Here is a 72,089-nt window from a genome sequence, read left to right as displayed (position 1 = left end):
GAAGAAGCAAAACTGTCACTGTTGGCAGATGACATGATACTATATATAGAGAATCCTAAAGATGCCACCAGAAAACTATTAGAGCTAATTGATGAATTTTGTAAAGTTGCAGGATACAAAATTAATGCACAGAAATCTCTTGCATTCCTATACACTAACAACGGTCAGAAAGAGAAATTAAGGAAACACTCCCATTTACCATTGCAACAAAAAGAATAAAATACCTAGGAGTAAACCTACCTAAGTAGGTAAAAGACCTGTACTCAGAAAACTATAAGACACTGGTGAAAGAAATCAAAGATAACACGAACAGATGGAGAGATATACCATGTTCTTGGATTGGAAGCATCAATATCATGAAAATGACTATACTACCCAAAGCAATGTACAGATCCAGTGCAATCCCTATCAAACTACCAATGGCATTTTTCACAGAACTAGAGCAAAAAATTTCACAATTTGTATGGAAACACGAAAGACCCTAAATAGCCAAAGCAATGTTGAGAAAGAAAAATGGAGCTGGAGGAATCAGGCTCCCTGACTTCAGACTATCCTGTAGTGCTGCAGTAATCAAGACAGTATGGTACTGGCACAAAAACAGAAACATAGTTCAGTGGAACAAGATAGAAAGTCTAGTGATAAACCTACGCACCTATGGTCAAATAATCTATGACAAAGAAGGCCAAGGATATACAATGGAGAAAAGACAGCCTCTTCAATAAGTGGTGCTGGGAAAACTGGACAGCTACATGTAAAAGAATGAAATTAGAACACTCCCTAGCACCATACAGAAAAATAAACTCGAAATAGATTAGAGACCTAAATATAAGACTGGACACTATAAAACTCTTCGAGGAAAATATAGGAAGAACACTGTTTGACATAAATCACAGTAAGATCTTTTTTGATCCACCTCCTAGAGTAATGGAAATAAAAACAAAAATAAACAAATGGGACCTAATGAAACTTCAAAGCTTTTTCACAGCAAAGGAGACCATAAACAAGACAAAAAGACAACCCTCAGAATAGGAGAAAATATTTGCAAATGAATCAACAGACAAAGGATTACTCTCCAAAATATATAAGCAGCTTATGCAGCTCAGTGTTAGAAAAACAAGCCAATCCAAAAATGGGCAGAAGATTTAAACAGACATTTTTCCATAGAAGACATACAGGTGGCCAAGAAGCACATGAAAAGCTGCTCAACATCACTCATTATTAGAGAAATGCAAATCAAAACTACAATGAGGTATCACCTCACACCAGTTAGAATGGGCATCATCAGAAAATCTACAAACAACAAATGCTGGAGAGGATGTGGAGAAAAGGGAACCCTCTTGCACTGTTGGTGGGAATGTAAATTGATACAGCCACTATGGAGAACAGTATGGAGGTTCCTTCAAAAACTAAAAATAGAATTACCATTTGACCCAGCAATCTTACTACTGGACATATACCCTGAGAAAACCATAATTCAAAAAGACACATGCACCCCACTGTTCATTGCAGCACTGTTTTCAATAGCCAGGCCATGGAAGCAACCTAAATGCCCATCGACAGACGGATGGGTAAAGAAGATATGGTACATATATACAATGGAATATTACTCAGCTATATAAAGGAACAAAATTGGGTAATTTGTAGAGACGTGGATTGACCTAGAGACTGTCAGAAAGAGTGAAGTAAGTCAGAAAAAGAAAAAAAAATTGTATATTAACACATATATGTGGAATGTAGAAAAATGGTGCAGATGAACCGGTTTGCAAGGCAGAAATCGAGACACAGATGTAGAGAACAAACGTATGGACACCAAGGGGGAAAGCAGGCGTGGGGTGGTGGTGGGATGAAATGGAAGATTGGGATTGACATATATACACTAATATGTATAAAATAGATAACTAATAAGAGCCTGCTGTATAAAAATAAATAAAATTAAATTAAAAACAAAAGAAAGAAGGAAAGGAATATTCCTAACATGACATTCCTGGCCATTCAAGATGTGAAGAAACAGTAAGGCATGGTGATCAAAACATGGATTCAGTAGCATATTGCCTTGGTTTGAATTCTGACTATCTGCTTACCCGTTGAGTAATCTTGGGTATATTGTTTCACCTCTCTCTACCTTGGTTTCCTCATCTGACATAGTAATAGCATCTATCTTGCATGGTTGTATGTAGATTAAATAATTTAACATATATAAAGCACTCTTAACCTCATAAGCTTTATAAAAGCTTAATATTGTTAGTGTGTTGTTAAAGCTTTTCTTTCCAATAATAATATTGCAAGAAATTATAACCAATATTTACTAAGCACTTAATATGAACCAAGAACACTGTGAACACTTTCCTTGCTGTATCTAATTTACTCAACAATAGCTCTGTGAGTCTCATTATGCTGTAGGACTAAGCAATGGTAAGTGATCTATTTTCTGACCCTTCCCACCTAAACACTTCCCAAACATACTTTTGACTCTCCTCACAACTTTTCTCACAGTTTCCCTATCCCTCTGAGACCATTGTGCTTTATTATCTCAGGATAATCCTACCCATCCTTTGGAGCTCTGTGCAAACTTCTATTCCAAGGTGGAATAAAATGGAACAAAGGATTAGATTCAGCGTTACTAAGCACATTTACTGTAAAATAAAAGTGTTAATTCCTTTCTCCTGCAGGATCAAAAGACAGCCTTACATTAGTGAGTTAGACTTTCCTGGCCCCTTCATTAGCCAGGTTGATTCTTTACAAACTGACTACACTGACCCTCTGGCTCTTTTTGCAGTTTCAAGACAGCTTCAGCTTGGTTCTTCCAAGTGGCTCATCAGACTGAGCTGAGTTAGTACAGAGCTTCCAGCCAAGTAAGGCCTCTCAGCACGAAGTGTCAAACATAAGACAGCTAATGCTGGGAGCCAGAGGAAGAAGGCTCTTCTTGACCCTGCTCTGAGACTAGTGCATTCACAGAGAAGTGGCTGGCAGGCTCCCTTTTGATGCAGTGAACAATGAACAGCAGGGATTAAGTCTTACCATATCCACCTCATGCCTCTGTGTGTGTGTGTGTGTGTGTGTGTGTGTGTGTCACATGCACACTCTTCATCCTTAGCAAAAGACAGTGTGGAAAGTCTATGACTTATCATTTGAAAATAACCCACCCAGGATCACAACTGAGGAGAGAGATCCCATAAGCTCGGCATACTTAGCATCTATTTTATATATGAGGAAATTAAGGGCAAATGAATGGTCATAGTTTTGCTTTTGTTTGTTTTTGATCCGTTTTCTCAGCTTTCTGTAGTGTGGACATCTGGGTACAAGGTTCACACACCACAGTTGCATTTTAAGTCATCATTAGGTGGTTCTTGAATGAAATAATAATGGTGCTCATTCAAACCTAGGTGGTCGATATGAACATAACCTTCCCCTTCACAGTTTCTATAATTCAGAGTTCTTCTCGGACAGAGTTTCTCATTCTAGCGATTTCTAGACTGGGAGTCACATGTTAGAAATATAGACTTGTTTGTCAGCACAGTGTTAAAGACAAAAAAAAAAAAACAACCTTAAAAGTTCAAAAAATTTAAAGTAGGGCATACACTTTCAGGTGTCTGCAGAATAGCATTACCTGTATAATCTCTAACCAGTTTTTTTTTTTTTCCACCAAGTTTATTGGTCCTGCCTGGCCCCTGATGAAATATGAATTTGTCATTGCTGCTCTAGACATATTTTACTACTTATCTTGGCCTTAGAATCACAGAATCTGAAGAGGACTTAGATGCTAAAACTTAGACTCAAGTGGCTACTCGTTAGAAGTTGAATATTTTCTTTAAAGATAATCTTGAATGGAAATCCAATACATTAGACTGATCAAAGTGCAGCTGTTCCGTTTGGAGGTGTGTTCTGGGGGTGGATGGACAGGAATGGGAGGGCTCAGAGTATTACAGCAGTTGGTTTCCTTCTGGGCCCCTGAGAGCCCTCTGTAGAAAGTAGTGCTCTGAGGTGCCCAGTTTGAAAACCTCTGGTAGAATATACTTCTTCACTTTACCAAAGACTGGGGCCTGAAGCTTGCTTGGATGTAATTCCCAGGCAGTGTTCTCTTTCTCATTGGTGTGTCCAAAATCTTGCCTAGTCTAACCTTTATAAGTAGCTTTATAAGCCCCCAAAGCCATGGGGTTTTAATTATCAGGATCAATTAAACAATTTTCATCATAATAATTCATAGATATATAATTTATAAATTAATTGTTTTAATAATTTAATTTTATATTTTATTTGTACATTTAATTTATTTCCCAAATTTGATTTGTAAAGTTTTAAGGAGTTTAAAGTTTTTTAGAAAAGGAAGAGCATGAGGATTATGGGCAAGAAGACCAGTTTGAAATCAGACCAGTTTTTAAATCAGAGTCTTCTATCTATGTGTGACCTTTGGAAAGCATTTTTTTTTTTTTTTCTTTGGCCGTGTTGCAGGATCTTTGTTCCCGGACCAGGGATTGAACCCATGCCCCCTGCAGTGGAAGCACGGAGTCATAACCACTGAACTGCCAGGGAAGTCCCTGGAAAGCTATTTAATCTTATCAAGTCTCACTTACCTCTTTTTAAGAATAACAATCTTAGTGCCTACTTTATGTTTTTTAAAAAATATTAAATTATATAATGTCAGAGGTTCACTCAGTGTTTGGAATATAGAAGGCAGGCAGTAAAAATCATTTCTATTGTACCTATACCATGATTTTAAGGGTTGATTCCTCTCTGCCACCTCCTTTGTAGTCCCTTTGCATATGTTAGGTACTCAGGAAATGTTTGTGAATGATGAATCAGTATTACTGAAACGTGAAGAATGTGGCATGTCTTCAGACTCAAGCAGTATGTATAGCTAACAATTTTCCTGTGTTCAGAATAATGGAGGGTGGTGGAGAGTGAATATGTGAATTTCTGCCTGCCATATAATAGGCATATTACAGACCAAAGGAGGCTATCTCAGAGGAAGGAAACTTTCCTAAACAGAAAAAGAAAGAAAAAAAAAAAAAAGATGAAAGATCTTTCAACAAAGAACTGCTAATACTTAACTTGTCAGGACAGGATTTTGAAAAACAGCATTCCCAAGTATACCTTTGTAAAAAGTCTTAAAAAGAAGCAGTACAAACCTGGTCCCCACTAGCCTTTTACTATTTCTCATTGATAATGGCTTGCAAGAGCCTCATTTTAGAAAACTCAACACACTACTGTGAACATGAAAAGCAAAGCTACTTTCATAAAGCTGATGTTCCATTGGGTAAATGAGGGGTCAGCGGTAGCATGGCCAATTATAGATTCTAGCTGTGTTTACACTGTGCCCAAACAAGGGAGGGAAACAAAAAATTCAACCCAAACATGAACATTTTTTGAAAAAGAAAGAATAAACTCTTGCTTATATTGAATGCAATCACAAAGCACACATAGCTGAAACTCTTCTTCCCGTACATATGACATTTTTTATGAGAAAGGGAAACACACTTGATCAGAATTCTACAGTCTTTGAATTGTAATCACTGACATTCCCAAATGTGAACTGATAAGATTCTTCAGTAGCTTGTAGATCATCAAAAATATTTATGTAGTCTGAAAATTGATGGTTCATCAACTTATTCTTCAACTACTCATTAAATATTCAGATGCCAGGCACTGCTCAATTTGCTGGTGATACAGAAGTGAACAGAACAAAATCCCTCCTTTGGAGCTTATATTATATTAAGAGTAATTGAAAACTAGTTCCTAGGTATTTTGGAAAGAGTACTAAATTAGGTAATGGAAGACCTTCATTATAATCCCAGGCCTTATTACATAGTAGGTACTTGCTTAATATTTGTTAACAGAATTAGTTTTGCTGATACCTGGTTCTGTGATCTTGTGCAAATCAATTAAGTACCAATTCTCCACCATCATAGAGTATGGAAATTTGTACTAAAAAGTCTGTAAGGAAGTTCTCAACTTCAAATTCCACAATAATGTAGATATGATGACTTCATTTTCTAGAACCTTTAATTTTGTTCTAAAAACATGCATTAAACAAATTACACATGACAGAGCTCTACGTTCTATGGGAAATACACAAATAAAGAAGTCATGATTATCTTAATTAATAATCTATTGAAGATTAATCTATAGTAGTTATTAGGATGATTGGAGGAGAAGAATGCAGGCTGGGATAACAATGGGAAAGCCTTAGAATGCAATGAAATATCTCATTCCCAATTAAACCTTGTACTTGCATGTGTATGTGTGTATGTATGTGTGTGTAATTTATTTATACTATTATATATATAACTTATTAAGTGAACAGAATTCAACTAGTAAAGAGAATGCTATATGTATAATATACATGCAGAAAACCTTTCCCCTCCCCTTTTCCTGATCTGTTTTGTTTATCTTCTGCTACTATAAACTTTCTTCCTCCCAGTGAACTTGCTGATTCTCATCCAGTTTCTCCCGAGGCAGAGGTAGGGCCTGCAAACTGAGACTAGACCACGGAAGATTGGCAGAGAGCTATACTGTAATGAGATACCAGAAGACACATGCATTTAGACATGCTTTCACCCAGCAGAATTCTAAAGAACCACAGTGCAGTCACAATCTTGGCTGTGTGTAATCAGGAGTCTGAGGATGGCTGGCCCTATTGTTTGATGACTGAAGGGTTCTTTTCTGTTGGTGTCAGGTTCAGTGCCTGAGTCAATGGTTACTAGTGAGTTGGAGACTCAGGGGAAATTCCTTAGGAAATCCTGGTCTCTGAATCCTGGCAACAAATTCTCTACTTGCTGTTGTAGAGCATTCTCTACATATGATACTATATGTTAACTATTCTTGCATTGCTAACTTGAATGGTGTACAGGAAAATTTTATTTTGAAGGCAGAGTTTTCCTCCTAATTTAGCAATGTTCTGTGTATATTTATTGGGTTGGCCAAAAGGTTCATTCGTTTTTTTCTGTAAGATGGCTCTAGTAGCACTTAGTTGTCTTTAACTTCATTTGAAACAGTTTCGTTAGATTGTATGTGGCAGCTGTCATATCAGTGTGCATTTAAAAAAAAAGACATCAAAATTGGTGAATTTTGTGTAGCCATTTTTGAAGATGGAAGGAAAAAAGCAACATTTTGGCTTATTATGCTTTATTATTTCAAGAAAGGTAAAATCGCAACTGAAATGCACAAAAAGATTTGTGCAATGTATGGAGAAGCTGCTGTGACTGATCAAACATGTCAAAAGTGGTTTGCAGAGTTTCATGCTGGAGATTTCTTGCTGGACAGGTACCCCATGGTCAGGTAGACCAGTTTGAAGTTGATAGCGATCAAATCGAAACAATAATTGAGAACCATGAACATTATACTACAGGGGAGATAGCTGACATACTCAAAATATCCAAATCAAGTGTTGAAAATCATTTGCACCAGCTTGGTTATGTTCATTGTTTTGATGTTTGGGTTCCACATAAGTTAAGTGAAAGAAATCTCAACCGTGTTTCTACATGTGATTCTCTACTGAAACGAAAAAAAAAGTTCCGTTTTTAAAACAAATTGTGACAGGCTATGAAAAGTGGACACTGTACAACAATGTGGAATAGAAGAGATCATGGGGCAAGTGAAATGGACCACCACCAACCACACCAAAGTCCGGTCTTCATGCAAAGAAAGTGATGTTGTGTATTTGGTGGGATTGGAAGGGAGTCCTCTATTATGAACTCCTTCTGGAAAACCAAATGATTAATTCCAACAAGTATTGCTTCCAATTAGACCAACTGAAAGCAGCATTCCTTGAAGAGCACCTGGAATTAGTCAACAGAAATTGTACAATATTCCATCAGGATAACATAAGACCGCATGTTTCTTTGATGACCAGGCAAAAGCTGTTACAGTTTGGCAGGGAAGTTCCACCATATTCGCCAGACATTGCACCTTCAGATTACCATTTATTTCAGTCTTTACAAAATTCTCTTAATGGAAAAAATTTCAATTCCCTGGAAGAGTGTAAAAGGCACCTGGAACAATTCTTTGCTCAAAAAGATAAAAAGTTTTGGAAATATGGAATTATGAAATTGCCTGAAATATGGCAGAAGGTAGTGGAACAAAAGGGTGAATACATTGTTCAATAAAATTCTTGGTGAAAATGAAAAATGTGTCTTTTATTTTTATTTAAATACTGAAGGCTCTTTTTGGCCCACCCAATAGATGGGTTGCTAATTTTTTGAAAATCAACTTATCTTCAAATGAGTGGTAATGATAGTTGTCTCTTAGGATTAGTTTTGTGGATTCAGTGAGATAGGAGATACCAGATGCCTAGCATAGGTTCTGGCACATAATTGGTGCTTCATCATGAATCTGGAATGTTAGAACCTTTCCCTTTCCACTGAAATCTTTGTGAAAAAGCTTAAATTAACTTATTGTGAGCATTGATTCAGTTATTTTCATAGAATTCTCTTTGCAAATAATCAAAATCACACTTATACATCTTTTAAAAACTTTCTATAACTTGATTGCCATTGACAGTTGTCTAATTTTATCTCTTTTAAACTTTGTTCATTATAAGATGCAACTGGTCTTAATGGAAACCCCCATATGGCTATTGGTCGGGAACTTGAGCTCTGGTAGATCCTAGGAGATCTGGGTTGACAGATGGGTAGCTTGTTTATGCGCTCTGGTTTAGATTGTTCTCAGTCCTGAATGTATCATTTCAATATCACAATGTATTTTTGCTTAGCCTGTCTTATCTTAATACTTCGTGGGTCTGACAGAACCTAGCTCATGATGGACATTCTGATTGTGCAGACAACGTTACACCATCATCAAGCATTTTTTCTCTCTACCAGAGCCTAGAAGCATGCCAGAGTTTTTTCCTTCATAAAGTTATGCAATTCTTTTCTTCAGTTGGCATGGCCCTACTCCAGAAACTTAGGGGTCTTCATTGTGATTTTTCACTTGGGGGCTTGTCATAAACCTCCACAGCATCTTTTTCACCAGTGCCTCTAAAACCATATATCCTCCTGGCTTAAATATCCCAAGGGGCAGAGCTTTTTACACTGCATCCTCAGCTTCCTGCACAGTCCTTTCACGCTCTGGTCCCTATTCAAAGATGACAGCCTTTTGCGACACTTGGTATATGGATAAGAGTAGTAGTCCCAAATAATGAACATGTTGTCTCTAGAACCCAAAGAAGCCCACTAGGTGTTCTGTTTCCTTTTTTATGGAGTGAGGTACCAGGTGTAATATTTAATCCTTTGGAGGGGATATCCCAGAATGCTCCTGACCACTGGATTCCTAACATTTTACTCAGGTGGCAAGGCCTTGAAACTTTGTATGGCTTTTCTTCCCCCTCTAGAGCACATAAGACTTGCCAAGGCTTCCAGCTTGATAGACACTCTTATTCAACTCTTTTTACTAGCATGATAATAATTTATGTAGTGGAGCAAGACCCAAAAGTATGAGACTGTTTCCAAGTAATTTATCTATGTATCAGAACAAAGCTTTAATATGTTTATAGGAATACAAAAACTATTCAGCACAAACAAGGTAAAATTCACAATGTTTGGCATCCAATTAAAATTTACCAGGCATGCAAAAAAATTCTACCTATAATTAGTGGCAGACAAAGACATTAAAACAGCATAACTGAATTCCAAATGTTCAAGAAACTAGAGGAAAGGTTGAGCATATTAGTAAAGATGTGGAAAATACAAAACTTGAAATAAAAATTACTGTGTCTGAAATAAATGGATGGGAGCAATAGCAGGTTAGAAATTGTGGAAGAAAATATTAGTGTACTCAAAGATATAGTAATGCAAACTATGTAAAATGAAACATAGAAGAAAAGGCTAAAAAAAGAAACAATGCCTCAGTAAGCTCTGGGAAAATTTCAAGGAGATATATATGTGTGTGTGTGTGTATACATATGTATACAAAAAATTCTATATTTAGAATTTCTATCAAACTAGAAAGAAAACTGTTCCCACTGTTTCTTCAAATAATTTTCTATACCTCCTCACTTTCTGGGACTCCAAATGTATATAAGTTCTAAATATATAATACGTGATATATACAAATTCTAAAGCCATAATACCAAGAAGCTCAATGAACCCCAAACACAAGAAACATGAAGAATATTATACCAACGCACATGATAATCAAGTTGCTTAAAACCTGTGATAAAGGGAAGAACCTTAAAAGAAAAATTATATATATAGAAATGAACGTAAGGGTGGAAGTGGATTTCTTATTGAGAACAAGGCAAGCAAAATCACCAAAGATGAGAATAAGAGAATAGTATCACTACAGATATTACTACAAATGTTGAATGGATAATAAGGGAGTATTATGACCACCTTTATCACTATAAATTTGACAACGTAAATGAAATGAGTAAATCCCTTAAAAGACACAACCTACCAAAGTTAATTCAAGAAGAAATAAATAACATGAATAAGCCTATATATGTAAAAGAAATTGAATTTGTAGAAGAAAGTTTTTTACAAAGATCACACTTCAAGGCCCAGATGGCTTCACTAGGGAGGAAGAATTAATAATGATTCTACACAAGCTCTTCCAGAAATTTGAAGAAGAAGGAAAATGTTCCAACACATTCTATGAGGTCAACATTACCCTCATAACAAACCCAGAAAAACCCATTGTAAGAGAAGAAAGCTACAAAGCAATCTACTTCATGAATATAGAATTAAAAATTCTTTAAAATTTAGCAAATTGAATCCAACAGTGTATAAAAGTATAATACATTATGACCAAAGTGGAGTTTATTCCAGAAGTGCATGCTTACATTAATATTTAAAAATCAATGTAAGTTACCTTTTTAACAAATGAAAAAAGAAAAGAACATGATCATCTCAATACATGCAAAAAATATTTGAAGTAAGCCAACATCCATTCCTGATAAAAACTCTAAGTAAACTTGAAATCAGTTGGAACATCCTTAACTTGATAAAGGGCCTCTACCAAAACCCTGCAGTTCTATAATACTTAATGGTGAAAGATTGAATACTTTCCCCTTTAATCAGGAACAAAGCAAGAATATTTGCTCTCACCACTTCCATTCAATGTTACATATTTGGAGGATCTAGCCAGTGCAACAAGGCAAGAAATTTGAAAAGCCATCCGTATTGGAAAAGAAGAGGTAAAACTGTCTTTTGTTTTAGAAGATGTTGTAATCTATGTAGAAAATGGAATGGAAAATGTAAAAAACCTACAGTACTAACAATTGAATTTAACAAAGATGCAGGATAGAGGATCAATGTACGAAAATCAGTTGTACTTTTATGTATTAGCAATGAATCAGAAACTGAGATAAAAAACCAAAACCACTTACAATAGTATCAGAAATATTAAATACTTAGAGTAAGTCTGACAAGAGATATTAAAGATCTATACACTGAAAACTACAAAACATTGCTGAGATAAACTAAAGATGAACTAAATAAATGGATTGGAAACTCAATATAGTTATGACAATTTTCCCAAACTGATATACCTTCATTGCAATCTTAATAAAAATCCCAGAAGTCTTTTTTTGGTAGAAATTGATATACGTATTCTAAAATTTAAATGAAAATGTTGAAAATTCTTTGAAGGAATTTTGAAGAAAAACAATGTTGGGAGACTTTTTGCTTCCTGGGTTTAACATTTATTATAAAGATATAATAATGAAGACAGCGTGGCACTGCCATTATAATAGACAAATAGATCAACTGAGTAGAATAGAGTCCAGAAGTAGACCCTTACACATATGGTCAATTTATTTTTGACAACGGTCCATACACATTGCACCAAATACAAAAGTTTAACAAATGGATCATAGATTTAAGTGAAAAATTGAAAACTATAGAACTTCTAGAAAAAAAACGATAGGAGGAAATCTTGTGACCTTGGGTCAGGAAAAGATTTACTAGATGCAATACCAAAATTATGATCCATAAAATTTTTAAAAAATGATAATTTAGACTTTATTAAATTAAAAACTTTTGGTTTGAAAGACACTATTATTAGGAGAATGAAAAGGTAATCCAGACAGAGGGGAAATACTAAAAAATCTCATATCTGAAAAAAGGACTTGTATCCAGAATATATAAGAACTCTCAAAAACCCAGTAATATCAAAACAACCCAATAAAAGTGAGAAAAATTGAACAGATTCCTCACCAAGGGAGGTATACATATATCAAATAATTACATGAAAACATGCTCAATATTAATTATTAGGGAACAACAATCACAATGAGATGCTACTGCACAAATGTTGGGATGAAGGTGGGCAACTGGATTTCTTCTAGACTGTAGTGGGAATGTCAAGTTAAAGTGGTACAACCACATTGGAAAACAGTTTGACAGCTTTTAAAATTATTAAACATGTGCCTTCCACAGGACTCAGACATTTCGTTCCTAGATATTTACTCAGGAGAAATGAAAGCATGTATCCATTCAAAGACTTATTCTCAAATGTTCATAGCAGTTTTACCTGTAATAGTCAAAGTGTTAAAAACGGAACAGACCAAAATCCCATTCAGGTGAATGGATGAAAAATGTGGTCCATAAAATGAGAAACTACACAGCAATGAAAAGAAACGAACTAATGATGCATGCAGCAACATGGGTGAATCTAAAAATAATTATGTTGTGAAAGAAGCCAAACAAAGACTACATACCATATGATTTCAATCACTTCAAATTCTAAAAATATAAGCATACCTTGTTTTATTGTGCTTTGCTCTGTTGTGTTTTGCAGGTAGTGCATTTTTTATAAATTGAAGATTTGTAGCAACCCTCTGCTGTCAGATAATAGTTAGCATTTTGGGGCAATTTTTAAATTAAGGTATGTACATTTTTTAGACATAATGCTATCGCACACTTAATAGACTACAGTGTAGTGTAAACATAACTTTTACATGCACTGGGAAACCCCCAAAATTTCATGTGCCTTGCTTTATTGAGATATTTGCATTATTGCAGTGATGTGGAACTGAACCTGCAGTTCCTCCAAGGTATGCCTGTACAGACCCATCTACAGTGATAGAAAGTATATTGGTGGTTGACTGAGAATGTGGTGGGGTGGGGTGAGGGCTTGGAGATGTGATTACAAAAGGGATAAGGAAATTTTTGTTGTGATTGATATATTTATCTTGATTGTGGTAATGGCTTCAGAGATGTGTACTTATCCAAATGTACATTTTAAATATGTGCAGAGCTAATTGTATGTCAATTATACCTCAATAATGCTGCTTAAAAAACTGAAGTTGAACACCATAATTGGTGAAACTTATCATATGTAAATTTTACCATAACGAAACTGATCTTAAAAATTTAAAAGTTACACACATGGTAAAAAAAAAAAACCAGAAAGAACTCCTGTTTCCTCCAATAAATCAGAATTTTTCCATCTGTAGGGAAAAATCACTCGTATTTCCATAATATGGCTGATAATGTATGAAGAAAGAGGCAAGGTTAGTTGTCATTTGCGGATGTTCTCCTATTTTATTGAAAAGAGTATTGCAAAATCTTTCATACACACAAGTTTTGCCACACCAGGGCTAACACCTCATCTCCATCTATCTGTAACAAAAACATCATTTATAAAATCATTTAAAAATTAGAATATTAGCTACTTTGTCCCAGTTTATATTTCATATACCATATTAGAATGTGAAATGTATAACTAATGGGTTCTCACATTTTAAGAAACAATGATTTTTAGAATTTCTTGTAACTGCTATGCTAGCCACAAGTGCCCATATGTGGAGAACATTAAGACAAAGGCCTAACTGGGCTACTTTAATTTGCTTCCACTCTGCAATATAATAATAAATACAGATGTCTTTCCAGCATTAATTCCTATCTACACAGCAGAATTTCATTAAGGACGACCAGCCCCATTTTAATTAAGTGCCCATACTTTGGTTGTGCACTGTCTGTGCTTTTGGCCCATCACAACAAGCACTTAGTCAATTAACTATTTTACTAACCAATTGATTTTTGCTGTAGGTCCCTACAGTTAGAAATGATCATGAAAGGTAAATAAACTGGTTCCTTTCATCTCTAAAAACAATGATAAATAGTGAAACGTTTCAAACAAGGTTTCTGTGAGGAACCTAAATATAAATAAAAAATACCTGCCATTTATTCTGGAATGTAAAAACTGCTTGCATTTGCATTATATTTGAATAAATCATATTGTCACAGTGACTGTATTTATTTATTTAATTTTATTTAAAAATTTTTTTAAACATCTTTATTGGAGTATAATTGCTTTACAATGGTGTGTTAGTTTCCGCTTTGTAACAAAGTGAATCAGTTATACATATACATATATTTCCATATCTCTTCCCTCTTGCATCTCCCTCCCTCCCACCCTCCTATCCCACCCCTCCAGGTGGTCACAAAGCACCGAGCTGATCTCCCTGTGCTATGCGGCTGCTTCCCACTAGCTATCTATTTTACGTTTGGGAGTGTGTATATGTCCATGCCACTCTCTCACTTTGTCACAGCTTACCCTTCCCCCTCCCCGTATCCTCAAGTCCATTCTCTAGTAGGTCTGTGTCTTTATTCCCGTCTTACCCCTAGGTTCTTCATGACTTTTTTTTCTTAGATTCCATATATATGTGTTAGCATACGGTATTTGTTTTTCTCTTTCTGACTTACTTCACTCGGTATGACAGACTCTAGGTCCATCCACCTCACTACAAATAACTCAGTTTCATTTCTTTTTATGGCTGAGTAATATTCCATTGTATATATGTGCCACATCTTCTTCATCTATTCATCTGTTGATGGACACTTAGGTTGCTTCCATGTCTGGCTATTATAAATAGAGCTGCAATTAACATATTGGTACATGACTGTTTTTGAATTATGGTTTGCTCAGGGTATACGCCCAGTAGTGGGATTGCTGGGTCATATGGTAGTTCTATTTGTACTTTTTTTTTTTCTTTTTTGCGGTACGTGGGCCTCTCACTGTTGTGGCCTCTCCCGTTGCGGAGCACAGGCTCCGGACGCGCAGGCTCAGCGGCCATGGTTCACGGGCCCAGCTGCTCCGCGGCATGTCGGATCTTCCTGGACCAGGGCATGAACGTGTGTCCCCTGCATTGGCAGGCGGACTGTCAACCACTGCGCCACCAGGGAAGCCCTATTTGTAGTTTTTTAAGGAACTTTCATACTGTTCTCCATAGTGGCTGTATCAGTTTATATTCCCACCAACAGTGCAAGAGTGTTCCCTTTTCTCCACACCCTCTCCAGCATTTATTGTTTCTAGGTTTTTTGATGATGGCCATTCTGACTGGTGTGAGATGATATCTCATTGTAGTTTTGATTTGAATTTCTCTAATGATTAATGATGTTGAGCATTCTTTCATGTGTTTGTTGGCAATCTGTATATCTTCTTTGGAGAAGTGTCTATTTAGGTCTTCTGCCCATTTTTCAGTGACCTTTATTGATATACTGTTTCCCAACTTAAAGCATCAGTCCTGCTGCTTAAAAGATCTTTAGTTGTGCAAGACCTGCAGATCCATCAGGTAACAAAATAATGATTTGATATCCATGGACTTTGTAAATCAAAAATTTAACAAGATCCTCAGTAGCTTCCTCCCAACCCCTCACTCCACCCTGTTGCCTATGTTTGCAATTTCAGTTATCCAATTTACTGATATCATTAGAGACCAAAAAATGTTATTTAACTGAGGGAAAATGCAGCATGTGGCACTTGCCTTCTCAAGATAGCATGTATTTCTAAGATATACTATGTGGCTTAATTTGGCCCAGCGCTCTGTGGTGAGCAGAGGGTGTCATTTGATATAGATAATTTTTTCTAAACAAATAAAATTTCTCCCTGATGAATCAAAGGGCTTAAACTCAGTGCTCTCCCCCTTCCCCGAATTTGTGTGTGTGTGTGTGTGTGTGTGTGTGTGTGTGCGCGCGCGTGTGTATGTGTGTGTGCGTGTTGGTGTGCTTTATACAGATATAGTAACTTATTTGTCTAACATCATTGTTGGGTTAAATGGTGTAGTAATACATGGAAATTGGACCTGTTTTGGGATATGTAGTATGGTTGTTTACCCTAATAACATAAAAAAATACACATTCAGAAATGAAAGGTGGATGAAAAACTATTTGTGTCCTCGTTTTCTTGTAACAACTGCTCTTACTGTCAATATTCTAAAGGGAAAGGGCATTTAAGATATTGATTTTCTAAGGACTCAGAACTAGGACATGAAAGTCCTATATCGGAATTCTGATACTTTTACTAACCATTTGTGTTATCTGAGACAAGTACTGCTACCCTATAGAAACCAGTTTCTTTTCATTTATTTTTGAATATTTTATATATTCCTTGAGTTTAGAGTTAATTCTGAGGATCTGACAATACTAGTAATAATAATGGTTATTCTTTATTTAGCACTTAATACATTAAGGGTACCTTACAGACATTATTTATAACCTTCACAATGACCCTTAAGGTCAGCATCATTGTCATCCTCACTTTCCAGCCAAGGAGCCATAGGGACGTTAGGCAGTTTGCTTAGGGTTACCTAGGCTTACACAGCAGAGTTGGAATTGAAATCAATGTCTGCCATACACTGTCTCATGCTTCTTCCACTCTGACACACTGCTTCTCCATGATGTAATGTCTAAAAATGCAGTGTAAAAGCCAAAGCACAAGACAGAGGCACAGTGGTATTACAGCCATTATAATGATTAATAGGCATCATGAAATGTAGGACCTGACACCCAGAGGTGATGTTGCCCTTTCCTTGAATGGGAGTTACACTATGCCATTAGACAGATAATTATAGTGAGATTTTTCAAAGGCAAATTTTTGCCACAGTCTTCATGCATGGCCTTGCTAGCTCTCCAGGAGAAGCAAAAAATAACAACGCTGATTGATTTCCATTTGCCACTTGCTTCAAGTGGTTCCTATTTTAACGCCTTCCCAATTGTGACTTCATTGTCATTCGAAGCTGCTGATATTTCAGCCTCCACACAGGCTAAACAGTTGGGCTCCTCAGCAAGTTCAAAAGTCTGCACAACAGGGGAAAAATATACTATCTTTTCTAAAAGCTGTTTTGGTGATTCTGTTAGAAAGCATGGCTCTTTCGCCTTTATAGTCTGGCAGGCAATAATCTGCCCATTCGTTCTACCACCTCCCTCCATAAAAGAAAGACTTCTAATTGATGGAGATGCTCAAAGCTTTCTGTGACCAAACCCAAATATCACAATAACACAGAGTCCAGCTGACTTGAATCATTATATTCTTTATCATAGTCTAGCCATGAATTCCAAATCCTACATGAAAAAAAAATCCATTTTGTAAAATACACGCATGCTATGCCAAGACGAAATAGAAGGATTTCATAGAAGTTCCACAAAATGGCTTATCGAGTACAATGTGGTTACATAAGGCTGGGAAATTATCCAACCCTGGTGTGCATCCCCCAAATCTCCATAAAATTTCCTGTGTACTTTTGTTTTTGTTTTTTTTTTTGCGGTACGCAGGCCTCTCACTGTTGTGGCCTGTCCTGTTGCGGAGCACAGGCTCCGGACGCGCAGGCTCAGCGGCCATGGCTCACGGGCCCAGCCGCTCCGCGGCATGTGGGATCTTCCCGGACCGGGCACGAACCCGTGTCCCCTGCTTCGGCAGGCGGACTCTCAACTACTGCGCCACCAGGGAAGCCCTCCTGTGTACTTTTAATGAGGGCAGCCTGGGATCCCAAGGGCAGTAAGAATATTTGTTTCTCTAACAATGGGGGCTGCCTCTCCTGAAGATCTTAGATGATTCTAGATACTTTAGACATTTTCCTTTCTACTTTACTTTTTCCTCTGGTGAAGTCAATAAAACACACTGAACCTTTATTAAGTATGGGGCTTCCCTGGTGGCACAGTGGTTAAGAATCCATCTGCCAATGCAGGGGACACGGGTTCAAGCCCTGGTCTGGGAAGATCCCACATGCCGCAGAGCAACTGAGCCTGTGTGCCACAGCTACTGAGCTTGCGCTCTAGAGCCCATGAGCCACAACTACTGAGCCCGTGTGCCACAACTACTGGAGCCTGTGCACCACAACTATTGAAGCCCACGTGCCTAGAGCCCGTGCTCCACAACGAGAGAAGACACTGCAATGAGAAGCCCATGCACAATGAAGAGTAGCCCCTGCTTGCCGCAACTAGAGAAAGCCCACACACAGCAATGAAGACCCAACTCAGCTCCCCCCCAAAAAAAAGTATACACTATGATCTAGGCATTAGATATCAAAAGATCACCAAGTGGAGCTCCCTGTTTGTATCCACATTACTTACCATGTAATGTACTCGATTAACGTTTATTAAACTGAGTTGGTTTAATATCCAACATCTCACTACCCAGGCCAAAAGAAGGATCACATACTACGCGAAGCTAAAAGGCACATTTAGGTTAAAATATGAAACCTCACTGGGGAAGTGGACAGAAGTATATTGTAGTTCCCATCTGTCCTCCTCTAACAAGTAAAACTATAAGCAGTTCAATTTATAAATGAGTTGGGTTTTTAAAACGTTCTTTATAATAGGAGGAACAAAGACTTCACACTTTATTAACTACTAAGAAATAAAGCAAAAAGGCATAAAGGCAAAAAGAAAAAGTACAAGTTGAGGAGGAGAAAAAGATAAGTGGTCTGTTTTTTCCTGAATCAAATATGAAATATTTTGTAGTAGATGAAAATTAAACTATCTGTCAGAGCTCCCAAAGTTTAGTACCCTTGCTCAATTTCCTGTGATCTTCTATTCCAGTGCTCAGAAATATGGGTTCATTGTTGACTGTTGTACCATCACTTAAATACTCCACTGTGTTTTACCTAGACTTCTAAGTGCTCAATGGCACCAAATAATTATTGCCTAACCCCAACTGATTTTTTAATTCTAACATTAGAGCAGATACGAGTTAAAGTTTAACAGAGCAATTTTTATTAAATTAATTCATACCAATATATAAATGATTAATATCCACTTAATAGTCCAGCAATAGTTTCAGTTTAAAGATGAATGCCCATTATCACAGAGGATTTCCCAGAGATGTCCAATTAATGAGGCCTGAGATAAAACAGCAGGAGGTATTATATGACAGGAGGACAGTATCAGTTGAGGTCATTACAACCTGGGAATCTCATCCAAACATTTGTCAATAACTCATTTATTTATTCAACCAGAGTTTGCTAGGCATGAGACAGTGAGTTAGAAACAGAGTATACAGAAGAAATATCACCTGCTTATAACTTTGACTTAAACAATTTCACCTTCCAGTAGAGGAAATAGATCTTAAAGTAATAAGTGATAAGTACAACTATAGAGATATCAGAAGACACTTGGCATGTTATTTCAAAGATTTTTCCTTCCAGGTAACCTTTGCGATTTCTCAGGTTAAGATGAGTGTCAGAGGGTGGATATTAGAAGGCCGTATAAAGGCACTGTAAAGGTCAGGGTCTCAGCAGGCAGCACACTGAGTAGGGGTGATCAAAGAGATTTTAATGAAGGAATTATTTATGAACCTAAATAAAGGGTTAAGGAAAATCAATAAGGAATGATGAAGCATACTCAGGTCAAGTAAAGCTGGAAGCTATTACCACTCTTATGTTTGAAAGGACAAGAGGAAGGAGCAATTACCTAAACTGAGCAAGGCTCCAAAGAGAAATATTGCCCTTCATTAGAGAAACACAGCCATTGCCAAACCGTGGCCTGGTTGGGAAGAAGCCAAGGAAGTAAATACCCTGACTTCCCTCTCCTCCAGCTCTCTGATGTTCTGGAATTCCCAGTAGGAAAAAGTCCAGCAAAAAGCCAAAGGGTACTGGAACCCAGTTCTTCTGAAGCAAGAGAAGGGTGAAGAATGAAACTGGAGGGACCAAAATAAAATAACCAGCACAGCCATGAAGGTGGAAAACATCACTGTGCATTTTCTGTTGCCAGAGTGTGAAGTGTGAGGCACAGAGTGGTGAGAATAAAAGATAACTGTGATCTTACGACTGTTATGCTTGAAACCTTCTCATAGATTTCATCACCTTCTCAAAAACACTTGTGTCATGGAAACCCAGTAGTTTCTAGCTCCCTCTGCTTCTCCAGACTTACAGATGGTTTTAGAAACCCTGATGAGGAAAAAGAGGAGCTTGCCTGGAGATAGAACAATTTGTGGTTTAGGGGAGAAATGATGACTAACCTGAAATAAGGCAATGGAAATTAAGATGGTAAAGAAGACAAAACTTTGAGAAATATGATGGAAATAAAATCAAGACTTATTAGCTGAAGTATGGGAAAGTAATAGCCAGGCAGCAAGGGGGAACTACTGGATTTCTGGTTTCATTCACAAGAGGGATGGAGCTGACAAAAATTACAGGAAAGTGTAGGAAAAATGGGAGGTTTTGCAAATGTCTGTTTGCATATCTGTAGCAAATACTCGAGCAGAGTAAGCGTGGCAAGTTGGTAGAAGTCTGAGCTGGGATATAGATTTCAGAGGCCCTCACCAGAGGCTCTGTTCAGTGTGTATATTCCTAGGACTTCAGTGATTTGGAGATGGTGGAACAGAAGAGACTGTGAAAAACAGAAAGGAAAAATAGTCTCCCAATATAAGAAGGATGAGAAGGGTGAGAATAGTAAAAACTCTGTTGGGCATTTCAGTTAGAAAGCCATTGGTGACCTTTGGAAAAAGTGCTTCATTAGAACAATGAAATACATGATAATGGAGGTTTGAGGGATGCAGGAAGGCTTAGGACATGTGGACAGTGAGTGTAGACAATTCTTCTGGGAAGTTTGGACAAGTGAGAGAGGAGAGAAAGTATGTGATGGTAAAGGTAGAATCAGAATCAAGGAAGAAGACTGATAGATGAGAGAAGGAGACCTGCGTAATCACTGATGGGAAGGAACAGCAATGGAAAGTGGATCTGAAGTTACAGGAAAGAGAATCCTGAATAGATGAAGAATTGAATTAAGGCTTGACTTACCAAAGTTACGATTAATTTAAAATTGCATTGGAAATTGAGATTTCTGTGTTGTTTTTGGCAAGTTCAATTTGGGGATTGCACTACAAATCACTCCTGAATGATGAAATTTTTTCCATATTCTTTCTCTAGGAGTATAGGTCCAAAAACATTGTGGAAAGCAATTAGGTGCATATTTCTAGAACAAGCAATTTATTATTACTATTATTATTGTTATTATTATTATTACTAGTAGGCAGCCAGAGTAAAGAAGTGACTTCCAAGATACACACATAGAGGCAGGCAAGGTCTAGAGCTGACACTACCGTTTCTGATGTGCTCCCCGTAATGCCTCCCATCCTTAATCTTTATTTCAAAATCAGCTAAGGTTTTACTAATCAAATCACTTCTCTCCCTCTTTCTAGTATTAGGGTTTTACTCTTCTTGTAAATGGACTTTTAAATTTTCTTTCATTTCTTTTTACAAATTGCTCATTAGGAATATGAAGCCATTCTACTCTGGCCACTAAATTCACGAACAGTGTCTAACTGCCTATTATTGGGATCAAGTCATGATTCAGGAAACAGGCTCTAAAGTCATGCTGTATCTCAGACCCTTAATGACTATATAACTTTGGGCAGTACTTACCTGCTCTGTGCTTCAGTTTCATCATATGAATAGTAGGATTAGCATATTACATCATCATAACCATAAGGGGATTAAAGACTAAGTGTATGTGATAAACACAGTATAATGCACCTGACCAAAAAAAAATCATTTGATATTCATTATTGCTTCCCATAGTAGTAACATCGAGGGTGCACCAGTCATAATGCTATTACTGTCTCAAGTAATAGTTTACTCAAGTAAATAATCCATTCTTACTAAATAAACAATCCCCTGCCATACCACATAGTTCATATTCTAAGCAGACAAACCCTTCCAAATTGAGTGAACATCCAGCCAGCCATAGTTGTAAGATGCAGTAACAAAGACATAGAGACCTAGGCAAACAGAACTGAGTTTCTATTATTGTTATAGTAGAAGAATCTTTCTCTGGAATTGAGTAATGATATTTATCACCTTCTGTACCCTGCCTCAACCAGGGAGGAGGAATCCATAGGCCTAGGTGAGTGACTCAGGGCTCATCACAAAGCACATACCTCTCTAAATATGAAGCTCTGTGTTCATAGGGGCTTAAAATTTGTTGACTTGATGTGGCTCTTATTCATGCTGGTTAGTACTAACTGGTTGGTTATCCTCTTAGTACCCTTTTTGAATAGAAATGCCTGTGTTGAGGTGTAAATTCTATGTTCATGCTTTCATAAGCCCTTATCATTCATTTGTGTCAGTGAAGGTGAAATGTAAGTGGAGATGGGTATTAAACCATTTGAATGTGTTTACAGAATTAATCTCCATATCTTTTCACGATGACTTACCTGCTCTGACCAAGATGAGTTTTGACTGGTACTATATCTGCCTACATCTTGTAGGTATGTGGAGGTGGGGTTTCTGCTGGAGAAACTGTCAACTGAAAATGGGAAGGATGACAGTAAGTTTTCTTCCTTGGTACTGGAGTTTGAACATTATGTACCCTGTTCATCTGAAAAGGATACACTATGCTTTATGTCTGATTTTTCAAAGGTTTCACAGATTATGGCTGAGCCAAAAGTGACTTATATTCTGTTATTTAAAATATTTGATAAAACAGAATAAGTGCATAAAATTGCCTTAAAAATAGCTAGAAAAATTAGGGACAGAGAGCTCTAGAGGATTGCATTCAGAACAAAATATAAACTCTTTAGAAGAGAAAATACAATACAGTCTTTCGCAAAATGTATTCTTCAAAGCGCTAATTCCTTCACAGTATGGGCACAGGGAAATCTGTGGTCAAATCAGTTTGGGACACATAGTACAGTATATATTCCTCTTAAATGCTCATATAACACAAAAAGATGAACTATGTTTACTATTGCTGTTTTCAATAATTACCCAAAAACCCTTATCTAAGATTTAAAAAAAATTAACATTGATTGATATCCCATGGATCAGTCTAGAGTTCTGTTGAACACATTTTGTCAGTTGCTTAGATTGACAAAGTCTTCAGTTTGTGGGATGTGGAAGGTAGGAAGCCACTGCCTCAGATTTTCAAAACACCCTTCAATAGAATGTTCTAGGAAACCTTTCATTGATAAAGTTCCTACATTGATTTCTATTTGGTTTAGTATCAAATATGAATCCTTCATCAGCAAGAATTCTCGAAGAGAAGATTAAGATGGGGCACAGACGCCGTTTGAACTAAAGGTTATTAAAATTTAGTTAAGGATTAATTTACATTATATATTTGAAGCTGATGTTATTATAGTTCGTTTTAAATGTGCTCTAACATTGCAACTCTGAGACATCCTTTTGACTAAGGGAGAAAGGTGTAGAATTACAGCAAAATTTACTGGTGATGATGGGAGTTTTTCTTGCCAAGTGTATCTTGGCAGGAGAAATGGATTTAGAATCACTGAGATGGTGGGTGGCTCTCTTGAGATGGTAGGCAAATTTTTTAGGTAGCAGAGAGTAGAGAGAGTAGAGGATTTAGTCAGACTCAGTCATCTCTGTTGGTTTTGAATGGTGAGCCTACAGGCATATTATTGCATTACTTGGAATATCAGTTTCTCCATCTGTAAAGCAGGGACATTATGCTTATCTTAGAGTGTTGTTGGGAAGAGTAGGACTATAAAATGTAGATAGAGTACTTGGCACGTGCTTATGCTCATCAGACATTGGTTCCCTATTTTTTCCCTCCACAGCAGTGATTCTTAACCAGGTGCAATTTTTGCTTCTCCGGGGTGGGCTCAGGGGCACTTGGTAATATCTGGAGAGTTTTTGGATATTACAACTGGGGGGAATGCTATTGGTGTTTAGTGGAGAGATGCCAAGGATGCTGCTAAACATCCTACATAGGACAGTCCCCACAACAAATAATTTTCCAGTACAAAATGTCAACAGTGCCGAGATTGAGAAGCCCCGCTCTACAGCATAGTAATGAAGCACTGCCTGCTTTCCCTACTCCTATATTTAGTTGTTTCAGCACCAGATCAGAGCAAGCAGAGGCACGTCTTAAGGAAAAAAACATAACACTTTGGAGATGAGAAGAATTCAAAACCTTGAAAGTTTAAATTATGAATACTGTGTTCACTGTAATCATATAAAGTTAGCAGCAATGAATATATGGTATTTATTCACAAACCACAGTCGGTGACGAAAAACAAAAGAAAAGAAAAAGAAAAAGATCAGGAAATGTTCTGGCAGGTATACAAAGCCCAAAGATACTCAGAGATGAAATGAAAAACACATGTAGGTGTTTGAAGGCAAGTAAGAAGATAGCAGGATTCAGCAAACCCATCCTTCCTTGGTTCCTGATTAGATGAAGGCAAATAGAAAGGCCATCTGTTGGAGTCCCCCAGACCTGGAATCCAGGTAGCCTCAATACAGGCATTGGTGGCATTCTCCGCCTCTAGCAGGAAAGACTTGTTCTGTTTGTTTGGAATCCAGTGTCTTTATCAACCAGGTTTCCTTTTGGTCTTTCCCTTGCTTGTTAGAGCTGAGATTCCAATAAATAGAAATTTATTCACTTGAGGCCTGGATGTAGTGACTTTTCAGTTTATTCTAATATTAGGTCTTCATTGTTCTAGCTAGGGGAATTTGGAAAAATCACTTACCCTTTCAATGTGTCATTTTCTTCACCTGTAAAATGGGATAATAATAATGGCAGTCCCATGGGATAGTTTACGGGAATTAGATGTGAGGCTCTGGGTACAGTATCTGGCATATGTAAATTGATGTAGTTGTTATTGTTAATATCTTCAGTATCATTATTTATGACTTAAAATTACTCCTGTATATGGGATAGTCAGTGTCATTCATTCACCAAACATTTGTTCTTATATGATGATATTCCACGAAATTTCCTAGGCACTGAAATTAGAGAGCTGATAAAACAATCTGTCTTCAAGGAGCTTGCATCTAGGGATGGAGGCGTGATAACATTATCATGCCCAAACCATATGGCTGTCAGGCTAGTAGCAAAAGCGGGTATCAAGGAAGGCTTCCTGCAGGAGGCCTACCTGAACCAGGTCATGCCGTACAAATAGAAATCAGTCAGAAGTGGGTTAGCTAGGGTGTAATATGGTGGCGGAGGGAACAGCATGAAGAAAAGCTGATGTTGTCTACAGGAGTCTTAAATTGCCATCAGTTGATGTATGTCAGCTTCAGTTAATTGTGAACAAGCACAATAAGTGTCCTTGCCTTTTACATGCCAGGTACAGCATCCTAACTTGACATGCACGACTGCTTTCAATCTGCATCGCCCCTAAAATTATGTGTTACTATTATTACCATAATTTTACAGATGTGGAAACTGAGGTACAGAAAAAGCAAACTATTTGCCTGTGGGTTTAGACCTATTAAGCAGCAGAGTCAGGGTTTGAACGTACCCAGTCTCTTTCCACAGTCTGTTTGTAACCTACTTAAACAATATAAAACACTGGAATCAAGTAACTGGTCCATGGCTTTTAACTGCGGCTACAGAAATCAAACCCAGTTCTTTCTGGCATCAGCAAGTTGGAAGTTTGGTGCAGTAAGCAGGCCATCTGCTGTGGGACTATCCGACCAGGCTTTTTCTCCATCCTGCTGAAGCTCTTTATTGTACCATCTGGACCTTTTCAAAGACTGCAAAAAATGTCAGAGGACTTCTGGTCTTGATAAGCATAGACTTTACTATCACACCTTGTGATGTCCCTTGGATGCTCTGTTGCTGTGAATGATCTGCACAAATGATCAGAACAGCACACAGTTAAGCAGACATCACAATTAGCTAGGGATGCATTCTTTCAGAATTTCCCAGATTTAGCAAATACAAATACAAGACACCCAGTTAAACCTGAATTTCAGATGAACAGTGGTTTATCTGACTATAAACCAGGCGACATTTGGGATATACTAAGAGTATCCATTGATGGATAAATGAATAAAGAAGTTGTGGTATAATATACAATGGAATATTATTCAGCCATAAAAAATGAGGAAATTCTACCAATTGCGATGACATGAATGAACCTTGAAGACATTATGCTAATTGAAATGTCAGGCAGAGAAAGACAAATACTATATGATCTCACTTATGTATAGAATCTAAAAAAAAAAGATATCAAAAAGAAAAGATACAAAAAGATATCAGACTTGTGGTTACGAGAGGCAGAGGGGAGGGAGGAATTAGAGGAAGGTGTTTAAAAAGTACAAACTTGCAGTTATAAGATAAACCAGTACTAGGGATGTCCTGTCCAACATGATGACTATAGGTAACACTGATGTGTGCTATACAGGAAAGTTGTTAAGAGAGTAAACCCCTGAGAGTTCTCATCACAAGGAGAAAATATTTTTTAGTTTTTCTTTTCTTCTTTCTTTTTATTGTATCCATATGAGAAGGTAGATGTTAGCTGAACCTATTGTGGGCATCGTTTCAAAATATATGTAATTTAAATCATCATGCTGTACACCTTAAACATATACAATGATGAATATCACTTATTTCCTAATAAAACTGGAAAAAAGACTTAGTATGTCTTTCTAAACGAACTAGGGAGCCATCCTTTGAAGCATCTGCTCAAAGACAGAGTGTTATCTATTGAACGGTGGAAGGAAACGGTAAGGCAACAATTTAAAAAATTAAGGTCCAAGGGAAATAAAAATGTAGCAATAGTAGAAAGACTTTGGACAGTTAAGAAATACAGACAATATGGGTAGATTTTGCCTGTAGACTAAATAAAATCAAGAACAATAAGTACAACACGGGTGAACAATACTGTGTGCCCTGGCATTGTGCTGTCTTATTCTGTAACTATTTTGTTTGTATTTGCTTACTTTCTACTCTGTCTAAATAAAATGACCTTCCAAGTTTCTTCTAAATAATAGTTTGTGGAGAAAGGAAAGACTTGAATTATCTGTATATTCCACCTCCTGTTTGTAAAAATATATTATATAGCCTACATGAATTTACTTTTTAGTTCATTCACTCAGTTAAAAAGATATTCAGAGAGTCCTTATTATGAGTTAGAGACAAAAGATGTAGAAAGTCATTAACATCAGACCAGCTTGTAGGTAATGCATAATCTTAGGTCCCATTCCAGACCTACTGAATCAGAATCTGAATTGTGACACAATCCTCTGGTGAATCATATGTACTTTAAACTTTGAGAAGCACTGAAAAAAAATATTCCAGTTGACTCAGGTGTTTTAAAGTATTATTGTTTGCAGTCTGTTGGCAATCAAAAACAAATAAAAAATTCATCTCAGAAATACATAACTCCTTAGAAGTATCAGATCAGTTGGAAAACAGCTGAAAGTGCTAAAAGCCCTCAAAAGTTGTTTTATTGTTTTTTGTTTGTTTGTTTGTTTGTTGTTTTGCGGTACGCGGGCCTCTCACTGTTGTGGCCTCTCCCGTTGCGGAGCACAGGCTCTGGACGCGCAGGCTCAGCAGCCATGGCTCACGGGCTCAGCCGCTCCATGGCATGTGGGATCTTCCCGGACTGGGGCACGAACCCGTGTCCCCTTCATCGGCTGGCGGACTCTCAACCACTGCGCCACCAGGGAAGCCCCCTTAAAAGTTTTGACCGTGAAATATGGATAATGCAGGTAGCAGAGCAAACTGTGTGGTTCTTTAATTATTGGTCCCATTGAGAAAAGAATTTGTTTATTTTTAATTTTCCTTTTCAAGTTGGCCAGTCTTAATTATTTTCTGATGTATACACCATCAGCAATCAGTTGCAAGAAAAGAAAGACTATTTTTCTCCTTAAGAGTGCTTTCTTTCATCACCAAATTAGCATGGTAACCCTAGAGCTTGGTGGTCACATTGTTATGACTTCTAAGTGGAGAGCTGTCACAATCAAATTTCTGCCCTCCTAAAAGCTTTGCTGTTAGGCATAAGTGTCTTGTTTGGCAATACGTGGATGGTATGCCTGCTGTTGTTTAGTTCTTTAATTATAAGCAATTTCCCTTTGTGGGAATAACGAATTGGACCAATGCTTAAATTAATCTGTGTGCCATTTTTGATAAAAATTTTCTAGCTATAATAAGCAAGGCAGTGTGGTATTGGTACAAGGATTAAAAAAATAGAAAAACAGAAAAAATTAGAGTCTTGAAGCAGCCTTATTTGCATATGGTGCAGCTGATTTATGAAAAAGGTTCTACTGCATGTGATAAACAGAGCTGAATCAGTTAGATACATAGATCCATTAAACCAATTAGATCTTGGATACCAGTCAGTTAGATCAACTAGTTAGAGATCAAATACATGGAGAAGAGTAGTCACTGGGTTCAAGGAAAATGTTTTAGAGAATCTGGAAAACATGCTTCTTTTATAATGTTTTGTTTACCCTAAAGAAGGGCTGAAATGGGCCAAGATTCTTCAAAACTTAACAAAATATTGGAGTTTAGTCCTGAATGTGCCATTCTTCCTATTTTCACCTTGCATTTTTCATTTATTGTTCCCCCATTGCTAAATCAAGCCATGCGGGTCTACCTCTGCCTTGTCTCAACCCATCTTTTAAGTTTTGCTGTCCGATTATCCACTCTGGGTCTTCCCCATTTTGCTTGAAGATGACTTCAAAAGTGCATCTTTTCCCCCCATGTTTTATTTTTTTGTTTTTTTTGTTTTGTTTTTTGTTTTTGCGGTACGCGGGCCTCTCACTGTCGCGGCCTCTCCCGTTGCAGAGCACAGGCTCCGGACGCGCAGGCCCAGCGGCCATGGCCCACGGGCCCAGCCGCTCCGCGGCATGCGAGATCTTCCCAGACAGCAGCACGAGCCCGTGTCCCCTGTATCGGCAGGCGGACTCTCAACCACTGCGCCACCAGGGAAGCCCTGCCCCATGTTTTAATGCTACTGCACATCACCCTATCCATTCTGGAAGGTTTGCCCAACATTCTGACTAATCTTTCACATAGATGACCTTAATGTTAGGTCTCTTGGGATGGAGAGATACTCTGCATAGAAAGTTCTGTTGGAGCTTGAAACTATGAGAGTAAATGATTGTAGTGGAAATCTGTTGTTTTCCTGTTGGAAATCTCCTTGGGGAATGAAGCTTTGCGTACTCTTTAACTAAGTAAGTGGTAGATTGTATTGTAGTTCCTTTCTGTGGGAGAGCTGTTCCATTCTTAGGCTCTGCTGTGTATCTTGCTTCAGCCAATAAAATGTGAGCAGAAGTAACATATGCCAGTGCCAAGTAGAAACTTAAAAGAATCATTTACAAGCACGAAATGTCTTTCCCTTTATCTTCTACCTTGGGCTGGCATGTCCTAAATAGTAGTTGCTCCTTCAGCCTACATCCTGGAATGGAGAAGACACATGGGTGGAAATAGCCACAGTCTACCCATAGCTGATAACCAACGTGAAAGAGAAATAAATCTTTGTTGCTTCAAGTGTAGGGGAGCAAAGCTTGCCACCCTAAATGTCTCTCTGGCATGTGGATTTTTTCAAGCTGAAAACACTCAAGGTGCAGCAGACTCAGGAAGAAACTTTGAACTTCCTCCTAACTGTCTAAAAGAATTTACATAGAGGGTTTCTGGAATAGCGCTATCACCAGAGATATCTGAAAGAATATGGGCTAGGGGTGGTGGAGGAAACTCTAGGCAGGGCCTAGAGATCAGGGTACACTCTGTGTCGCATTGTCTCTGCAGGGCCCAGCAGTTATTTACCAAACATTTGCTTCTCCATTTCCATGTGAATTACTTTCCTCCCCTGTGACATCCCAAACCACTACCCTCAGCATCCTTTTGTGTCTTTAGCTGTGCCTTTTACTTAAGGTGGGGTCTTTGGCTATTTTGGTGAGTTACTCAGTTTTCCATGGTCTCTCCCATGAATATATGTTATTAAGGTTTTGTTTGATTTTCTCCTATTAATCTGTTTCATGTCATTTTAATATTTAGACCAGCCAGAAGAACCTGGAAAGGTAGAGGAAAATTTCTTCCTCCCTCAGTCAAGTCATGGTTTTAAAGTCTTTGTTACTGCAGGATAATCAGGCCAGTCTGACTAACACAGAAGGTTTTGAGTGAAATTCATTGCAACGTCAGGTCTAGGAGTGAACATATAACCCAGTCCAGGTCAGACATGTCTTACATCTTTCTGGACACAAGTGATAGGTTGGGTAATAGAAATTGGAAACTAAATCAGGTTAGTAGGATTTAATATTGGAACTCCTGTTGGTGCTATTTAAATTAGGCACCTGTTTTTACTCAGGGGTTACTGAAACAAAATTTTGTAAACCTAGAGTTTCCAGAACCCACCATGAAGTAGCAGCCTGTCTGACTGTGAAACTGGCACAGTAGAATGTAGAGTCAAGAGACGGTAAGTGAGAAAGACAATTCTAGGTGAGACTATGATTCGAAACTCTGACCTAAAATCTGTCCCTGAACTTTTCACAACAATTAAGAGTACTGACCAATAATAGAATGTGTGTGTGTGTGTGTGTGTGTGTGTGTGTGTAATAAAATTTGGTTACATGAGGTACAAACTGGCAAATCATAACTACCAGGCATGTGTATAATCTTTTTTTTTCTTTAAACTAAGTTTAGCTTTAATTAAACCGTAATTTGGGGGACTTAAAAGAAACTAACCAGGATAAAGAGTTTGTGTAGATTATTTCAAATTCTAGTGATCATAATCTGATTGCTGGAGTTTATTTTTTCTGTTTAAAAATAATATACTACAAATGATATATAATAAAAGTAGGACAGGGAAATGAAAGTACATACATCTTATTCATTGGATTAGATTTATGCTTAAATTTCTCCAGTTGCATGAAGATAAATAATTTAGAGGTAGAATATGGCATAGAAAGATTTTGTGTCCAAAGTTGACCAATGTACCTTTACGCCAAGACACTGGGGATGAAGTATGGTCAATATTAAAGCTTTTTTTTTTTTTTACTAGTATATGTTTGATGCTAATAGTTCTATTAAATATATAGTGAGATCTTAGAAAATTTCAAAACCTAAATGCTTTCAGTTTTTCACCATTGAGGATGATGTTTGCTGTGGGCTTGTCATATATGGCCTTTATTATGTTGAGGAAAGTTCCCTCTATGCCTACTTTCTGGAGGGTTTTTATCATAAATGGGTGTTGAATTTTGTCGAAAGCCAAAACCTTGTTTTATTAACATTTCAAAACAAATACCATAAGCTGTATTGGCACATGGCCTTAAACTACTTCTATGGATGATTAGACAAAAGTATTTTTTTCAGTAATAGTTAGGTTTAAAGTACAGTATATGAGGAGGGATGAAAAATACTAAAAATTCAAGCAGCTTTCCAAGTTGCCTTAATTTCCTCTTCTGATTCAATTAATTCTGGCCAAAATACTGCAATTTTATTCTCCAGGCATGCACCTTCCCACAACTTAGAAAGAGTTTGGTCTCAATTAATGTAAAATCGCAACCCACTTTGACTGGAATATCAAGATATTGGAGGGGAAAGCTTTCTAAACTTTAATAATCTAGATAATTGCTTTAACTCTCCACTTTGCTGGGGAATCTAGTCATAATTAACCAACTAAATCACATCAGCAGTTCACTTTTTCCCTAAGCATAGAATTTGGAAGGATAAAAGAGAAAGAGGGAGAGAGACCAGAGAATCTATCCAAACATAAATGTCATTCCATTATAGAACCTTATTAAATACATTTAAATGTTTTAATTTCTAGCACTCTGTTGTTCATAATGAACTCTGCAGGGATTGAAAATGAATTTTTATTTGAGATTTTTGTCCCTTTTGAATTGCAAAGAGCATTCCTCTTGAATTTCCACTAGATATAATGAAATATATTTTAATATCACATCAAGCTAGACCCCTGAGGAGACAACTGTCAAAAATTCATGGTATCTTTAAATCACTTTAATAATTACATTTTGCTCAATGCAAAGTAACATGTAAGAAACTGTTTAACTTTATTGATGCCATAGGATTTTCCATACAGTTGTGTTACACACTTACCAAGCAAGATTGAGTAGTTCAATTAGCCTGGGGTTCAGGATGAATGTAGATATATAGTAAGAGATGGATATGAAAAGAAAGGTTCAGAACAGAATATAAAGGCACATAAAGACCATGTATAAAGTTTTAACATTCAGGGACTAATATGATACCTAATAACAAAATAACTAAAATTAATTTAACTCTTACTAGTGTCACATTATGTGTTTTGCATTTATATACATTATTCCAATTAATCTTCCCAACAGATGTTTCAGGCAGGTACTATTATTATAAACATCATCTCATAGATATGGAGACTGAGGCTTAGAGGGTTTAAGGTCACACAACAGGTAATAAGTCAAATTCATAGCGTCATACATCAGTATGTACTTTATTTATTTATTTAAATATAAATGTATGCATACTTAAATGAAAGAGTAATACATTCAAAGATTAATACAGTAAATTCGTTCATTCATTCAATAAACATTAGTTGAATACTTGTCCCATGCCAGGCACTGGGCTCAGTACAGGGGATACAACACGAATATATGGACTTTCCAACAAGAGCCTAAGATACATTTCAGTGAATTAGGGATCTGACATGGTGGCTCAGGGTGCTGCAGGAGCACACAGGAGTGGTATCTGACCCAGACTTGGTGAGAAGTGAGAGGGACAACTCATTCCTTTAGGAAATGAAGGCTAATATGAGGTCCAGCGAAAGTTATCCAGCAAAAGAAAGAAATGTATGCCTGCGGGTGTGACAGTGAAAAAGTTCTTGGTGATTTTATTTATTTATTTATTTACACAGCAGGTTCTTATTAGTCATCAGTTTTATACACATCAGTGTATACATGTCAATCCCATTCTCCCAGTTCGTCACACTACCACCCTGATGCCCCTGCCACTTTCCCCACTTGGTGTCCATAGGTTTGTTCTCTACATCTGTGTCTCAATTTCTGCCCTGCAGACTGGTTCATCTGTACCATTTTTCTAGGTTTCACATAGATGCGTAAATATACGATATTTGTTTTTCTCTTTCTGACTTACTTCACACTGTATGACAGTCTCTAGATCCTTCCACGTCTCAACAGATGACCCAATTTCATTCCTTTTTATGGCTGGGTAATATTCCATTGTATATATGTACCACAACTTCTTTATTGATTCGTCTGTCGATGGGCATTTAGGTTGCTTCCGTGGCCTAGCTATTGTAAATAGTGCTGCAGTGAACATTGGGGTGCATGTGTCTTTTTGAATTACGGTTTTCTCTGAATTACGGTTTTCTCTGGGTATATGCCCAGTAGTGGGATTGCTGGATCATATGGTAGTTCTATTTTTAGTTTTTTAAGGAGCCTCCATACTGTTCTCTACAGTGGCTGTATCAATTTATATTCCCACCAACAGCGCAAGAGGGTTCCCTTTTTTCCACACTCTCTCCAGCATTTGTTGTGTGTAGATTTTCTGATGATGCCCATTCTAACTGGTGTGAGGTGATACCTCATTGTAGTTTTGATTTGCATTTCTCTAATAATGAGTGATGTTGAGCAGCTTTTCATGTGCTTCTTGGCCATCTGTATGTCTTCTTTGGAGAAATGTCTATTTAGGTCTTCTGCCCATTTTTGGATAGGGTTGTTTGTTTTTCTAATATTGAGCTGCATGAAATGTTTATATATCTTATAGATTAACCCTTTGTCCGTTGCTTCATTTGCAAATATTTTCTCCCATTCTGAGGGTTGTCTTTTGGTCTTGTTTATGGTTTCCTTTGCTGTGCAAAAGCTTTAAGGATTCATTAGGTCCCATTTGTTTATTTTTGTTTTTATTTCCATTAATCTAGGAGGTGGATCAAAAAAGAACTTGCAGTGTTTTATGTCAAAGAGTGTTCTTCCTATGTTTTCCACTAAGAGTTTTATAGTGTCCGGTCTTACATTTAGCTCTTGAATCCATTTTGAGGGTTCTTTTGTGTATGGTGTTAGGGAGTGTTCTAATTTCATTCTCTTACATGTAGCTGTTCCGTTTTCCCAGCACCACTTATTGAAGAGACTGTCTTTTCTCCATTGTATATCCTTGCCTCCTTTTTCATAGAATAGTTGACCATATGTGCGTTGGTTTACCTCTGGGCTTTCTATCTTGTTTTATAGATCTATGTTTCTGTTTTTGTGCCAGTACCATATTGTCTTGATTACTGTAGCTTTGTAGTATAGTTTTCTATTTCATCTATTTCTGCTCTGTTCTCTGCTAACTTTGGGTTTTGTTTGTTCTTCTTTCTCTAGTGTCTTTAGGTGTAATATTAGATTAATCACTTGAGATTTTTTTTGTGTCTTGAGGTAGGCTTGTGTAGCTATAAACTTCCCTCTTAGTACTACTTTTGCTGCATCCCATAGTTTTTGGATTGTCGTGTTTTCATTGTCATTTGTCTCTAGGTATTTTTTGATTTCCTCTTTGGTTTTTTCAGTGATCTCTTGGTTATTTAGTAACGTATTGTTTAGCCTTCATGTGTTTTTCACGTTTTTTTTTCCCCCTGTAATTCATTGGTTGTAGCTTCTTCCCTTTCATCACTTTAAGTATATCATGCCACTCCCTTCTGGCTTGTAGAGTTTCTGCTGAGAAATCAGCTGTTAACCTTACGGGAGTTCCCTTGTATGTTACTTGTCATTTTTCCCTTGTTTTTAATAATTTTTCTTTGTCTTTAATTTTTGTCAGTTTGATTACTATGTGTCTCAGCGTGTTTCTCCTTGGGTTTATTCTGTATGGGCCTTGCTGCACTTCCTGGACTTTGGTGGCTGTTTCCTTTCCCATGTTAGGGAAGTTTGCGTATATAATCTCTTCAAATATTTTCTCTGGTCCTTTCTCTCTCTCTTCTCTTTCTGGGACCCCTATAATGCGAATGTTGTTGCGTTTAATGTTGTCCCAGAGGTCTGTTAGGCTGTTTTCCTTTCTCTTCATTTCTTTTTGTTTACTCTTTTCTGCAGCAGTGAATTCCACCATTATGTCTTCAGGTCACTTATCCGTTCTTCTGCCTCCGTTATTCTGCTATTGATTCCTTCTAGTGCAGTTTTCATTTCAGTTATTGTATTGTTCATCTCTGTTTGTTTGTTCTTTAATTCTTCTAGGTCTTTGTTAAACATTTCTTGTATCTTCTTGATCTTTGCCTCCATTCTTTTTCCGAGGTCCTGCATCATCTTCACTATCATTATTCTGAATTCCTTTTCTGGAAGGTTGCCTATCTCCCTTTCATTTAGTTGTTTTTCTGGGGTTTTATCTTGTTCCTTCATCTGGTACATAGCCCTCTGCCTTTTCATCTTGTCTGTTTTTCTGTGAATGTGGTTTTTGTTCCCCAGGCTGCAGGAGTGTAGTTCTTCTTGCTTCTGCTGTCTGCTCTCTGGTGGATGAGGCTATCTACATACATTTAAAGTATGTTCTTTAAATACTTCGTAAATGAGAAAACTTGAATTGGTACTAAGACATTCTACAGTGTATGCCTACTGAAGAAAAGGAGTCAGAAGAGACTGTCTGCAGTCTGTACTTGGTGGTGGCAGTTAACAAAACAAACAAACAACAACAAAAAGGAATGGTAACTATGTGAGGTGATGGATGTCTTAACTTGACTGTGGTCATCATTTCACATTACATACATGTGTAGTAAGTCATCACCTTGTTCACCCTAAATGTGTACCACTTTTATTTGTCCATTATACCTCAGTAAAGCTGGACAAAAAGAAAATAACAGTGTAGCAGTCACAGAAGTAGAAATGGGGAGAAAAGGATAATACCAATACTTGAGAGTCTGGGATTCTGGCTTAGCCTCACCTGAGACCAGTTCTGGAATGGATTTGTGAGTAGGGAGCTGTGAAGACTTGTGAAATGAGGAAGGACTTCCACGACTAGGCTTAATGGATCCGCATCTCCCATCACTGTGGCGTCCAGGAATGGTAGTAACCCAGCCAGCCTTCTCCCATTCTGAGGTAGACCTCGCCTCTGCCTTTCAAAACTGCACGTTGTCACTGTATATAAGGACATTTTCCACTTCACCCCTTTTAGGTCCAGTTTGTCAATCTGCCATTCAATGTGATATCTTCTATCCCCTTTATCATCTCAGAAACTCATAGTTAACGTTCCCCAGAAATCTTGTCAAATGTCTTTCCTGCATTTATTGAGATGATCATGTGACTTTTGTCCATCATTCTATTAATATGGTATAACACGTTAAGTAAAATTTGGATATCAAGTCAACCTTATATTTCTGGGGTAAGTCTCAGTCATAGTATATCAGCATTTTTATATGTTGTTGAATACAGTTTGGGACTATTAAGGATTTTTGTGTTTACATTCATAAAGAATACTGATTTTCTTTTGATGTATTTGTTTGGCTTTAATGAAAGCTAACACTAGTTCCAGAGAATGAGTTAGAAGTGCTTTCTTCTTTTCTATTTGCTGAAAGAATTTGTGTTATTTTCTTTAAATATTTGATAGAATTTGCCAGTGAAACTTGCTGTGCTTTTCTTTGTGGGAAGGTTTTTAAATGATTAATTCAATTTATTTATACATTATTGTCTTATTCAAATTGTATATTTTTTCTTGAGTCAGTTTTGGTAATTTTAAGCTTTCTAGGAATTTGTTTATTTTGTCTGAGTTGTCTAAGTTGTTGAAATAAAGTTGTTGATAATATTTCCTTATAACCTTTTAATTTCTATAGGCTCATTAATGATATGCTTTCATTCATTCCTAATTTGGTAACTTGAATCTTCTCCCTTATTTTCTTGGTCAGTTTGTGTAAGTCAAGTGATCTTTTAAAAAACAGTTTTTGGTTTCATTCACTTTCTCTATTGTTTTTATGCATTTTATTTTATTGATTTCTACTGTGATCTATTATTTTCTTTCTTCTACTTGCTTTGGATTTAATTTGCTTTTGTTTTTATAGTTTCTTAAAAAATTTGATAACTTTATTCTCTTCTTACATATGTATTTAGATCTATAAATTTTGCTCTGTGATGAGTCATTTTCTTTTAATGCTTTCAAGATTTTCTCTGTGTGATTATGATATGTCTGGATAAGGATCTTTTTATGTTTATCTTATCACTGAACTTCTTGGATCTGTAGGTTAATGTTACTGAGTTTTCAACTCCAGAATTTCCATTTTTAACTGATTTTAACTCTTTTTATTGAGATCCTTTATTTACTGAGTTATTGTCATACTTTCCTTTAATTATTTAAGCATGGTTTCATGTAGTTTGAACATATTTAACAACTTCTTTGACATCTTTGCTAAACCCAGTATCTTACACTTACTGACAATTTCTATTGACTGCTTTGTTTTTTTTATGAGTCACACTTATTTCTTTGCATGTTTCATAATCTTTTGCTGAATACTGAACATTTTAGATAATATATTGTAAAAACTCTGGGTTCTTTTTTCCCTTTGAGAATTGTTGTTCTTTGCCTTAGTAACTTGCCTAAATGAAAGCTGTGAAGTCTTTCCTGTAATGTGTGGCCACTGATGCCTCTGCTTAGTTTTCTATTTTTCTTTTATTTTTGTTTGATTCCTAGGGGGTGCCCCTATGTCTGCATAGCTTGGTGAGCCGTCAAAAATTGGCCAGAGGTTGTGCTCAAACATTTGAACTAGCAAAGCTTTTATTCTCTGGCAGTGGATTTGTGGGTGGGCTCAGGAGTACATTGAAACATTAGGCCATATTTAAGTCTGGTCTGCCTTATACTTTCTACTGGGCTTTATTGCATCTCCTTTGTTTGTGCAGCCAGATTCCATTTGCCAGGGATGTGTGTAGGTTAGACCCTCTCCAATCTCTGTTATATGTGTACACGTCAACCTGGGCTATGTGACAAGCTTCTCAAGCCCCTGATGGCTGCCTCCCCTTTTAATTCCTTCCCTCCCTTCCTTCCTTTCTCTTTCTTTCTTTCTTTTTCCTTCTTTCTTTCTTTCCTTCCTTGCTTCCTTTCTTTCTTTCTTTCTTTTCTTTTCTTTCTCCTCCCTCCCTACCTGCCTTCTTTCCTTTTTCTTTCTTTTATGAAATAATGCTTCCAAATCAAGGTCTTCTTCTCTTCCAAGATAAGTGTTGAATAAGCATTTATGAATTTTATGATATAGGTGGATATTCTGTGATGAGTACCTGGCTTCCATGGGCAAGATCAGGGTGTTGTCTTGTTTGGATCACTTGTTGGTTTTGTGATCTTGGCTAAGTCACTCAACATTTGAGAAAATGAGAGTAAATTTTATGGTGGGAAAGAGAAGAATTGAAAATAAAGGTGAGCATGGCTGCCTTACATATATTTAGCTAGGATTCTTACTGTGGTTCCTGTGTACTGTCAGGTTCATGTTAGAGCCAGAACTTAAACCTTGGTCTTTCATATCAGTCCAGTTGTCCTCTCATTATATTAGTCTTCGTTATAAATATGGACCCTTTGTACAGTAAAATTTTCACAGCCGATATAATTTAGGGAGTTTAAATATGCCTAATGTTTGCATGGCTTCCCTCAGGGAGGAAGGAAGGGGTAAAGGTGTGGGTTGTTGGTCTCTTTAACTCAGAAATCAACCAGATCCATGTCTTCACTTTACATGTTTTATGTATTCAATTTACCCTTAAAATCATGTTTAATCAAACGTTGTCACAACTAATCTGGGCACCACTCTCTTTGAACCAACCTGGCTTTGCAGGGCCTCTGGTAGCCCAGGGGCACTACATAGTTCCTTGGAGAGATTGGTAGTCAGCTGCTTTCTGTCCATGATTTGGCATAAAGCATAATATGACTAAAGTCCTAAGCCAGGGAATAGTGGATACCATTGTTTCCAAAGGACAACCTGGAAACAAGCAGATTGATGATTGCCTGACCTGGTACCACCTTTCTCATTGGCCTCAGCTTCAACTCATCCTTCTGCTCAGTGTAGTCAGAAAATCTCAAGTGACTATGTTTCAGTGTAAGCGCATTTTGCCTGGGAAGCCTAAATGGTACCCAGGAATAAATGCCTACCATGACAACTACCCACGAACTGGGCATTTCTTCTTTTTAGTGATGTCCGGCCATGTCATTTTATTGTACTGTTTTTACAATAGTTTTTATTGCTCTGTTTTTGGCTTGAAAACTGGTCTGACTATCCAAAGGGGAGAAAAATTTTTCCTTGTAATTCATTCAACAAGCATCTTTGTTCCATTAGCTGAGCACTTACCCACCAGGGGAGGAGAACTAAGAATACAGTGGAAGTGTAATGTAGGGCTGGAAATATGTATCCATAGATGCTTCAACAGTATAGACCTAGGAACTGCAGGCTTTCCTCTAGCGTGCATTTATTCTTCATACACTGTTTAAATTTCACAGCTTTTCTGTCTGTTTCTTCTTTGTACCAGGCAAGGAGGATAGCAATATGTTTATCCAACCCATGTCGGTTCAAATAAAGAATTCAGAGGCATCTGGGAAATATATATATAAACTAGTATTTTACTTGAAATCTCTTATTCTCCTTCCACTAAAATGCCTTTTCCAAATATCCATCCAATTTATTCCTCAATTTCCATGGCTCCCTCTCCTGTTTGATCCTAAGGCCACTGGTACTGAGAGAACACTAAAATCAAGCAAATAACAGGCACCCAACCTTTCTCTCCATCACTTAGCTGGTTAAATGGCTGGATATTTCTATCTCTCTCGTCCTAGGATGTAATTAAATAAACATTTTAAGCTGGCAGTTTCATAGGACAAAAGCCTAAATCAGGTTTGGCTTTGTAGAGGGGAAAAAAAAATCGAATGCACGAGAATAACATTTACAGGTTTTCAGAAACAAGGCTTGTCAGCTTGATGAAGTTGCTAATACGAGCCATTTTGGGTTGAATGGTTTTTATCTGTTTATAATAACTTGGATTTGTCTCCTGTTAAAATGTCACATGGATAAAGGAATAAATTCTAACAGCTGTGACAGGATTATCATTGCTAAGAGACTCCGATACGGTGGATTCAAGTGTCAGAGACATCTACTTCACTGTCTTTCATTCGGAATAATCCAGATGTTCTCTTCCACACTCAGGAAGACTAACCATGAGACACAGATAAAAGCCCATGATTCTGACATCTTATCTCCTAAGTTTGTTGTTAGATGAGATAGTGCACCAAGTCTCTAATATTTGCCTGAGGAAGTTAGTGGAGGGACTCAGGATGAGACCACTATTCTTCTCTCAATGCAGCTATTTCACAATTGGCTGGAATTAATGACAAACCTTAGCAGGAATATACTAACGATTGTGATTTTTTTTTTTGTATTGCAAACTTTGATATCTCTCTTTTTTAAATCTTTTTAAAATTGAAGTATAGTTAATTTACAGTGTTGCATTAGTTTCACGTATACAGTGAAGTGATTCATATTTTTTTCAGATTCTTTTCCCTTATAGGTTATTACAAGATATTGAATATAATTCCCTGTGCTATACAGTAGATCCTTGTTGTTTATTTACTTTATATATAATCCTGTGTAACAATTGTGATATTTTACAATGTAACATAGACAAATAGAAAAACGATGAGTGTTGGGTAGTCCACAGCAGTCAACACGTGGGGAATAAATGAGAAAATAACCCAAGGCATCCTGTCAAATTAATAGGAGACAACATTCAGCTGGGAACCTAGTCATTGCTGATAAATGTTATAGGGAATTGTATCCAACCCAACCTTATAAATGTCATTCATTTATTCATCTGTCCATTCATTTGTTCATTTAATAAATATATGCTAGGCACTGGAATTAACACTGGCCATAAAAAGATAAATAAGCCATGGGCCCTACCTTCAAGTAGACCACATTTTAGTGTACAGTATTTGTGCAACTAACACATTATGGGAAGTGCCATAGTGGAGATGGGTTTAAGAAACACCAGTGGTCAAGAAAGGAAGACGTGAACAGTGTGTGGGAAGCTCTGAGAATAAATCATGAGTGACATTTTGAAAAATGAGCAGGAATTTACCAAGTGGATGAAGCAGAGATAGATGGTCTTCCAGGCAGATGAAATAGCCTAAGAAAAGCCTTGGAGGCTTGTGAATTCCACAAAAACATCAGGGATGAAATCTGATTGGTCTAGATTGGTTCATATGACCTTCCCTGAGCCAGTCAGCATCTCTTCTTGACTGTTTTCTCTAAGACCAGCCTACCTACCAACATGTAAGGTAAAGTTACAGTGATGGCTTTAGTATTTCTTCATAGAGATGCAGTTGTGAAGATTAAATAAGCTAATCTATAGAAGGCAATTGTACAGTGACTGGCAAAACTGACAAGTTTGTTTTTATTGTTATTATTATTAGTTCTAATATTTTAATTAAAAAGCCAAACATGTGGACATCTAGCAGCACTGCAGACCCTCACTGGGTTTCTTTTATGGAATTTAATAGGAACGTAGTAAAAGGAAATCCGCTGTTGCACACTGGGCAGCACAGCCTTCAGGAAACCTTTCCAAGATTTGCTTTCCCTAGTCCTGACTGGGTTGGCTCCTTTGTACTCCATAGATAGCTCCATCTGATCCTATCCCATTGTAATAGAAAAATCTGTCCCATTAAACTGTGAGTTCCTCAAAGGAAGAAGTGTATCTTATTCATCATTTTATCTCAAACACTTGGGATAATGTAGGTACTAAGTATGTCTGTTCAAATAACTTATGAATAGGCAGATCAGAGAGAACACTTTATGATGGGGATGGTATTTGAGCTGGGTCCCAGAGGTTGGGGAGGACTTTTGAAATGCAGAAATGGGAGAAATCACATGAAGAAGGAGCTGCTCAAAATAAGTTTGGAGGTGGAGAAGGGTCCAGGTCCTTGAAGATGTCAGTTAATTAGATGCAACTGAAGTAAACAGTGAGTGAAGCGGGTGTAGGGGTGAAAAGGTAGACTGTAGGGCAGGTTGAAAAGGACCTTGGATGCTGTGCTGATGAGATTAGATTTTGTAATCTGTGAAATAGAATGACTGAGACGTTTTCATCCGGGGACTGATATGGCCAGGATGCTTCACACACACACACACACACACACGCACGCACACACACACACACACACTGCAGGCATTTATTTAGACTTTACTTAGAAAATAAAAAATGAGTTACATAGGTTAAAAAGCAAAATTCTCTGTTCTTAGGTTATTTACATGGACCTCTTCTAAATAAATAGTAACATTGGTATCAAATTTTGTTTTTAAAAAACAGGTTCATTCCTTTATTTTAGTGGAACAGGAGCTCTAAAAACACCACTAGGGTTGAGAAACAGAAAGAGACAGATTGTCCTGATGAGAATGTAGTAATTATGAATAAAGGGATGGACTTCCGAATTCTAAAATTTATAGGATTTTGAGTCCTAGGTTCTAGTCTTTCTCAAGGACAATTCTACTCTTCCCTCTGTGTTTTGGTTATATGAGCAAATAAATGTTTCTTTTGCTTCAGCACATTTGAGCTAACTGTCCTGTCACTAGCAATTGAAAGTACCTGGTAGTATTATTTAAATTATCGTTTTATAGCTGTGAAAATCGAGGCACACAGAGCTTAAGGAACTTGCCCAAAATCATTGAACTAGTAAAAAATTGGACCAACATTGAAATTAAGATCTAATTTCAGAATGCAAATCTTTATAAGGGGTGCAAATGCACTATCAATATTTCCATTCTAAAGGAAAATCACTGACGTAATGACTGTGCCTTAATCATGCTTTTATCTCACACAACCACTAATACATTCCGTAATACATACATGTTTAATGCAGTTGCGATTCTTGAAGTGTAAAGCTATAAAAATTCCAGATGTACTGTCTTTTTGTGGCTAAGAAATAAATAATACTCCCATCACTCATGTTGTAAATATTTCTTCTTATTTATTCTTAAACCAAAATGTTGTTTATGTCTAGATGTATGTTATAATTGATTGGTGTGGAGAAAAGCATTTTGTTGTCAATTCTTAAAGTAAACAGTGTACTTTTTTGTACTTTTCTGCCTTTTTGTCCTTCCACCATTTTTCTCTTTTATCAGCAAAATCTTTTTATAGACCTGCCTAGAGCTGTAAAATATACATATACCTTTAATAGTGACAGAGGTATCTTTGCCACATCCTCTGGAGTGAAATATACTTCAAAAATTTATATTTAACAGGGAAACATAATATTGTTGAAGAACATAGAATTATAAATTCATGGACATTTGGGTACTGGGGATACTTTATAAGTCACACATCCATACTTCTAACTGTAGCTTTTATGACTATGTACTTCAAATTACCCAAGATGGATAAAGCCAGCACTTTAATTATTAACTATATTTGAGGGGTTTTTAATAACTGCTCCATGAAAGTTCTTTATAACTTGAAACTCATACAGGAAGTTGCAGGCCAAATGTGCTTTCTCCTTTAGGGTATGAATTTGTCACCTCTTGATGTAAATTCTCCCAAGTTTGATTGGTCTTAGAAGTATTCATTTTGCACAACATTCAAAATGTCTCCTGCTTTAAAAATGAAAAATTGCAAGTGATTACTTTACAGCCCATTTAATTGCATTTGGAGATTTTCTGCCTCTTAAAGTCTCCTGGATAACCATGTTAATGCTCTCCCCAAACACACTTTTGAACAGAGTTTTATTATGGGTAGCACCTGACCTTTCAGCATAATTGCATGTGGTCCAAATTAATTGTTCTGTTCTATTGTGCCTTGAATAATAGGTATTTGAAATGAGACTAATTATGCAGATACCTGATGGAGAAGAGAATCTTAGGGTGAACTCTTTTGGGTGCCTGGAATTTAGAATGTAAGGTATAAAATGACACTTAATTAACTAATAAACCAACTGACAAGACTGACTCCATAGGAGACTTCTAGTCAACACAATTCAGAAAATGAGGAGATTCTTCCTTAACTGAAATATAATAAGATGAAGCTTACACACCAGACTAAATATTGCCATAAATTAACATGCTGGTGGGAGAGGCGCTTAGTATAGATTTTTTTAGAAAAACATAAAAAACCTTTTGCTTAACTATTTCTACTGCTTGTTTAATACATACTTCATTTATCTCTTGATGCCTTTTTGGAATATTTTCATGGATGTCATTGTGGTATTGAATAACAAGCACGAAAGTGTATGTTCTAAACCTAAATTTGATGCCAATTTGCTGTGTAATTAACTGATTTAAGAACCTCAGTAACTGTGTAAGTAAATCAGGCTCTTCAGATTGTTTATTTTTCTCCTCATCTGAAATTGCTTGTTAGATTCTCTCTCTACTTGTTTGTTAGAAGTATCTGATATGGAAACAAGAGTAGAAAAGATGGTGCATAAAATGCAGTGCCATGAAGTTGTGGGATATGGGGAGAAGGTGGAGCTGCTGCCCATCACCCATCCCACCTTCGTTGGTGTTATCCTGATCCAGATGGCCAGAAAAGTTAGTTTGACTGAACTTTAGACAGTCTTCTTCCTAACTCTAGGCCCTGACCTCCCTTTTCTTAGAGCATTTACTTTGGAAAACTTGTAAGTTCTTTCTCCGCCTCTTTGAGCTACATGTAAATCTTTTTAAAAGCCTCTTGCCAGTTTTACAACCCAAGGATGTCTTTCTCAAGGACCAGCGAACCATCTCTTTGAAATGTAAGCATCAACGGATATAATATCCCTATCTGACAGGTTCTGTAGTGGGTGGGAGCCTAACTTCAATGGATGCCTTACTCCAAGTTGTAAAACTACTCCCTGTCACAAAGATGAGAATATCTACTTTTCTTTTGGGTAAAGCCAGTTATCAAACGCAGATGGCCCAGGTTCTCCCTCTCACCTAGCACTTAAAAATCCTCCCACTCTGTTTCAGTGGAGTTGAGCTCCAGTTGAGCTTTGGTTTCTCTCTCTTATTATAATAGCCTTAAAGTCTTCCTTGCCTGTTCAACTGTGGTGCAATTTTTGCCTACTGTCAACACGATGCTCTGTGACATACAACCATTTCCAGTCACTTCAACCCTTTTATAGTCGGCCAGTAGCTGTGTTGAACATACATATAACCTAGTGTGCAAAGGTGCTATTGAACTGAAATATTTGGTTGTGTTTTTACCATGTGAAGCACATATACTTGTTATGCCACATGTCCTAGTTAGTTTGCTAACTACAGTCTTGATACTAATAGCCTAAGTCTTTATGTAAAGGGATTAACATTTGTGAAGCTCCAAAGATGTACCACATGAACTGATTTGTGATCCACACACTGCATGGAATTTAATCCTGTCAATATCCCTGTAAAGTGACTAATATTGTCTTGATAAATTTGAAAACTGGCAGGTTGCTTACTTGCCCAAACCCAAGGACTTGAAAGTGTTAAAGACTAAGGTAGGTTGAGTTCAAGCTTGGGAGTAGAACCTACTATCCTAGATTTGAATCCTGTCTCTCTCACTTAGTACTACCTAATCAGCTAACTTACTAGTTAGCTCCCATTTTATATATGAAAAAACTAAGGTTTGCAGTTTTAAGTTACTGTCCCAAAGAGGCACACTACTGATAATTATCTTGTATGGATTTTGTGAGTGCGAAGTGAGACAATGTGTATAAACTGCTTAGGGAGAAGATCCAGATTCGATAAGAACCCAGTAAATGTTAAATATTATGATTTGTGGTACACTTTGCCTCCTGTTCTTCTGGGAGTAAAGGCAACACTTGGTATATAGCACACTGATAATGACTTAGGATCCATGAGTGTCAGTTTGATTTGTAGATTTTTTGGGAAAGATTGTGGATTAAAACCATCCTTTATGCAGGAATGCCCCAGGACAAAGAGCAAATACTTGCACTGAGTGGGTAAAAACCTTTTGTAAGAGCCAATGATGATGAAAGTGTGTCTTGAGAGAATCAAGAAGGCTTCTAGAAACAAAGAAAATCAGTGTTTGTTGAATTGAAAGTTTCCAGTTTGGTTTTGAACCCAGTTCTGTTGAGCTAAAATCTAGGGCTATGCCACTTACAACAAGATTTTAAATACTTTTAAATGCATTAACAGTATTGTTTTTCACTTTTGGAGGGGGATCAGAAATATTCAATAACACTTATTTTAATATATAGTTAATAGAAATGACTCCCATGTTAATTTAATTCATTTCGATATTTAAATAACTTTTAATGATTAACTTTTTGGATATATTTTGGGAATAACAGCCTAAAATTAGCTTAATTTCAACAATTACCTAATGACAACATGGTGATTTAAAAGGCATTCAAAGAATCTAGAATATGTCAGTGTATGACGTAAATTTTTCCCTGTATAACACTTTCTTATGAGTTAGTTAATTCCTTTCACATAATAAACAAGTTATGTATGTGTTGTGGTGTCTTAAGAAATGGACTCAATTCATTTAATTGTTCATAATTACCTCAGTTTTCTTTGGTTTTGCAACTATGTAGTTTCTTCTTGTTAGGGGAAAGAATAAAATATTAGAAAAGAAAAATTGGGAATTTTAAGTATCAATTGAGCCTATCTGAAAATTTTGCTATGATAGTTTTATATATTTTTACAGTTGGTTAAGTTTGCTTAGTAATTGCCTGTTGTAAGATAATCATGCAACACCTAAGAGAACAAAAGAATGGGAATTGCTCCTTACTTCCAGCACAAAATACCTTTTGTAATTCATAACGACAGAAAAGTCCATCATTAACTCTCAATGTATTGGAAAACAATAATGTCATGAGAGATTGAACGTGGAGATTGAAAATTTTGGCTTTTGGAAAGTTACTAAAATGTACATTTTAAAACTCTAACTCTGGTGTTTAAATTGTGTGAATATGTCTGCCTAGGAAATTTGATTGAGCTGAAGTGCTGTGAAATGCATGCATTTATGCAAAGGTCAATTATGATATAGGTAATCTATTTTAGGGTAGGCTTCCTTGCACCTTTGGAAATGATTCCTTTTTTAGCTAAATGAGAATCTCTTAAGGAATACAAAAATTACAGAAAAAAGTCAAGCACTACAGTCTCTGTATTTTTTCTTCTAAGTCTCCCCAGTAGAGGCCATCATCTGCATTTATTCAGCAAAGGCAGCAGTTTACAGAGCCTACGGTGCATTTAGCAATCTCAGATGGGTGTGTCCTTCTGAAAAGAAAGATCGGGAGCGAAGGAATATAAAGCTGAAATACAGTGATGAGGGGGATGTTGATATAGCATTAATTAAAAAAAAAAGCAGGCTGGAAAACAGTATAATTCCAATTTTATTTTAAAAGATGTTTACACACCTATATATGCATTGCATTAAAAAAAACACTGAGAAGAAATGCATCATATTTAATGATCTTTATCTCATCATAGGAAGGCTGGTGATTTGTACTTCTTGAATTTTTTCCTGTATTTTACTAATGATAATATATACCTTTATCATTAAAAAAAGCAACGGTGTTACACATTTTAAAAGAAAGAGTAATAGAAACCTGATCTCTTTGAAAAAAAGGCTCTAGTCACCATTTCAAGGACCATGAATAAACAGATTACCTGGAAAAGACATGTTTATTTCTATTTTTGATTTTAATACTTATTAGCTCCTCATATGTGTCGAGCAAATAGTATACAAGATGAACATTGACCCTATAGATTTCATTCATGTAGAAGATCTATATATTAACACATACAAATATGTCGATTTTCATTATTCAAAATTCCATATTTGTGAATTCATTTACTCATTCAAATATATTTGTAATCCCCAAATCAACACTTGAGGTGCTTTATCTGTCATTTGTGGACATACACATGCTCTAAGTAGCAGCAGAACCTTGAGTCACCCAGTGTGCACACTCCCATCCGAGGCTGAACAAGGCAACAACTCTGCCTTCTTGTTTCAGCTTTCCTACTGTAAACAAGTCCTTTCTGTGGTCTGTTTAGTGCCACATTTTCCACATTTTTGTGCCTTTTGTTGGTGATTTCACTGTGTAAGATTGCCCCAAGGTTAGTGCTGAAGTGCTGTCTAGTGTTCCCAAAGGCAAGAAGTTTGGGATCTGCCTTTCAGAGAAAATGCATGTATTAGATGTGCTTTATTCAGGCTTGAGTTATAGAGCTGTTGGCTGTGTGTTCAATGTTAATCAATCAACAATGTATATTAAATAAGGTATCTTTAAACAGAAATGCACATCCAACAAGTTATGTATTAATCAGTTAATGAAAACGTTGTGACAAGAGGCTCGCAGGAACCTAAAAAAACAGCAAATAGCAAGAATAAACTGTATAAATATGTATAAAACTATATGTATATGTAATTTTTGTCCAGTTTTTGCATTAACAGAGTTCATGTACATAGTTTATGAATATACACAGGCACATATACAATATCACATGTGTTGCCATGTGGTCATTTCTTCTGCCTCCTCCATCTCCCTCTCCAGTTTCCTGGTTCATATACAATACAGTGACTTATATGTGGTTCCCCAATAACTGAATATTGAAATATGAATACATAGCAAAGTCTTTGTCCTGGCTTTTTTCATCTGCAGAAACTACAGAAGACTGTCCTATCCAAAAATTTGAACCCACTTAAGAAACAACAAAACTAATGATGACAATAACCATACTAATTTTGAAACTTCTAACATTTTTGTGTATTGTAACTAGGGAGTGACCATCAAGGGATAGATGACTCCAGTGAAAATTCCCGAGGCGCCTCAGGGTGTAATCGGAAAGCTAACATTTAAAAAAAGGAAATTAGCCCTCTACATAGTAATGTAAAATACTATCTCAACTGATAACCAGGAAGGTAGTACAGATTATGTTGTGGCAGGACCATATTTCTACTTCTGAATATGAATTTTTTGACTCTTTTTTCAGAGGCCTAGTGCTTGTTCTTAATAAACGTGTCTGGGCCTTGTGTATGTGTGTGTATTTCATCCAATTGATATATAGCCAAAGGATGGCTATGAAGAAAAGAGAGGAAGTGTATCTGCAGCCACACATAAGGACAGATGTCTGTGTGCAGTATTCCGTTCGGAACCTGAAGTACTTAAACAAGTTTTGAAAGATAAAGGTGAATATTCCAGGCAGAAGAATGAGAAGTGCAAAACCACGGATAAATGAGAGAGAGAGGGAAGTTCTTGGAATTGCAAACCTTCCACCCAGTGCATCTGTCATATTGATTCTGAGTCCATGGAGAAGCTGTGAAAGAAAAGATTGGAGAATTTGCAACCTGACAAAGAAGTTTCATCCTGATGTTTCTGCCACAAGGCTTGTTCTTTATTCAGAAAGCTTTGTGGAGGCTCTGCAGAGCCCTAACCAAGCAAACTTGGTAAGATTTCTATTTCAGAAAGACCTCTCTGTAGTCATGTGGAGGAAGTTGAGACAAAGAGACCACTTAAGAGTCTATTTCAGGGTCAGGCAGGAGCTAACAGAGGCTCTAATTATCCCAGTGCCTGTAGACTTTGAACTCCCTTGTGTGGCCACGCTACCTCTCTCAAGGCAGGGGGCTCTTCTCTCTGTCCCTGTGGGTCCCGGCCCATCCCATTCTTCCCAGTTCCTGAGTTTCCTGCAAGCCAAGAAGTCCACTGGGGGCTAAGCAGAAATATCCAAAGTTTGTATTTGATGAATTCAGGGCCAAATTATTATTGGATCTTTCTGTAGATAAAGCATCAAATGCCAGTGGAATATAGAAATATTATGCCCTTTATTAATTTAGTCAACAGATATTTTTTAAGTGCCAGTATGTACCAAATAGCAGATTAGGCAGCTAATGAATGAGCAGTGACACAGTGTAGAGAAATCTCACTCTTGAGTTTTTATTCTAGTAGGGATAAGAAAAAACAAATAACATAATTACATATTGTTATTACAATATTGTTATGGAGGAAATATACATGATGGAAGCTTGATTATGAATTAAAGAGGGAAGTTTTTTCTAAACGGGGTGTCAGGGATGTTCTCTCTGAGAAAGTGCTATTCAAGCAAGACTTGAAGGGTAAGGAAAAAGCAGACATATGAAAAATTAGGAGAAAAGAGTTCCTGAGAGGGAGACATAAAATGCAAAATTGTGTGTGTGTGTGTGTGTGTGTGTGTGTTTTCAGGTTAGAATGTACTTGGAATTCTACTTTTTTTCTTTATAATTTGCACCTTTTAGAATTTCTTTCTCTATCATTATTGCCCTCACAAAAGAGTTAGTGTATTCTTTTAAATTCTAATTTGAAAAATATAGTGTATTATTTTAAGTTCTAATTTGAAAAATATAAAAATAGCCTGAGTTTTAAATTCTGTGATTTATTCACAGTAGAAAATTAGTGTTCTGATTTTATATGTACATGTATTATATATTGGTATTGAAAAATGGTTCTTTGAATTTACAATGTTTCTTCACTGTGTGAGGACTTCTCTGGAAAAAGTAATAATAGCAATAGATGAAATTAATTGAGTCTGTATTAATTCCAGAAACTATTGTATATACACTATTAGCTCATTTAATCCTCTCCAGGTTAGTATTATAATTATCTCCATTTTACAACTGAAGCCCAGAGAGGTTATATAACTTGTCAAGGTCACACAGCTATTAAATGTCAGTTCTATGATTAGATTCCAGGCAGTTTCTCTCTATAACTCACTCTCTCCATCAAACAGCATTAACTTCCCACACTGGTAACACGTATGAAATATAGCAGCAATGCCATTCTGCCATTAAACAAAAGAAAACATTTCCAAAATTTCAGGACAATTAATACAGTAAATGAAATTTCCTCACTTGTATTTTTCCTCTTTTACTTGTTAAAATATCGGTATGTACAGTGTCTTGTCCATGTCAGTAAATGGTCAATAGATATCAATAGCCAGGCACTGTGCTAGACATTTTCCATGACTTAAATTATTAAATCTTACAAATAATTTTTGACATAGTAGCTATTAGTATTGACTGAGCTTGAATTTTGGCTTTGCCACTTCATAACTGTGTAACCTTGGGCAAGGAGCTTATTTTATCTGTGTTTCAGTTTCCCCATTTGTGAAATGCAGTCTGATTTCAGAACTTGTGACCTTAACCACATGTGTACCACCTCCCACTAATATAGGATAGTATCTGATTAAAAAGGAATAATGTTTTAAATTATTTTTAAGTTTAACATTTTATAATTTATGATGTTCTGCAGATCATCAGAATTTCCAGTAGTTCTATCAACAGAAAGATTAGAGAATCACTGACTAGTATCTTTTTGGAAATGGCTTCCTCTAATCCAGGACTTGGGTCACTGAGAAGCAGTGAACCTTTAACTAAGTTATTCTTACTGTTAAAGCCTTGTAATTAGTATCCTGAATTTACTGGGCATAAGCTGGACCACACAAAATAACGTATTTTCATTTTTCAGCATTTTAAATTGAATGGCAGTTATGTTCATTTGTTGGCAATACCAATCTCAAACCTACAGCAAAACAATCAAAATGTGAAATGCCAAATCCAATTATATAATCCAGAATGCAATTTTATTTCATTTTTTTAGTTGAGCTATATCTGTGCGATTTAAATAACCAGACCATGGTACTTTACTGGGTGATTTGGCTTACCAATGGCCAAGTCAATGAACTGCAAAAAAACGGACTCTATTATGGCTCATGAAACCAAGTCAACCCTGAATATAAATAGACAATTTCTCTTTAGGAGCTAGAGTAAAAAGCAAACATTCTTCATATATGGGGAAACTGATTCAACAAATAAGATTGAATCTAATTTTTAAAATTATTTCTTTATACATACAAAAATAAATAACATTCTGGTTGCTCTGCCCATTATGTATGTTTTAGTAATTTATTTGATGCATCTGAATAAACTAATGAAAGAATGGTAACTAACATTTATTTAAGTCCTATTATGCTCCAGGTATCAATACTATGTGAAGTGATTCCAACTGTACCAGTTGTAACAAAAATTAATCTTCACAACCATTTTCTGAATTATGGGTTATTATTCTCTTTTATAGAGAAGGCAACTGAGCCTCAAGAGGACCATTTAACTTCTATAAGCTGTCACATGCATTAAATCCAGGCATCAAATTAGATCCCAGCATTCTGCATCGTTTTTAACCCCTTTCCCCCACAAAAGAGATTTTTTTTTTTCAAGACTAGCATCACTAATTAGACCAATGCGCAAATTGAGCTGGAATATTTATCTTTAGATTTGATGTCTAGAGAATCTTTTCTGTAGGGAACATCATTAAAAAAAAAAGTGATTTTTCTGAATAACTGAAGTTGGCTGCCTCATGTATGGTTGCTCAAGTATCTGCAGTTAGCTATCTTCTCATCCCAATCTGCAGACACTCTGATTTTTCTTGACTACTGATTTTGGTCATTTCTTAGTCATTATTTCCTGCTCAGATCTCTGTAATGAGTTTTGTATGTGTACCTCCAGCTGCCCACTGGATATGGAGCTTCCTGGATGCACAAAGGACCTCAAACAAAACATGTCAATTACTGAGCACATTAATTGTCCTAGAAAATAGCTCTTCTTCCAGCCATGCTGGATGCAGTGGATGGTCTGGTCATCTTCCATTTGCACAGTCAACAAACTTGGACTTCATTCTTTATTTCTTTTTATCAGTTTTAAACATCTTTATTAGAGTATAATTGCCTTACAATGGTATGTTAATTTCTGCTGTATAACAAAGTGAATCAGCTATACGTATACATATATTGTCATATCCCCTCCCTCTTGTGTCTCCATTCCACCCTCCAAATCCCTCCCTTCTAGGTGGTCGCAAAGCACAGAGCTGATTGCCCTGTGCAATGTGGCTGCTTCCAACTAGCTATCTATTTTACATTTGGTAGTGTATATATGTCCATGCTACTCTCTCACTTCATCCCAGATTATACTTCCCCCTCCCTGTGTCCTTAAGTCCATTCTCTCTCTTTTTTTTTTGCGGTACGTGGGCCTCTCACTGTTGTGGCCTCTCCCGTTGCGGAGCGCTCCGGACACGCAGGCTCAGCGGCCATGGCCCACGGGCCCAGCCACTCCGCGGCACGTGGGATCTTCCCAGACCGGGGAACGAATCCATGTCCCCTGCAACGGCAGGCAGACTCCCAACCACTGCGCCACCAGGGAAGCCCATATTTTTAGTTTTTTAAGGAACCTCCATACTGTTCTCCATAGTGGCTGTATCAATTTACATTCCCACCAACAGTGCAAGAGGGTTCCCTTTTCTCCACACCCTCTCCAGCATTTGTTGTTTGTAGATTTTCTGAAGATGCCCATGCTAACCGGTGTGAGGTGATACTGCATGATAGTTCTGATTTGCATTTCTCTAATAATGAGTGATGTTGAGCAGCTTTTCATGTGCTTCTTGGCCATCTGTATGTCTTCTTTGGAGAAATGTCTATTTAGGTCTTCTGCCCATTTTTGGATTGAGTTATTTGTTTCTTTAATATTGAACTGCATGAGCTGTTTATATATTTTGGAGATTAATCCTTTGTCTGTTGATTCGTTTGCAAATATTTTCTCCCATTCTGAGGGTTGTCTTTTCATCTTGTTTATGGTTTCCTTTGCTGTGCAAAAGCTTTGAAGTTTCATTAGATCCCATTTATTTATTTTTGTTTTTATTTCCATTACTCTAGGAGGTGGATCAAAAAAGAACTTGCAGTGATTTATGTCAAAGAGTGTTCTTCCTATGTTTTCCTCAAAGAGTTTTCTTTGTTTTTTTTTTTCTCGGGCCTCTCACTGTTGTGGCCTCTCCCATTGCGGAGCACAGGCTCCGGATGCGCAGGCTCAGCGGCCATGGCTCACGGGCCCAGCCACTCTGTGGCATGTGGAATCTTCCCAGACCAGACCCAGACCCGTGTCCCCTGCATTGGCAGGCAGACTGTCAACAACTGCGCCACCAGGGAAGCCCTCCTCTAAGAGTTTTAAGGTGTCCAGTCTTACATTTAGGTCTCAAATCCATTTTCAGTTTAATTTTGTGTATGGTGTTAGGGAGTGTTCTAATTTCATTCTCTTACATGTAGCTGTTCTGTTTTCCCATCACCACTTATTGAAGAGACTGTCTTTTCTCCATTGTATATCCTTGCCTCCTTTTTCATAGAATAGTTGACCATAGGTGCGTGGGTTTACCTCTGGACTTTTTATCTTGTTCTGTAGATCTATGTTTCTGTTTTTGTGCCAGTACCATATTGTCTTGATTACTGTAGCTTTGTAGTATAGCCTGATGTCAGGGAGTCTGATTCCTCCCACTCCGTATTTTTCCCTCATGACTGCTTTGGCTATTCAGTGTCTTTTCTGTCTCCATACAAATTTTAAGATTTTTTGTTCTAGTTCCGTAAAAAATGCCATTGGTAATTTGATAGGGATTGCATTGAATCTGTAGATTGCTTTGGGTAGTAGAGTCATTTTCACAATATTGATTCTTCCAATCTAAGAACATGGTGTATTTCTCTCCATCTGTTGGTATCATCTTTAATTTCTTTCATCAGTGTCTTATAGTTTTCTGCATACAGGTCTTTTGTCTCCTAAGGTAGGTTTATTCCTAGGTATTTATTCTTTTTGTTGCAATGGTAAATGGGAGTGTTTCCATAATTTCTCTTTCAAATTTTTCATCATTAGTATATAGGAATGCAGGAGATTTCTGTGCATTAAATTTTGTATCCTGCAACTTTACTAAATTCATTGATTAGCTCTAGTAGTTTTCTGGTGGCATTTTTAGGATTCTCTATATATACTATCATGTCATCTGCAAACAGTGACAGTTTTACTTCTTTTCCAATTTGTATTCCTTTTATTTCTTTTTCTTCTCTTATTGCCCTGGCTAGGACTTCCAAAACTATTTTGAGTAATGGTGAGAGTGGACATCCTTGTCTTGTTCCTGATCTTAGAGGAAATGCTTTCAGTTTTTCAACATTGAGAGTGATGTTGGGTGTGCGTTTGTCATATACGGCCTTTATTATGTTGAGGTAGGTTTCCTCTATGCCCACTTTCTGGGGAGTTTTTATCATAAATGGTTGTTGAACTTTGTCAGAAGTTTTTTTCTGCATCTATTGAGATGATCATATGGTTTTTCTTCATCAGTTTGTTAATATGGTGTATCACATTGATTGATTTGCATATATTGAAGAATCCTTGAATCCCTGGGATAAATCCCACTTGATCATGTTTTATGATCCTTTTAATGTGTTGTTGGATTCTGTTTGCTAGTATTTTGTTGAGTGTTTTTGCATTTATATTCATCAGTGATATTGATCTGTAATTTTCTTTTTTTGTAGTATCTTTGTCTGGTTTTGGTGTCAGGGTGATGGTGGCCTCATAGAATGAGTTTGGGAGTGTTCCTTCCTCTGCAATTTTTTGGAAGAGTTTGAGAAGGATGGATGTTAGCTCTTCTCTAACTGTTTGATAGAATTCACCTGTGAAGCCATCTGGTCCTGGACTTTTGTTTTTTGGAAGATTTTTTTTGGAAGATTTTTAATCACAGTTTCAATTTCATTACTTGTGATTGGTCTGTTCATATTTTCTGTTTCTTCCTGGTTCAGTCTTGGAAGGTTATACCTTTCTAAGAATTTGTCCATTTTTTTCCTGGTTGTCCATTTTATTGGCATAAAGTTGCTTGTAGTAGTCTCTTAGGATGCTTTGTATTTCTGCGCTGTCTGTTGTAACTTCTCCTTTTTCATTTCTAAATTTATTGATTTGAGTCCTCTCCCTCTTTTTCTTGATGAGTCTGGCTAATGGTTTATCAATTTTGTTTATCTTCTCAAAGAAGCAGCTTTTAGTTTTATTGGTCTTTGCTGTTGTTTTCTTTGTTTCTATTTCATTTATTTCTGCTCTGATCTTTATGATTTCTTTCCTTCTGCTAAGTTTGGGTTTTGTTTGTTCCTTTCTCTAGTTCCTTTAGGTGTAAGGTTAGATTGTATATTTGAGATTTTTCTTGTTTCTGAGGTAACCTTGTATAGCTATAAACTTCCTTCTTCAGACTGCTCTTGCTCCATCCCATAGGTTTTGGATCATTGTGTTTTCATTGTCATTTGTGTCTAGGTATTTTTTGATTTCCTCTTTGATATCTTCAGTGATCTCTTGGTTGTTTAGTAACGTATTGTTTAGCCTCCATGAGTTTGTGTTTTTTACGTTTTTTTCCCTGTAATTCATTTCTAATCTCATAGCATTGTGGTCAGAAAAGACCCTTGATATGATTTCAGTTTTCTTATGTTTACTGAGGCCTGATTTGTGACCCAAGATGTGATCTATCCTGGAGAATGTTCCATGCACACTTGAGAAGAAAGTGTAATCTGCTCTTTTTGGATGGAATGTCCTATAAATATCAATTAAATCTATCTGGTCTATTGTGTCATTTAAAGCTTCTGTTTCTGTTTTTATTTTCAATTTGGATGATCTGTCCATTGGTGTAAGTGAAGTGTTAAAGTCCCCCACTATTATTGTGTTACTGTCGATTTCCTCTTTTATAGCTGTTAGCAGTTGCCTTATGTATTGAGGTGCTTCTATGTTGGGTGCGTATATATTTATAATTGTTATATCTTCTTCTTGGATTAATCCCTTGATCATTATGTAGTGTCCTTCCTTGTCTCTTGTAACATTCTTTATTTTAAAGTCTATTTTATCTGATATGAGTATTGCTACTTCAGCTTTCTTTTGATTTCATTTGCATAGAAGATATTTTTCCATCTCCTCACTTTCAGTCTGTATGTGTCCCTAGGTCTGAAGTGGGTCTCTTGTAGACAGCATATATATGGGTCTTGTTTTTGTATCCATTCATCAAACCTGTGTCTTTTGGTTGGAGCATTTAATCCATTCACGTTTAAGGTAATTATCAATATGTATGTTCCTATGACCATTTTCTTAATTGTTTTCCGTTTGTTTTTGTAGGTCCTTTTCTTCTCTTGTGTTTCCCACTTAGAGAAGTTCCTTTAGCATTTGTTGTAGAGCTGGTGGTGGTGCTGAATTCTCTTAGCTTTTGCTTGTATGCAAAGCTTTTGATTTCTCCATTGAATCTGAGTGAGATCCTTGTCGGTTAGAGTAATCTTGGTTGTAGCTTCTTCCCTTTCATCACTTTAAATATATCATGCCACTCCCTTCTGGCTTGTAGAGTTTCTGCTGAGAAATCAGCTGTTAACCTTATGGTTGTTCCCTTGTATGTTATTTTTTTTGTTTTTCACTTGCTGCTTTCAATAATTTTTCTTTGTCTTTAATTTTTGCCAATTTGATTACTATGTGTCTCAGCGTGTTTCTCCTTGGGTTTATCCTGTATGGGACTCAGTGTGCTTCCTGGACTTGGGTGTCTATTTCCTTTCCCTTGTTAGGGAATTTTTTGACTATAATCTCTTCAAGTATTTTCTCTGGTCCTTTCTCTCTCTCTTCTCCTTCTGGGACCCCTATAATGCAAATGTAGTTGTGTTTAATGTCCCAGAGGTCTGTTAGGCTGTCTTCATTTCTTTTCATTATTTTTTCTTTATTCTGTTCCACAGCAGTGAAGTCTGCCATTGTGTCTTCCAGGTCACTTATCCGTTCTTCTGCCTCGGTTATTCTGCTATTGATTCCCTCTAGTGTAGTTTTCATTTCAGTTATTGTGTTAATCTCTGCTTGTTTGTTCTTTAATTCTTCTAGGTCTTTGTTAAACATTTCTTGCATATTCTCAATCTTTGCCTCCATTCTTTTTCCAAGGTCCTGGATCATCTTCACTATCATTATTCTGAATTCCTTTTCTGGAAGGTTGCCTATCTCCACTTAATTTAGTTGTTTTTCTGGGGTTTTATCTTGTCCCTTCATGTGGTACATAGCCCTCTACCGTTTCATCTTGTCTATCTTTCTGTGAATGTGGTTTTTGTTCCACAGGCTGCAGGATTGTAGTTCTTCTTTCTTCTTCTGTCTTCCCTCTGGTGGATGAGGCTATCGAAGAGGCTTGTGTAAGTTTCCTGATGGGAGGGACTGGTGGTGGGTAGAGCTGACTGTTGCTGTGGTGGGCAGAGCTCAGTAAAACTTTAATCTGAATGACTGTTGATGGGTGGAGCTGAGTTCCCTCTCTGTTGGTTGTTTTGCCTGAGGCAACCCAACATTGGAGCCTACCTGGGCTCTTTGGTGGGGCTAATGACAGACTCTGGGAGGGCTCACACCAAGGAGTACTTCCCGGAACTTCTGCTGCCAGTGTCCTTGTCCCCACGGTGAGCCACAGCTCCCCCCACCCCCTGCCACCTCTGCAGGAGACCGTCTAACACTAGCAGGTAGGTCTGGTCATTCTCCCCTGGGTTCACTGCTCCTAACCCTGGGTCCTGATACGCACACTCCTTTGTGTGTGCCCTCCGAGAGTGGAGTCTCTGTTTCCCCCAGTCCTGTCGAAGTCCTGCAATCAGTTCCCACTAGGCTTCAAAGTCTGATTCTCTAGGAATTCCTCCTCCCGTTGCCGGACCCCCAGGTTGGGAAGCCTGACATGGGGCTCAGAACCTTCACTCCGGTGGGTGGACTTTTGTGGTATAAGTGTTCTCCAGTCTGTGAGTCACCCACCCAGCAGTTATGGGATTTGATTTTACTGTGATTGCGCCCCTCCTACCGTCTCATTGTGGCTTCTCCTTTGTCTTTGGATGTGGGGTTTCTTTTTGGTGAGTTCCAGTGTCTTCCTGTCGATGATTGTCTAGCAGCTAGTTGTGATCTGGTGTTCTCGCAAGAGAGAGTGAGAGCACGTCCTTCTACTCTGCCATCTTGGACTTCATTCTTAACATCTTACCACAAACGTCGTTGAGTTCTGTCCATTCTATTTCCCTATATATTTTCAAATCCTTTTTCGAATATCCACAGTGACATGATTCTTCTAGACCACCATCAGAAGAATGCCTGTATGTCTTTGCCAGCCTTCAGATTCATCTTTGTATATTTTAAGACTTGCCTTCCACCTCTAGTTTCCTGTAATGCACTCTTTGCATTTCAACAAGGAAATTCTTCAGAAAGTGAAATATGGTAATGCCTTGCTGTACTCTAATCTTTGAATGGCCCACCATTACTTTCAGAATAATGTCCAAGCTATTGAATATGGTTTGCTGGTCTCATAATCTAATGCTTTCTTTCTTTTCTGATCTTATCTCTTGCCTTTCTTGCCTTCACTCTCTGATTCATCCACAATACCATGCTTTATCAAAGATGCATTATGCATGGTTGTTCCCTGACTTTTGCATGTGTGTGAAACACTCTTCCCTCCTTTTCCCCTTTCTGGTTAACTCCAACTCATCCTTTCAGTTTGAGTTTAGATATACGTTCCTCTTAAGATCTATTTGTGATCACACTGTCTGTTGAGACATGTCCATGTGCTCTTGTATCACCCTGAAGTCCCCATCAGAGCACTTTGTACACAGCATTGTAATTCATATGTTCTTGTTTTATCTTCTAATAGATTGTAAGCTTCTTCAAAGGCAGTGACTCATTGCCTGGCATATAAAAGTTTCTCTCTCTCTCTGTCTTCTCTCTCTCTCTCTCCATATCTACTGAATCACAAATGTATATTAAATAATTCCTACAATGTGCACTACTACTTTACCTTCCTTCCTGAACTATTTTCCCTGTGATAACACTCACTCTGCAATAAAAGGAAAGCGTGGAATTCTAGAGTTGGGAAGGACTTTCAATTGAAATTTTCTTTATCTGAGTTCTGGGCCAGTTTTATCACTTGTTTTTTACATAAACTTAGACACATCCATTGCTGTCCCTGGGATTTGGGGGCCATCTGTTTAAATCCTTCTAGATTAGGTTCCCTTACTGTTTCTTTTTTTTTTTTTTTTTTGTCTCCATTTAAAAAAAAATTGAAGTATAGTTGATTTACAGTGTTTCAGGTGTATAGCAAACTGATTCAGTTATCTATATATACATATATATGTATATATATATGTGTGTGTGTATATATATATTCCTTACTGTTTCTGAATATAGGTCACTTTAGAAATGACCTCAATTTATTCACATGCTTTTAGCTTATGTCAAGGCAAAATAAAACAAGCCAACCTTAGGACTTTGTGTGCCCAGAGTATTCACTCTAGCTTCATTATGTTAACCTTGTTTCTGATAATTTTGTTAATCATTTTTAGCAAAACCTGAAATAAAATCTCATTAACTTTTATTTCAAGCACTGAAGCATGTTCTAATGTTGCTGTGTGTTTGAATGTAGCCACTTGGATGCACAGAAGACCTCAAAGCATGTCAATTACAGAGCACACTAACTGTCCTGAGAACGTAACAGACAACAGATAAGACATGGCATGGTTAATAAGTGGGGTTTACTGAATACATGGGCAAAATGGTTGTGCATACTCAGAGAGCTATATTTGAAGGTATTAATACTTTAAAGAATTAGCTTTGTTATGAAAGCATCTGTTTTCTCTTTGTGGAATGGGCAACAGTATTTCTATCCAGTTTTAACCTTTAATATATCAAGAGTCATCACAAAGATGTCTTTTCCAATTCTCAGTGGTAAGAGATGAATGAGAATTGCTATTTGGCCAGCACTTTGTACTAAATAGAGTCCAGGGATAATTGACCATTGAAATTTTCTCCTAAATCAAACCAATCCTTCAAATATAAAATTAATCATTTTATCAATATCAGCCTTCAATCTGTACTCCATTAAATCCTTAAATTCATGCTAGGGATGGCATAGGAGGCAAATTAAAACAGGATTCTTGTAAAATGAGAAAGATAAAATCATGCCTTCTGAAGAAGCAATTTAATCTTAATAAATTATTTTTAATATTCTTTTTTCAATGAAGCGTCACAGTGACCATAAAATGAAGTGTAAAAGGGCACTGGTTGAGGAAACTGAGATACAAAGAGACCACTGCACCCTTGAGCAGTTATGCCTGCAATAATTTTCTTCATAAATTTTTATGCTGCATTTTACATTTTTTAAGAAAGCGAATATTCCCAGCAGTGTCATAATTAGAATTGTGACAGTGTGAGAGCAACTGAAGGAAATTATATTTGATCTCTGGAGTATTTAGCTGAATAGTTTTAAATAGGAATCTGTTGCTTTGTTAAAGATAGATTAGAGTCAGCACAGAATACATTACTTGAATGGAAGGCCCATGCTCTCAGATGGTCCACAGTCATAAACACAGCTTCATAGAAGAGCTAAGTGTCAATTAAGAAGATCCAGGAAATGGAGATGATTCGCCGGGGAGATTTATGGAGTATTTACTGAAAGAAAGGGTCTTAGTCTTTAAATGTCAAATATTAATATTGTATGCTAACCCCTTCTTCTAGAAATTTTATTTTGCAGTGTTTTTCTCTGTAGTTTGAGAGTCCAAAGGCCTCGCTAAGAAATATCCCTTCAAGACACATTCTACATTTAACAAGCCCATTTTCCCCTTTTCTGTGAAGAATTACTCTACTGTCTATACCATGAGGATATTTTCCTGAAAGATAGAATGGAGCTGCCTTGGGCTTCCCTGGTGGTGCAGTGGTTAAGAATCTGCCTGCCTGGTCTGAGAAGATGCCACATGCCACGGAGCAACTAAGCCCGTGCGCCACAGCTACTGAGCCTATGCTCTACAGCCTGTGAGCCACACAACTACTGAGCCTGCGCGCCACAACTACTGAAACCCATGTGCCTAGAGCCCATGCTCTGCAACAAGAGAAGCCACCACAATGAGAAGCCCGTGCACCACAATGAAGAGTAGCCCCCGCTTGCCGCAAGTAGAGAAAACCCGCGTGCAGCAGCGAAGACCCAATGCAGCCAAAAATAAATAAATTAAAATAAATATATATATGAAAAAGAATGGAGCTGCCTTAATTGTTAAGATTCAGGTAGTTTTTGGAAAGAGTGTGCCCCCTTCTTAATCTAGGCAGCTTCTACTTCTTAAGCACAAGCATCTCTTGGAAGCCTTTTATCATCAACTCCAGACTATTGAGGACAGTGCCCGGAGCAAGAGAGCTGCTCACTAAAAGAGAGTCTTTGTTCCTCTAGTTATTCAATATATGTATTGTATGATGAGGGAGCTGGGCTACAAGGGAGCAGCAGGGGTGAATGTTCTCTTCAGGCTCATACCTGGGAAACTACAGTCTTCCTTAGCCAGCAAGTCCATTGGCAGAAATAGTAGTAGAATAAACAAATAGCTAGTTGTACAGAACTCTCCTCTGTTCAGAGGGGAAATAGCATCTGATCTATGTTAGTGGTGTAAGTGTATACTGTTTTCCTGTTAGGGGTAGGTCTACTGTCTCTTCATGATAAAAATAGCAATATAAGGGGTCCTTGTCATGGCATTACAGTTGAATCTGGAATTTTTCTGAATTAATCATGGTTGTTACTCTCTGTGACCCTAGATACAAAGCTGTGAAACAGTCTTACTGACTTTTGGGAGATACGCGGTTGAAACGCTACCCTCTCTTCTCTGAACTTGACAGTGAGCTGTTGTTTTCTGTTAATAAGGATAGCCCCGACAAAGATAATTGTCAAGGAAAAAGAGAAACATCAGGAGAACACGGGATACGTAGACTGGATCACCTGGAACAGCTCATGCACCTGGAGGTCCTGGAGGAGGGCAGTTTTGACTCATTGTGAAGCTAATGTGATCATTTCTTTGGGAATGAGTCACCCTGGTGCCACTGGGCTTGGAGAGAAATAAGTAGAGAATGTCAGAGCACATCGAAGTTCTTTAGTTTTTTGAAGTCCCAACTTGCATTAGCCTTTGACAAGCTTAGCTTTGGGGAAAAGGAATCATCTTGCAGGCTTGTTCAGAGACCTCTTTTATGGCAGTGGGAAAATATTTCTCAGGCCAAGGGGGACTAAGGGAAATCATGCAGCCATGAGAAGCAAACTGTAGTGAACTAACCATATCCTTTACTCTGCATGTGGGACTGTAACTGATCTCCTTTGGCCTAAGTTCTCAAATTTTTTAGAGGATTCAAAAAATAGAGTAGGCTCAAGAGGTAGGATGTGGACCTCTTGCTAATAAGGCTCATGAAAGTTAGAACAATTAATTAGAAAAATTATTAAAGGAACGGATTTTTGGAACAAGTTATAACTTGTTATACTAAAATATCTGTAGAATATCTTTTTTTGGATGTCCCAAGGCACATCGAAGTGAAGTCCAATGTGGAATTCAACATCTTTCCCAATAACCAGCCATTTGCTATTTCTTCTCCATTCTTTACCTCCATCTTTTCTCTACATCATCTTCCCAGGCACCTGAAACAGAAAGCTTACAGGCATTCTAAATGTGTTTTTCTGTTTTATATCTCACATCAATCAACCATGAATTCTAGCTGTGTTTAACCTCAAAAGCATCTCAAATCCATTGTGTTTCCTGCATCCCTGTGGCTACTGCTGCAGTGCAGTCCTCATGAGGTTTTGGTCAGGCCATGGCAACAATCTCCTAAGGGGATTCCATATGTCTAGTCTGGCCCACTCCATTCTGTTTTTCATTTTGTACCAGATAATTACATGATTTTTAAAAATGGCCTTTTGGGTGCTTAACTAACATTTCTTCCAGGATAAAGTCCCACATCCTTAGCAGAGTACACAAGTCCTTCAATGAACTGCACTTTGCCTGCTTCTATTACTAGGCTAAGATTTTTGCAGAAGACTATATTTATTTATTTATTTTAAAAGTCCCCAGGACCTAGTAGGATGCTTTATATATAGGAAACCCTCAAATGTTTATTAAAATTGAATTACTTTGTTTGTATGGAAAATAATACTTGAAATGCTGAATTTTTATAGTGTTTAGGTCCACTGTGTAATAATTGTCTTTGGTGCCGTTTCTGGCCTGTGATGTCGTTTTGCTTACCGTGGAGAAACTCTCCTCATGCCTCCTCTCTCTCTTTTGGTGAAGATTATACCTGCTGCTACTTTATTCCAGAAACTGGATAACCTTCTGCCTTGTTTTTGTGCTGAGTGACCCTTTCGACAGACTCTGTGACTCTGACCCTTTAAACAGTAGAAGTATACTGGTGTTTTTACTCGGCAGTGGATCGTGATATTTAGAAATCCCTTCGCCGAGCACCTTTGATTCTCCAGGGAGGCCCATAATAAATATTTGCATTATTAAAAGAGTTATAAACACAGTATAAAAAACGAGTGCATGAGGAAGTCACCACTTGGCTTTTGGTGATGCCTACCCAAATGAAGAATGAATGTGCAATTAATAATAAATGCCCTTGTGTTCATATTTTAATTTTAACTCATCACAGGATGTTAAAATGAAAGTGGAGCCAGCAGTTGCTTTACTGTTTCATTAAAGGCAGAATGTGGCCCTCATGTAGCCGATTCCTGCAACTTTGTAAAGCGTAGCATTCTAGTGTCTGTATCGCCACGTATTAGCTGTTAACTTTATGCATATTATTCTCTACTAGCTTCAGATTCCTCATTTATGAAGAGAATAATAATAATGTGTCTATCATAGATCTCTTGATGGTATTAAAAGAAATTGTTCACCTGATATGTAGCCACCAAGTATGTATTAGGATGACAGTTTTTTTTGAGCCTCACTCATTGTTGGGGTAAGCAGTCTAGTATTTTTTTTCTCATTTTAGAGATGAAGCAATGTTTTTATTGAAAGTAATCCGCCAAAGAGCCCTAGCTCCTCTAAATCCAACTATAGTATATATATATTTTAGTTGGGAAGAATGTGTCAAGGAAAATCTCTTTCTATACTCTGTAGCCTTCAGAGAAGAGGGAAATATTATGTTTGTGGCTAATGACTGATACAGGAGAGGAACCCCTCCACCCCTCCCTCTCTGGCTTTTCTTTCATCCCTTGCCTGTCATGACTACAACTTTATTTTATCAGAAACGTTTTTCTAGACCTGTCTGAACTTCCATGTATCAGCAGGTTGGTGACTGGCTCTAGCTAAGCCAATGTTAGAGCTTGTTGTCCTTCAGTCCACGGTGATCCTTGGAAATGTGATCTTTTCTAAAATATTATGCCAAAGTCATCAGGATCCGGAACTCTCTGTCTTTCCTTCTGTCAAGACCTTATAAGGGTATAAATATGTTCCCATGGAACTGAGCCAGGTGGGAGAGAAGTTGTCATCAGTTTGGATAAATATTTAAGATGGATTAATCTAAGTAAATGTCTCATGTGGTTCCCAGGGGATGAAGTATGATAACAGGGGTACAGGCACTTCCTGCTTAAAATTTATGATTGTCCGTAAAAGAACTTATCTCCCAAATCAGAAGGAGCTACTCTTAGCAGGACCGTTAAGATGATCTAACTGCACTTGATGGCATTTTCTTTTCTCCTCTGACCTTAGTTTCCAGGCTGTAGTTTGCAGGACTGTGCAACTTTTGAGGGCAAGGCAGTATCTTCTTCATCTCTTTATCTTTAGCATTACCTGGTCCACAAATGATGCTTTGATGATTGGTGAGTGGATGGACACTGTAGACTCTCTTGTTGCTTTAAAGATCGTCTTACTTTACTCTACCTTTCCATACACTATTTCACATGGGAACTTGGGAAAAAGGAATCAGTGTCAGAAGGATGCTACTCTTACCTCTCATGAATCCTCATTTATGTTCAAGAGTTATACCTGCTCTTTGAGACTCTAATTCTGCCTCCACATTCTAAAAGCCACTAAATGGGTAGAAGAATGGAATCCCCACTCCCACCCCAATCATGGAGCACTGGAGGGCCATTAAGGTGTGAAAATATGATCATTCTAGTAATTATATTTATGGGAGGAGAACATGGTCCAGATGGTTGAAGCTATGCTTGTTGTCACATGGAGTTTCAATGCTGTGATTTAGTCTGTGTCTCATTAGCAGGAATGAGGGGTTGAAATGCTCTGGATAGAATGGATGGATACCATCCCATAATGAAAAAAAGTATTGCTGTGGCAGTTAATATTTCTAAAAGCAAAACATCGTATGCTGGGAGGGATTTCTTACTTTATGAACATGGGAGCTAGTAAAAGTCTCCATTTGTGGAAGGAAAGCATGTATTCTGTTAGAAAAGTTCTGGATTTTTTTGGTCCCCTTTTCCCATACTCCTTAAACATCAGGAGGCAAGAGCATAGTGAGTTTTACATAGTGTAATATATTATTTATTTATTTTTTATGAGTTTTTATAGTTGCTTTACAGTGTTGTGTTAGTTTCTGCTGTGCAGCAAAGTGCATCAGTTATACATATACATACGTCCCCTCTTATTTAGATTTCCTTCCCATTTAGGTCACCACAGAGCATTGAGTAGAATTCCCTATGCTATACAGTAGGATCTCATTGGTTATCTATTTTTTTAAAAAATAAATTTATTTAGTTATGGCTGCGTTGGGTCTTTGCTGCTGTGTGTGGGCTTCTCATTGTGGTGGCTTCTCTTGTTGTGGGCTTCTCCAGGTGTGAGGGCTTCAGTAGTTGTGGCACACAGGCTCAGTAGTTATGGCTTGGGGGCTCTAGAGCACAGGCACAGTAGTTGTGGCGCATGGGCTTAGTTTCTCTGCAGCAGTGTGGGATCTTCCCGGACCAGGGCTCAAACCCGTGTCCCCTGCATTGGCAGGCAGATTCTTAACCACTGCACCACCAGGGAAGTCCTAGTTATCTATTTTATACATAGTTGTGTATATAGGTCAATCCCAATCTCCTGATTCTTCCTACTCCCCACCCCTTCCCGCCTTGTTAACTGTAAGTTTGTTCTCTAAATCTGTGAGTCTGTTTCTGCTTTGCAAATAAGTTCATCTGTACCATTTCTCTAGGTTCCACATATAAGTGATATTATTCAATATTTGTTTTTCTCTTTCTGACTTAACTTCACTCTGTATGATAATCTCTAGGTCCATTGCTTATTTATTATTTTAAATGTATAGTCTGTAAACCAGTTTGCTAACAGCTCTCTGCTGGAGGATGGTGCTAATGTCAAGGTCCAGGGTGGGTAGTAGAGCCTGAGGGCAATTTTCATGAGGGCAATGTCTTACCCAGCTGCAAAGGAGGCATATCACCCCGAAAAGGAAAGCTACTTCCAGTGGCTTTCGTGATAACACAATTTCAGGAGGAATCCATTAAAGTTTTTCCCTGCATAGGAAATCTCTTACCTTCTTCTAGAAGCTAGTTGGCCATTTCTTAGATGAAAATTAAAATATTACAGATATTGTTTTAAGAAGGCCATAAGGCCAGAATCTTCAAGCAGGTAAATCCCAGCATTAGGGTTGGGTGGCCAGAGTCTGAAAATGAAAAATGAATTACATGCTTTTGACCCCAGCAAAGAAGAACTGGTACCCCCAAAGACAGGAAGGACTGAAAGAAGGAAAGAAGGAGGGAAGAAAGTAGGAAAAAAAAACACAAGGGGGAGAAAGAAAGAAAAGGAAAAAAGGAAAGAAGGCAAGAAGGGAGGGAGGGAGGGAAGAAAGAGGAAGAACGAAAAAGAGAAAGAAAGAAAGGAAGAAATGGGCTACAAACTAGAGGCGTTTTTGTAGAGAAAAACACCAGAAAAAGTAATGCTAGCTTGCCTCTAACTAGTGTGAAAAAAAATTGATGAAGTGGACATTTTTTTCCCTGTTTGAACAAAGAAGGCAATACTGTTTGAAATTGGAACTGTTTACAAGACAAACTAAACTACACGTGAACAACACTATCAGCGTTCCACCCCCCAGTCTTGCACCATATTGTGTATCCACTTAAGAAAAACTGGCTCCAGTTAGGGATCTCCTGTTGAGCATCTTATTTATCAGCTTCCAGAACAGCTGTGAACCATTCAGGATGCCACCAGTTTTTCCTCATTACACTCTCCTTAGAATTACAGATGTGCCTGGCTCATCCCCAGGGAGCCACATTCTAGTAAACACGTCCTATGTTTCAGGGGCTTCTCTGAAATAAGCTTGTGAATGTAGGCTAACATGGTCAGTTGAAGTTAGCTTAAGAGACTTAAGGCTGTAAATGCCCCCTGTAATTTCTTGGGAAAGGAAAGCTAGATAATGAAAGGGATTTAGGATGTGTGGAGAAAGGGAGGAAGCCAGTTAAAATAACACACTTTTCTTTTTAATCAGCTTTACCAAACAAGTTGTATGGGGAATTTGTGACCGAGAAGCCGCTGCTGGAAGTGCTCACTTTATTGTCACAAGCTTATGTAATCAGGGGTTAAGGAAAGAGGCTGAGGCAAGTAGCATACATATTTTCTCTTTGATAGCTCAAACAACTCTATTTTAAAATCTTGCAAAGTGAGTTCTCTCTGCTCCTGGAGAATGGCTTAGTAGGAGATGCATAATATATTTAGCAAGCAGCCTCAAAATCTTATTTCCTCTCCTCTTCTCCACCACTGCTTCTTTCAAGAGTAAATCATTGTATTAATGAGCACAGTCATAGTTGTATTTATTACTTGATAAAGTAAAAAAGGTTCTCATGTTAGCAGACATGGGGGTATCTGTAACAATCAGTTACAGGATTTATTGAGAAACAAAAATGTAGTGAGGCTGCAGTGCTGGCACCTAATTTGTTCACATCTCATTGTTGCCACATCCTTGGGTAATCCTACATGGATTTTTCTGGGTCATGTGCCCCGTTGTGGGCAATGGGATGTCTCTGGTGCAAACGGAGACTAGGTGAGAACTTGTCCATCAAGGTCTTCCTTCCTCTGCTGCTCTTGGAAACCGTGTAACTAACTACCTAGGGAGGAATCCCAGACTAACCTGAGATAACTGCTCACCTCTTAGGGATTCCAGTAGGGATTAGCGGAGCCAGCCTAGACCAGAGTGATCACCAGTAGATCCACAGAAGCCTGAACTAAGTGAATAGTTGTTTTAAACCGCTAGATCTTGAGGGTGTTATTCTAAACAGCAAGATCTATTGAATACAGAAAGCCAGATAATGAAGTGGACTAGGATGTGTGTTGGAGTCATTTGAATTGCTACATTCAAAGTCTGTCACTTTGCACAGACACTGTGCAGAATATTGGAGAACAAGACAGTTTTTATTCCTTCAGTTTGTTCTGGAAAATGAAATTACCAGCAATTACACTAGAGGGTTATAAATATTATGAAAAGAGGAGACTAGCGTACAGAGATAGGACACCCAACCCAGGCCTGGGAGCTGAGCTGGGGAATGTGCAGTAAAGCCTCGAAGGTAGAACCCTGATGATGTGCGGATGCCATTCAGGTGAAGGTGGGTAGAGGAAAGGGGTGCAGAGGTGGGGGTTGCTTGGGGCTCCAGACATAGTGAATAGCACATGTGAAAGCCTGGAGTTGACAGTGAGGATTATCTGCTGGAGGAAATAAAAGTGGTCCAGAGCCAGATCTAGCACTAGCTTTCTACTGTCACACCTTTTATGACCTTTCGCTGAGCCACACTCCAGGACCATTCTGCTCCATTTATCAAGGTCTGGAAAGCTTGCTTAAAATCTCCTCATGGTCTATGAAGGTAATGCCAGAGAGATTGTTAGTGACATGCAGCCAAGTGAATGCAACTCACTGGGCTGGGAGATTTGTAACATCGCTTTAAGTAAGTAGTAAGCCCTAGGGTATTACAGACCTGTGTTTGAGTGTCCTTGCCCAGCCAATGGCAATTTCAGAGGGAAGTATAGTACAGAAGGACATAGATGTCAGATGTATGCCCCTGATGTATGTCTATCACGAATAAGCACTGAAATGCTGGCAACTGAATTGCCCTGAGTACTTCACAGAATTGTTTTAAGAATAAAGAAATACCATAAGGGCATAAAGCACTGATTTAAAGTCTTAAAATGCAAGGTGATATTATAACTATAGTTTAATTGGATCTGATGGGTCCTTATTATAATAGCACTAACTTGATGGGCCGAGCACATTATGTTAATACATTTCTAGAGCAGAAACGAGGTAATGATGGAGGTGTCCTATAATGGTGTTTAGTTTTAGAAACCTCAGCCTCCCACCACCACTACATCACCATCTGTTAACTAGTGTGATTTGTGCATCTTTCGATTTCCAGGTCCCTGTTGTACATTTTCCCACATTCCCATTTGTTTGCACAAAGTACCACTAAGGAAATTTTGTTTATTTTGGACATTTGACCTGCACATTTCTTGAAACAAAACATGTGGATTTATCCAGAACAATGACTGGCCCTCACTGAAAATTATTTTCTCATCCAAGTTCCTAATTCTGTATATGCAGTCAAATTGAAGTTCTGCCTATTTTCCTGACTTTAGAGGCAGAAATGCCTCTATCATAGAGTAAAAATAATACTGTCATTCATAATACTTCCTGATATGTCTTTAGTGCTTTGAAGTGTGCCAGGAAGGGTTCCATGCATATGCTTGTGTACAACTCATAGCACCCCTGTGTGGTGGGCAGTACATCATTAATGTGCATATTTTTCATATGAGGAGATGGCAATGGAGAAGACAGCCTTCTGTGGTTAAATAGTTTGGATAAGAACCAGAATTCAAATCTAGCTGTGGAATCTTGGACAAGTAACCTTATCTGCCTGTGACGCAGGAACTGTGTTTTATAGGTAATTAATACTCAAGGAGGAGAGCATAGTTGTTCATGCACTTGTGGCCTCTAACCCCACATCCTCATGCCCCACTGCCCTATGAGAATATCTTTGGTGTACAACAGAAGACCGTACAACATCATTTGGGCTTTCTGGAGTAAAACAGTGAGCTCATATGAAGAAGAAAATTAGATCCACAAAGGCTGGTTTCTGCCTATTGAGGACTGCCTTATTTTCAAAATCATCAAGGAGACGGAATGTAATGCCTTTATTTTATCTTTAACTAAGAGATCAGAAATATATAATCATTAGTAACTGTTCTTTATTATAGTTTAGGGTCAACCTTTAAGGACTTTTCAATTTCATTCATATATGGGTACTTTAAGGTACTGATTCTCAACTGGGGGTCCCTTTTCCCACGCACTGGGCATGTGGTGAATTTTGGCATCATTTCTGGATGTCACAAACGTGTGTGTGTGTGTGTGTGTATGTGTGTGTGTGTGTGTGTTGAGGTGTGGGTGGGACAGTGTTCTATTGACCTGTACTGAGCAGAGGCCAGAAATGCTGCTAAACGCAGTGCACAGGCTGTCCCTCAGCATAAGGAATTATCCAGTCCCCAATGTCAGTAGTGATGAGGTTTAGTAAACTTTTTCTAGGGGTAATTTTTTTTAAAGTAGCACTTATTATACTATCTAATTACAAAGATATACATATTCATTATAGAACATTTGATGAGAAACAAAGTAAGAGCACAAAGCAGGAAATGAAAATCACTCATAATTCTAAACCCAGAGATAACCTCTTAATATTATTTCTATTTTACTAACCCTTACTAAGTCTAACTATACTTTTTAAAAAGGGGATTGTTGCATGCATATTTGCTAATTTTGTAGTTTGCTGCCTTACTATACCTTAAATGCCACTCGGTATCGCTAAGTAGTTACTGCAAAAATAGTTTGGAGTATGGTGTTCTGATTTATGTTCAGATTATTTACCGCATCCACCATATGGTTTGACTTTTGGTTAAATCTGTTTTAATCTCCTGTTTTCCACCCCTTTGCCAACCTGGATAAGGTAGTCTATCTTAAAATGAAAATCATTATTCTTGAAATTTAACTTTTGCCTGTCAAATAGCAATGCATAATCACAGAATATGCTTAGAAGCCTTCCTGCACTGGCCGAGATTATTAGTTATTTCAAAGGTAAGCATCCCTTGGTCCCTAGAGGACCTCCCTTAAAGAAATTATTGATTTATATCATCAAAAACCAAATATTCAAGAAGCAGTCTGAGATCCTGGCTAAAAGCAAAGTATGTGGGTTTCCCAGGAGTCCCATCGGTGAAAGGATCATTGATTTTTGACCTTTGGGGATGCTTCATCTCTCCCTCTCTCTCCTTTTTAAAAATTCTCCTCATGTTTTATTATGTGCTTGGATAACAGGAGGAGAAAAAGAGTAAAACTGAAGGAGAAATGACACAATTTCTCTGACTTTTCATTGGTACATGCCAAGGACCTCTTAGGCATGTTAAGTTGCATAGTTTAGAAATTTAAAAAAAAGAAAAATTACTGTGTCCAGGAAGATATCCTTTTCTAATAATCAGTACAGGCACTCTGTCTGTTTCTTCTTGATTTTATTAAAACGTTCCAAATGAGCAAGAAAAAGCTTCCTAGAGGCAGTTAATTAAGACAGCACCCATGTTCACATAAAGATCTTCATCTCCGTGGAAAAAAAAAAAAAAAAAAAAGATCTTCATCTCCGAAGTGTTAGACATAGTTCCCAAATTGGAATCAAATTTATTTATAAAATTTTAATGATCCAGGTCTAGATTTCCAAAAGTTTCTTAAAATCTTCCCTCCTAAATTTGCT

This window comes from Neophocaena asiaeorientalis, unplaced genomic scaffold (assembly GCF_003031525.2).
Source record: "Neophocaena asiaeorientalis asiaeorientalis breed wild unplaced genomic scaffold, Neophocaena_asiaeorientalis_V1.1 scaffold613, whole genome shotgun sequence".
Classification (NCBI taxonomy): Eukaryota; Metazoa; Chordata; class Mammalia; order Artiodactyla; family Phocoenidae; genus Neophocaena; species Neophocaena asiaeorientalis.
The sequence above is the reverse complement of the archived record's forward strand: the minus strand, read 5'-3'. Positions refer to the sequence as shown.